The following is a 56327-nucleotide window of genomic DNA, read 5'->3' on the forward strand; positions in this document are numbered from 1 at the left end:
TTTTTAAGTTTTTTATTTTCAGTATTAAAAAATAGAAAATAAAAAATGTATTATAAAAATGTAGCGCAAGTGTCTATGAATTATATTTAAAAGAAATTTTTTAAAAATATTGATAAGAACAAAAGTTATTTCATTTGTCAGAATGTCAGACCTCTGTGGGACACCCTATATAGATACCAACATAAATAATTATTATCAAAACGGGAAGTAATTTGCCGAGATTGCTACATTAAGAAGTCACGTAAGTAGGTATAGGCATTCGATTAAATAGATTATATTTATTTATTATTATTATTATTATTATTACTTTTTTTTTTATGAAGATTTCGGTTAGAAGTAGGTAATATTATTGCACAGTAGAACCTTTTGTGATGACGACGCCGGTTGTTGTGAATTGCCGGATTTAACGACCTAACATTAAATGCCCCTGGAAAACTACAATGTTTTATAACATGCTATATTGCTATGGCGTTCATATAACATTAATCATTATGATTTAATGACAATAATATTGTTGTAATGACTCTTTTTTTAAATATATATTCTTTTGAAGGTAATATTCTTTCGTTTACTAAGACAAAAGAATATTTAAAATTCGTTTAATCAAAAACAACAATTTATGTATGTTTATAAAAAAAAATTATAAGGTTTGAGGAATTGAGTGAAGTGGTCGTCCTGCAGTAATGTTATACGTCGACATTTTTGGTGAATTCAAAGTTCAAACAAATAGGTTATCACTTTATCAGCTATACATATAATGACCACACAATATTATACGGCCTCGTATTATTACCAATGGTTTGTAAAAAAGAATAAACTTATGTCTCGATAACATAATACAATATGTAAATTTATTTGAAAAATAGACTTTTCTCATAATATATTCAAAATGTGTAAGAAAATTAAAATATGCAAAAATACGCAGTGTAATCTTTTTTTTTATTAAAAATACCAAATGCATACAATCACCACAAAAAAGTTATGCATTGAATCAGATTTTTCCGAACGAATATGCAAATCGATGCGTAAAGTGCCAAGTTAAAAATAACGATTTCTACTAACCATTTTATTGTTGGAATTATTTTTCTTTTTGATCAAACATTTAAACTCATATTTATTATAGTGATCCGTCTGTTTCTGAATACACAATATACATAACATAAACTTAAAATGACTATAAAAGTAGGTATAAACAATTTATAGAATTAACAATAAATTGTTAACTGTTACTGTACACTGTATATGCACTCATTGAGTTTTGACTTTGTCGTTTCTAAAACCTTTTATACATTTGAAAACCTTAAATAATACGAATGTGACTAAGAAAACAAAAACCAACACAACAGCCATTACGTCCAACAATAGGTATTGATACCACGTGAGGTTCAGAGCGTGAGATCTCAAGTGTGGAGCGCCTTTGTGACGGATCACATATTCCGTCCAATAAACGACCGTCTGTTGTGGCGTCATCGGTCGGTCTTTGAATCGGTCTGAAGCAATTTTTGCGTTTTTCGCGTATCTATTACGAAAAACATAATATTACAGATAATATTTAATAAATCACACTGAAGTATAAATCGGTACTATTGAAAAACGATTGGTGGAAATCGAATGTATAGGATAGCTAGGTAGGTGCCGTTCGCGTATAGTTGATAGGCATCACCGAAGACTTACCTTTCGTCGTTGATGAGTTCGGAAATGGCGTTGGACAGTTTTTCTCTGGTCGTCGACAACAGGTCCATGGATTTCGCCATTCCAGCCAGGACCAAATGTTCAATATTTCTCGGTTGATCGTAAAAAACCGGAATTCCAAGTACGGGAACCCCGCCATCCACAGCTTCGTACACTCCGGACATACCTCCGTGACTGATAAACAGTTTCACTTTGGGATGTACTATAATTAAATATTATATTTTTTGAAATTTTTTTCAGAAACGTAAGACGATCGAGGTTTATCTGTCTATAAAGTGTACTTACATAGTATTTCTCGTTGAGGAAACCATTTCCTGGTCATCACGTTTTTCGGTTTGTCCTTCATTTCACCCTCGTACTTCCACAAAACTCTCTGAGGAATGTCGGCCAACGCTTCTTTAAACGACTTTTCGATATGTTCTGGAAACGACGACACTTTAATCGTGGAACCGAATGTGAATAAAATCACTCCTTGTGGTGAATCTTCAATAAAATCTAATATGTCCTTGAATCGAAAATTAGAACGGTAGGTAGTTATTTAAAAAAAAAAAATTATTATTTTTTATATATTTATGTAGGTATTCGCCAAAAAAGTCATAGACTCTTGAATAAATAAAATAAAAAAATAATTGCCTTTTCGATGAATGCATCAAAATTACGAATAAATCAGTTTTATTTGTAACGTTCGAAATTATACACACGTACACACACACACACACCAGGGTCGTCAATTTGTATAATAAATATATCTATTCAAGTGGGTATATGATGTTCCCGGTAGTATACGATTGAGAACGTTTTACCTTTTTAGCAACGCGATTGAGAACGATTGTCGGCAGATCAAAGAAACAGTATTTCGTACCTTAAAATCAAACGATTGAGAACGATTTTTCGAGCAACGTTGCCATTTATCTTAACTGTGATTTTGATGCGTTTCATTTTTTGCATTTCTTTGACAAAATAATAATAATAAATAATAATAAATTATTATATAGCACGACAAGGTATCATCGATAACCATTTTATCATAGCCAGGCCTTTCCGCTCAAATTACAACCGTTATAAACATATAAACCATACATACATACATAGGTACAAGTTATCGTCGATAACAACAGCTAGGCCTCGACAAGTATTACTGAATTAGTAACCAATTAGTACGTCCAGAACTAAACAAGTAACAATACTATAAAATATAAAACTTAATATACTTATTTAGTAATAAAGATAGTAAATACGATAACGCGGTTTACGTATCTGCGTAAAACCAAAATATTGCCAAATTCAGTTGTTTGGTGGACAGTGAGCGCGGTAACAACGCATTATAGGTAGTGTTATAGTGTAGGTATGGTATAGTGTCGTATAATGGAAAACTTTAAAATCATAACGTCTGAACGCGGAAAAGATCTTATATTATTAAATAATGATAAATATTTTTTCGCAAGAACACGCAAAAACGGATTAATGAAATGGAAATGTTCCAATAACAGTTGTAGTGCCGTTTATTAACGGAAATAGATAAAACTTTTCATTCGTCAAATGGCGAACATGTAAATCATGCAAGTAATAACAATCAAAAAATTGAAAGACAGATTTTGAGGGAAAATTGTAAACGAAAAGCTGAAGAAAACACATCGACAAGACCGTTAAAATTTTAATCTTGAAAAAATGCCTTAAGCTGAAAAATATATTTGTGATAAATGTATTGATTTTACAAAGATCCGTTTGTTTACTTTTATTTATCAAATTAATTTAATTTATTCTGTAACCAAAAACTCAAAGTAATATAGTAATTGATATCTTTTATATACATATATTGTATATTTTATTTCTATTTTGTATTTTTAACTAGGAAATGTGGCAACGTTGCATATAAGTTATCAGGTAAAAACGTTCTCAATCGTGTTATTAAAAAAGGTACTGCCGATAAGGACCGTTCTCAATCGTGTTCTACCCGATGTTCCCTCCTTTGGGTGGTGATATGACGATAACACCGCCGTGCTGCAAGCCCTCTCCTACTGCCGCGATCTCGAATAATGATATCCGACGCGAGAACAATTATTATATAACTTAATATAAATATCGGCCAATGTTTTTTTTACTTCTTGTCTTGTTTTTGTCACCGTACTCGACGCATGTATACGGAACCAGCTCCGCGTACGAAATATATTTTTTTGTATATCGTTCTTTGGAACGATATGGAGTAGAACCTCAACACATTTCCGGTGCACCCGTGTGTAGGGTCACCGAAGACCGGTGTTTCCGAATCGCGGACAAAAACCGTAAAAACATGTGATTTGCGGACAAAATCTAAAAAAGTAACATACGAATTGCGGACACTGCAAATATAAGATATTAATTGCGGACAAATTACCTATTATTATTTTTAAGTCTCCCTAATATATATCAATTGATCGAGGCCCTAAATGAAGTACAGACTAGTAGCTATACGAAAATGAATTGTTCTGCAGTGCGAAATTTAAAACGAGCAAAAATAACTGTTGATAAGGAGGCTTTTATTAGCAATCAAATTTTGCAATATTCACGTGGTGAAATCAGTAGAATATCATATATACAGGCTGTTTCAAAAAATTTTTTACCAAAAGATCTATAAATACTATGACGATAATCTATAAGTATTTTATAAACAATTTTTGCTACAAAATTAAAACATTAAATAATTTAACAACATTTTAATAATAACGATTGCTCTTTTACAAGACACAAATATTTTTAACCCCACCTACCAACTTTTTGGTAGCTTGTCCTAAGTCCTGAAAAAGTGGTGAAGGGAAATATTTGTGTCCGCAACTCACCTGATTTGAGAAATGTGTTTGAGAAAAAAAACTCTGTACGCAACTAGTACTACGATAACGAAACTCGTGTCCGCAATTGTTATGTTACAATATTGACCTGAATAATTTCGTCCGCAACTAGTATGTGTCCCCGAAGACATGGGTCGGAGTCCGTAAGTACCGCAACATATATACATATATACATACATGACATTAAGACACCTTGGCCGGTATTCACAACAATTTTATGATATAATATACATATGAATGACATGTTTTCTATTATTATGGTCATCACTATTATTATTAATATTTTGTGATACTATTATGCGTGGCAGCCCAAGGCGTGCCGCAGTCGTAGGGTAGGTACGGTACATAAGGAGAATTATTAAATATTATTATTACATAATCATCGTTAACCCTTATGCCGTGGCCGGCCGCCCGTAGTATGGTCGTTCTATCATTTTACTATAATTGTATTGTCTATTAGGTGCGAAGTGTCACACACGACAATAATATTTAATTTTGTGTTACCTTTGTTATTTTATTTTCCAAACAAAGTTTTTATGCCGTGAGGCTTTTCTTTGTTTTAACTTAATTTTATTCTTATTCAATAACCAATATAATTATTAATAAAAATAAACTGTGGTGTTTTTATTATTTCAAAAAATCCAGAGTACTCTGACTTCGGTCTCGGACTCTGGTTGGCGACCTTACCGATTGGACCGGTTGTCACATAACACTCCAAGTCTCCAACGACCTGGTATTACATACATTATGCGAGATGTTATATATTCTTTGAAACGATTTAAAAATTGAACACGAATAAGTTGTAAATAAACAAATTGCTCAAAAAATTAACAACTGTTTTTAGCTGCAGTTATGTACTTAAAAATAACAGTTTATATTATTTACCCATACGGTTTTGTAGCATTACGTAAGTACCTACATATAACACTGATCACTCTCAATGTCTGTGGATTCTAAATCAACTTATTCATAACGAATTTTAAATATGTTTTCAATATTTTTAACGGTATTTGAGTTAGGTCGGTACGGCGTAGAACACGCACAGGCAGCGGCGCCCTGCAGGCAAGCTAACAAATAATGCAATTGCATCAACTGCATGACGTGTGCAAGAGGAGGGCGGATATGGAGGTCGTTCTCCGACAAACATAAATTTGATAACATGATATAACCTCAAATATTCTCCATAACCAACATAATTTTCATTAAATTAGCGTTAGGGAAATTTTGTACAAAAAAGTAAACAAATTTGTAATCTGAATCGTTGAAACTTAAAAGCTCGTTTTTAAAAATAAAACCGCTTAAAAATAAAATCTTTGAAATTAAGGCCATCTAAATCCAACTATATTATAATGCTCTATTATTTTTACTTTTGTCATTATTGTAGACTCCACAAACTTAAATTTTGTAGTAGATATATCTTTATTATAAATAAAATGTAAATACCATGGCTAAATACATTTATAATACGAATATAATTTAAATACTATGGCTAAATGCATTTATAAATTTATAATATAAATAAAATTTAAATACATAATATATTATTATTTATTATTTTTGTTTGTGTATTAATGAACATCAGATGAGAAAAACACAGGGCTGGAAGTTGTTTAATGCATAATTATATTTTATTATAAAATATAATAAAATAATAAAAATATACTGTTATGAAAAAATGTAGATGATTATCCAATTCCTCATTGAAACGCCACCAATATAGTTTAAGTCCATCTGGTATTTATTAATGTTTGTAATATTCTTTTTAAATTTATCTTACTATTATTTATAGAACTATAATAATTGTTGAACCAATTAAATTTGATTGCATTTATTTACAGTTATGCATTTATACTTCAGTAGCTTAAAATATAAAGTATATTAATTGTATATGTTTAATTATTATGATACGTTTAAATAATTAAAACGATTTGACATTTTTTTTTTCATGGTTGGTCACTCTGACTGTCGGAGAAAAAGTTGGTTGTTAACATTTGTCGGAGAACGGCCCTCGGTCGAGGAGGGTGGGTGTATCGTGTGTATGCAACTACAGGTGTCGCAAGGTAAGTTATAAATTTAAAACATAAGCCATACCTACTTTATGATAACCATTAATTTCTTTGAGCTGCAGTGATTAAAAATATTTTTTATGAACAAAAAATCGGGCGGTCGCGGGTGCTCTTAAGAATTAAAATACCTCTTTGTGTGTGATGCAAGTGCAGTACCTATTTGAAAATGTTGCGGTGAAATGTTTTCGAAACGTTATCGATCACTTACTTTTGGTATGGTTTTGGCGGGTTTCAGATGTATGCCGCCCACGTACACGACGTTCGGCGTGATCGGTCTCGAAGACTCGGTGATGTAATGACTGTTCTGGAATATGATCGACGGGTTAACGGTCGGCGTCAGGTCGTACGGTCTCGCGTCCGTGAACCAGGTGACTAGCTGGTCGTACCGAGTCCTGGCCAAGCTGTACGTCAGCAGTCCCGTGTTGGTCAACCTCTGGACGAACGTGCCGGGCACGGCGTGGTCGGCCAACATGTTGGAAACGGAAGCCGGGTTGGACAGGTGACCGGTGAACGACCGTTCCAAGAAGTTGGTCATCGGCGACGGGATCGAGTAGATCACCGGCAGGCCGAGCGCGTCGGCCAGGTACGAAACGCAGTCGATGCCTAACGGCTCGATTATGAGTAAGTCGTACCGGTCGCGTACCCCGGAAGCTATCAAGTCGGCCAACTTCCGGTTGCCGTAGACCGCGTCGCAGTAGAATCGGATCGTTCCGGATACGATATTGATTAATGTTATCGGATTGCTAATTTCCTGGATCATGTGCATCACGTCCATGTCGAGCTTCATCGGGAATTCGAGAGACGTGTCCACCTCCGTGTAGTTGGTCCGATTGCCGTCCGGAAACGGTGTGAAAACAGTCACCGTGTGTCCGGCTTCCGTCAGCGACCTGAGCACCGAACTCATGAAGTACCAGTGACTCTTGCCCGCCACCGTTTCGACGGCCAATATTCGGGCAGTGTCGCCAAACGGGATGATGGTGCACACCGACAGCCACGAGACCAGCGAGGCCATCGCGATCGACCCTTTCATCGCCGCCATGCGAAGTTTTATTTTCTTTACTGGTAATACGGTGTGTGAGTTACGGTCCAGTTCGGTTACGATGTTTTCGAACAGCCTCGGTATCGAGCAGCTATCGATTGTTGGCACCACGCGTATATGTTCCAAGTTATCGAGGAGTTAGTGCGCGCGCCAAGTGCTCCGGACTCGAACTACAGCAGCGACTTGTTTAGTGTTTAGCGCGTTATCGTGACATGATCGATGGTAACTGCAGTTAAATATTTCAAACAATTTGCGCATTCTAACATTATAGTACATTTAAAAATATTTATTGCATCATACTCAAATGGACCTTAACCATTTTCGTAGCAGTATAATAATAGTGTTATTTGTGCAGTGTACCTACGACTACGATTTATCAATCAAACGCGAAATAACAATAATTACGTCTGATAACTTCTGTTCGCACGTTTGTTTAGCTAAAACTGGTTTTCAAAGCCTGTTCGATTGCTTCATTACTTTCAAACGAACCGAAAAGTTGTGCAATGATCGTTCAAATATTGGGATATTATAGCCGTACATTATTATTACGCCCATGTCAACACTATACTCATTCATGTTTTAAGAAGGAATGAAACAGAAAACGTAAGACTATTACGTTTATAACCAACCATTATACGTACCAAGTCCATTGCCGAAACCAAAACTTTTTTCCACTTCATTATTATAATATGGTGCGTTCCATAATAGTATAGTAAGTATAGGTATGTATAAATATGCGAGGCGATTTCTATCTATTTTTGCGCTTGTCCTTGAATCTGTTTCATTTTTTTGAATAATTTAACTCCGTATAATATATTATTATAGTGTTCATAATATTACAAAAGAGATATGAATTAAGTCAATAGGTAAAAAAAATAATGTCTTTATTAAATTTTATTATAATAACGATTCATTCTTTTTTTTTTTTTTGATCTTCTTAATAATTTTAAAGGAATTAAATAAAATACAGTAGAACCTCGATAACTCGAACCTCTGTAAGTCGAACTTTCGATAATTAGAAGTTTTTTTCGCCCCTGATATTTACTATATTGTTTAATCGATACATTTTTTCTATTTTCTATTGCACATTTTGTTTATTTTAGTAATCCATTTATCACCGGATTATACACAACAACCATGATATTCTAACATAAACATAATATAATAACGATAGTAATAACAGTTTATATAATAACAATATTAAAAGTAAAAATTATAATAGTAATAGATAAACACTGCTACACTATCCGTATGTAATGGTGTAGTATTTGTTATCACAACGATCGTTGACTATACTCACTGAGTCTTGACTTTGTCGTTTCTAAAACCTTTTATACATTTGAAAACCTTAAATAATACGAATGTGACTAGGAAAACAAAAACCAACACAACGGCCATTACGTCCAACAATATGTACTGATACCACGTGAGGTTCAGAGCGTGAGATCTCAAGTGTGGAGCGCCTTTGTGACGGATCACATATTCCGTCCAATAAACGACCGTCTGTTGCGGAGTCATCGGTCGGTCTTTGAATCGGTCCGAAGCAATTTTTGCGTTTTTCGCGTATCTATTACAAAAAACATAATATTATAGATAATATTTAATAAATCACACTGAAGTATAAATCGGTACTATTGAAAAACGAGTGGTGGAAATCAAATGTATAGCCGTATAGGGTAGCTATAGGTAGGTGCCGTTCGCGTATAGTTGATAGGCATCACCGAAGACTTACCTTTCGTCGTTGATGAGTTCGGAAATGGCGTTGGACAGTTTTTCTCTGGTCGTCGACAACAGGTCCATGGATATCGCCATTCCGGCCAGGACCAAATGTTCAATATTTCTCGGTTGATCGTAAAAAACCGGAATTCCAAGTACGGGAACCCCGCCATCCACAGCTTCGTACACTCCGGACATACCTCCATGACTGATAAACAGTTTCACTTTGGGATGTACTGTAATTAAATATTATATTTTTTGAAATTTTTTTCAGAAACGTAAGACGATCGAGGTTTATCTGTCCATAAAGTGTACTTACATAGTATTTCTCGTTGAGGAAACCATTTCCTGGTCATCACGTTTTTCGGTTTGTCCTTCATTTCACCCTCGTACTTCCACAAAACTCTCTGAGGAATGTCGGCCAACGCTTCTTTAAACGACTTTTTGATATGTTCTGGAAACGACGACACTTTAATCGTGGAACCGAACGTTAAGAAAATCACTCCTTGTGGCGAATCTTCTATAAAATCTAATATGTCCTTGAATCGAACATAATAATTTTGCTTAATTAATCATTGTAATTCATGTGTGTATATTATTATTATTTCCAGTAAATTTATTACCGACTAAAGAAAATCAAATATCCGTTTTGCAAAAAATTGTTTCTAATATTCGTAAGTATATTTGAACACGAATAAATTTTGCATCTAAAAATTATACACAGTTACCTAATTATATGTTTTTCATCCTTTCGCCCTTTCGTATTATAAATAGGTATTTTATGTAAAATGGACAATTATTTGTTACTTCATCATACATGGTTAAGCGAAAAAACCTTCCTATTGTAATTTATTCATAATCAATTAAATTATATCTTGCATTTAAGCATACATTTTTCTATTTTTTCGTTTCTGATTAAATAGTCATTTTTACTTTATCTAATAATTTTATTTAACTATAACTAATATTATATTATTGTTATGCAACATATTGGTGGTTAATAATCGTGTTTCAATCGTCGACATTTTAACCTGTCGATAATTTGTCTTTCGGCGTTTGTAATCATATCATATCATATCCATAATAAGTTGAGTGTAGCAAATTTATGTTAATATTTCATGATTAATTTTTCGACAGCTAATTATTGTGTAATAGATAATAATATATTTCATTATAATATATAGATAAATATTATAGAGGTAGGTGTGTATTTTTTACCCAGAATTCATAAAAATTGTGTACACGATGATTAGTCTTCGGTATTTAACATCATAATAAGTACAAAAATATTACAGTGAGGTAAGTATAGGCCACTTTCGATTATTCAAAAGAAATTAGAAAATTTAGGAAGGTAATTGACATTTTAATCAGATGTCTATTTATTATTTATGCAAATATTTTGGTTCGTTTTGAGCATTTTAAATTTAGTTACAATAGATGTTCAATGTTTATATCTAATTAGATTGAAAATATAAAACCAGAATTTTCATAAATAGTTCATAATATACTGTAACCAAAAATTCAAAAAAATTAAAAAAACATGAACACGGTTATTTTTTACAGATTTTTTAGTGTTCAAATTTGGATGAAATTATATTTTAAAACCAAGAATAATTATTTAGTAATTTTGTTGCAATTCAAAAATATTATTTGTGGATACTTGAAAATTTTAGAGTACCTATATATATATAGATAGTTTATATATATTTTATACACACAATATTATTACATTTTCAAATGCAATATTTTTGTTTAATATGATTTTAACCAACTGTAGTAACCACCTACCTACTAATGACTTTAATTTATATGATAGCAAAATAAATTACTTTAATAGTTTAATTACAATAATATCATAAAATATATACTCAGTATTATTTAAAGTCGATCAACTGTCTTCGCTCAAAATGGTTGTTCGCATACAATTATAGGTAATCGTTTTATCAAAAATAAAACAATTTGGGAACATCCGACAAATCCTGTGATGTAAGACGAACTGTTGATGAAAATCAATTATTATTTTTGTTTTGCCACGAACATTAAACCGCGGATGGTCGCAATGTTCACAGGATTAAACTCCCGGCCCTTACACGCGCGGTCGGGATTTAAAAATCGCTTACTTTTGGTATGGTTTTGGCGGGTTTCAGATGTATGCCGCCCACGTACACGACGTTCGGCGTGACCGGTCTCGAAGACTCGGTGATGTAATGGCTGTTCTGGAATATGATCGACGGGTTAACGGTCGGCGTCAGGTCGTATGGTCTCGCGTCCGTGAACCAGGTGACTAGCTGGTCGTACCGAGTCCTGGCCAAGCTGTACGTCAGCAGTCCCGTGTTGGTCAACCTCTGGACGAACGTGCCGGGCACGGCGTGGTCGGCCAACATGTTGGAAACGGAAGCCGGGTTGGACAGGTGACCGGTGAACAGTCGCTCCGAGAAGGTGATCATCGGCGACGGAATCGAGTAGATCACCGGCAGGCCGAGCGCGTCGGCCAGGTACGAAACGCAGTCGAAGCCGAGCGGCTCGATTATGAGTAGGTCGTACCGGTCGCGCACCCCGGAAGCTATCAAGTCGGCCAACTTCCGGTTGCCGTAGACCACGTCGCAGTAGTATCGGACCATTTTCGACATGACATCGATCAACTTGAACGGGTCGCTAAAGTCGTGGATCGCCTGCATCACGTCCATGTCGAGCTTCATCGGGAATTCGAGAGACGTGTCCACCTCCGTGTAGTTGGTCCGATTGCCTTCCGGAAACGGTGTGAAAACGGTCACCGTGTGTCCGGCTTCCGTCAGCGACCTGAGCACCGAACTCATGAAGTACCAGTGGCTCTTGCCCGCCACCGTTTCGACGGCCAATATTCGAGCAGTGTCTACAGACGGGACGATGGTGCACACCGACAGCCACGAGACCAACGAGGCCATCGCGATCGACCCTTTCATCGCCGCCATGGTAATTTTTTTACACTTGGTAATACGGTAATATTGGTATACGGTAATAGTGATATACGGTGTGGTGACGATATTATCCTATTGATAATGGGAATGATAAAAATATCGCAGCACGCGAGTCGTTGCGCGCGCGATGAGCTCCGAACTAGGACTGCTGTAGTAGGTCGAGTTTCGTAAGTTTTTATGCATCTGACGGGAACTGGTAGGTATATGTTTAACATTCCATATTGTGTATTTTTTATAACTATCACGCACGGTGACCACACTGTAAAAATATTGCAAATAATTAGTGCGTTGTTTCATTATTCCATTTTTACATAATTACATCATAGGTAGATCTATAAAAGCGTTTTTATGTCATTTTTATCATAATAATAAGTGTTCGAGTTTTCAATCTAATCACACGCGAAATAATAATTATTAAAATCGGCAGTTTGTTAAATCTAAAACCGGTTTTCAATGCTGTTTCCATTCAATCGTTACTAATGATTAATATCGAATATACAATATATTGATAGGCCATTGGTATAATTTTACTGCTGAAGTTCTATTTTACAATCATTTACAGAACTTTTTAAGTGTTTTGGTAAATAGATGAAACCAATGGTAGCTAGGTATAGCATTATACGAGTATTTATCACTGCTACGCGCCTTAGATGTTCAGTGTGTTTACTCTTTGTAGACTCAAAGGTTTGTTATTGTTTGTACAGACGATGAGACGAGTATCGCCATAATTATATTATCACGCTCATATTGCAATACATTTGTGTTTTGAACAGATACGAAATAAAAACATAATATTTGACGTGTTATAACATTTTATTTTAATAACAATCATTGTACAGACCGAGATTAATGTCAAAATTAGAACTTTTTTACGCTACTTCATATCATCATAAATGCACTAACGACTATCTACTGTTTTACACATATAATACTATATAACATATACTTGTATATCATATTATGCGACGCATATCTATTTATAGTAATACGGCGGAAATCTAAACGGTAGCCTCGAATCCGTCTCCTTCGTCGACTCACAAATTGTTATAATATTATATCGTATAATAACTATAATATATAATATCATTATAGTGCTTATACAATATTATACCAGCTGTTGAGATGATTTTAAGGTCCCGCAGCAAAAAACTAAAACAATTGCCTAAAAATATTAAAATGAATTGAATCGATGGGTAAAACTATCATGTCTGATAAAAACCTATTATCGATAATGACTCGTTCATATTTTTTTTTGTACCTTCTCAATAATTTATCGGAATTAGATAGCAAATGTCGGAAACTGGAAATGAAATACGTGTTGTGGTGATGATAAGTTTATATTAGATAATATTTAAATATGATATAGTTAATTAAAAAAATATCAAATAAAACATTGACCTTTTTATTTCTCGTTATCAAGCATTGTATTTATCATATCAGTGTACATATATTATTCAATAGTGATAATACTATACAGGTTGATCCAATTAAGTGGGTATGTACACAATTTATCTCGAAAAGTATTACTTGTTTTTATTTATTGGTGAAAACACTATCAACTTTTTATTTTCAAATGGTAACATATAATTAAAACATCACGATTTAGTGAAACCGTTTTTTTTTTCATGAATTTAAGGTTTTAACATTTTTACTTTTCGTTGATTGGTCTTCGAGACACAGCTCCTCTAAGTACCTCGAATATTAGAATGATGATCTGTACTATCAAACTCAATAATAGTAAGAAAACGATCTCAGTTTGACTTATACGACCTAGGGACACGCAGGGTGTATACAATATAGCTTTATCGCATCTGTCTTTTTATCTTTCGGGCAGAAAAGACTCGATCAAGGCTGAATAAATATTGGTAATATGTTATTATTAATAAATACGGTAAGCTGCTTGTCTATAAATTAAAATTTAAAAATTAACGGTGTTTACTCGTATAGTCATCGATAACTAATAACCGTCAATCACGATACGCGTTTGAATTAGCCAAACTATCTCAAAACGGTCTCAAGTCGACTGCAGTATATATTATACAGTTGTCAGACCTAATCATCGTCGAATGTATTTGGTTTTCACAGTTGAATTTCGGCTAATCTCTGGCCGATCGTCCCCAAAAGGAACGACGTCGCACGCAACAATTATGTGTCTGAACCGGACGCTGGGTCCGACTAGTCGCCGTCGATTGCGGATGTTAAAATATAATCAATTTGTATAGTAAGTTGTTTAAAAAAATACGTAAAAATGATTCCAAAAATTAAAACGACAATCTAGCTTTTATATCAAATCACATTTTACATTATTATATTCATTGTTTTCCGTTTACCTAGCTATATATATATATATATGGATAATATAATTATTAAAATTTAGTATTCACAGAGGTAGGTACAAGTAAAATACTTTTTTAAAGTAAGTTATTGAAGCGTCAAACACACACGTTGGCCAAGTCCAGTAATGGGTTTGAGAGCACAATGTTGGTGACGATGACGAATCGATCGTCACCTCCACGGTTGACTCACTTTATTTCGCCAACCCGATGGTTTCCGTAGTCTAAGTAATCATATGACTGAGGAGTAGTATTGTGCAAACAGATCTTCCTCTGTGCTGTCGGTTCTAAAAAGGAAAAAAAATAAAAAAAGTAATCATATGATAGTAATAATAAAGACATTTTAAGAGATAAAAACGATCGTCTGTATAACGTTGAACGCATCGTGTAATTAATTGTAGTCTTAAATAATGTGTGCGATTAAAGTCAAATTGAGTTTTAGATTTAAAAACAAGGTTGATCAATAAAATATAATAATATCGGTGATCGTAGCTCATGTACTTTTATTTTACAAGTCAAGTGATATACAAGGTGTAACAGATAGAACTGACTTTCGGAATAACTTTTGTTCAGATAAATATTTTTATTTTTATTTTATTTTTTGTTTATTAAGACATAATAATATTTTTTATATTTATTTTTAGTACTGAAAATAAAATTTGTTTAGACTAATTCAAAATAGCCTATTTGTGAATCTGATCATAAGAACGATTTTGATGGTAAAAAGCTTTATCTATTTCAAGTAGTTTATTTTATAGATTTGTTTTGGTTAAATTAATTTGGAACGCAATAACTTTTTTAAAAATATGATTTTTGAAAATTTGCTGACACGAGTATATTTCTAAAATTATTTTCTAATTATATATTATAAACAATTTTTGTCACACGTTTAATTAACGTAATTTCTATACAATCGGCGGATTCTACGATTTGGACGATATTCATTTTGTAGAGGTTTTTTTCTGCGATCACCGAAATTGACCTAAATATAATATTTCGTTTGTGATATATAATGACCGAGTGAACATGGCGGCAGCTATACTGTACGAAAACATAACTATACGTCCTACGCCATATTATTGCGATGTTATCGGAAATCGGAGTAAATAAGCGGAAACAATCCGTACGCGTGTGGTTTCAATTTAATATAAAATAAATCACCGCGAGTGAGCGCAGACCGCCGATGACCCGTCATACATCATCGACGCAAAAATAAAATTTCGCAAACTTTTTCGCCTCTATCGAATAATATTATACCGACACAAGTCTGCAGTGTACTGATATTTTAACATTTTCCGTCATTTTCAGTTGAAATATTGACGAGCTCACGAATACATTCCATTCAACCTGCAGCACTGCAGTGGCACAGTTATTTCTAGGCCTGGGATTGCCCTAAAAAATCTCAAAAAATTTCCCCATAAAAAAATGTAAGCAAAAATGACTTATAAACTTTAAAAATGCATTTATCGCTTAAAAATTGGAAAAAAATACTACGTTAGCTTGTAGTGTATTTTTGTTTTTATTTTTTTAATATATATAAATATGGTGTAAAAAAATTAATAATACATAGGTAATAAGAATATTTCGACGACAATTCGAGCGGAATGGCCTAGCTAGTTATAACTTATAATCAAATAATTGTTATCGACGATGACTTGTTGTGCTATACATATATTATGTGCAAATTCATTATTCGTACTCTCGGCAGTTTGTCGAAGTCTCTTGTTAATCGCAATAATTTTCGTTCGTATTGTGAACAAATTGTGAAAAATGCCCTAAAAATTAAGAAAATGTATTAAGAATTTAAAAAAAAATGCGACAGTAAAATTACTTAAAAAATAATCAGTATCGGCCAAAAAACATGCCTTTGCATTAAAATCCCAGCCTTATAAATAGTCATCGTTTATATACAATATTATGGTCATATTATCGTATATAGGAAATGCTTTATTACCTAAACATATTGTCTTGGCGGTACATTTGAAAACTCGACGCTATATATATCGAATGTTGGATTCCAGCAATAAACGATCGGTATAGATACCTAGCTGTTATCGACGTCTTAAATGGTTATTTTTTACCCCCTCCTCACCCCTTTAACTAAGTTCAAAATGTAAAAACGTCTAATACAGCGTTTCTCAACCAAAGGGGGTCGCATAGGTCAAAAGTAATAAAACGCTGATTTAAAATTGATATTGACAAATGATAATGATAGGACAGATTTTTACTGTTTTTTTACTATTATAGATGGTGGAGGGGGGAGGGTGTGATTGATTATATTGTATACCTATTTTGGGGGGATCACGACACTAAAAAGGATGAGAAACGATGGTCCAATATATTCTAAAATGTAAAATGTTAAGTTTTTAAATCATTTTTTTTTTTTTTTTTTTTTTAACTGAATAAATACTTAACATAAAATTATAATGAATTTTTTGAATATTACCCAACAAGGTGTATTGATACTTGATAGTGCATTGTAATAGTTGATAAGAGTTTAAATAATAAAACCAAATAGAGATAAATTAATTCAACCGTTGAATGCATTTTCCTATATGTGGTTACCTACCAGGAAATTATTTTAAGAGACCGTCGTATGAAAGAGGTATGGACCTTCCCCGTGGAAAATTCTTAGCTACGTCTCCGTCGTGGAATATTCTAACTTTTTTCGCCATCTACGTAGTTATACTGAAATGAGCACTGAATCGCAAAAGTATTCACTGCTATTACCGCAAAGTAGAATGTGTTCGACTCATCGTCTTGCAGGCGATGATGCATTATTGTGCATTTTAATAGAACTGCGCCACAATAATATCGCGATGCCCGTCGAATGTCAGATTTCAACTACAACCCAGAGGCGTCATTTGGGGGGTGGCAGGGTGTGCGGTTGCACCCCTTCTTTTAGAATGTTACAGTTGGCCTGCGCCTTGCTGAAGCCTAAAATAATGCACGAGCCACGAATTCACAATTATGTATATAATTAAAATCAAATTGTAATAACCGGTCTACAATGTATGAAAATAATTGAATGCAGGATAATATACATATACATATGTATATCTATTTTTATATGGCCTGGTGAAATTTCAAAATGGCCTGCTTGAAATTTCGCACACCTGAAAAAAAAACCTGAAATAACGCCCCCGCTACAACCAATCGGTAAATATTATTAAATTACCGGAGCTTATATTTTCGAAATTATGGTTTTTGTTCAACTTTTATCAAACACAAACATTATATTTTGTTCTAGAGGCCGTTTTAATATTATCGTTTGCAGCATATATATATATAGCAGTTAAACTGCTATACAATATATATAACTGCATTGCAGTTTATATCGAACTGAGTACTACAACGCAATTCGCTAAATTCGTTTTTCTTCAAACACAATTGTATAGTAAGCAAGTAAGTTTAAACTATAATGCAGTGGCGCCTAACTTGACGTGATAATATAGTCATAACATTCCGTATATGATGGAAAATATCATAACAATCTTTTAGATATTAAACTCAAGCGTTCATGAAATGTATTGTGAGTGCCTAATATTTATTTTTTTATTTAAGTTTTTATTTGTGAACTGATTCACTGAAAATATTTACTTTGTATAACTTTTGTAATTTAAAAAGAAATGAGTTGTTTTTTAATAACGTCTTTTGTTTTTAGAAGAAAGGTACCACCAATTATTTGTTTTAATTGTGAGTTATTTCGCAACATTCAAAAGGGAACAATAAATTAGTGAAATTCTTATTTTTCTCAAAATAAAACGTTATATAAAAATGAAACAAGAAAACTTTTACGAGTGGTTTTTTTTGTTTTTACGATTATTTTGTACGCAAAAATAAATACCTACATTTATATTTTTGTTTAGAGTAGCTAATGCACAAGAACAGTATATAATTAGATAAATATTTGATAAACAGTTAAACCAATAAACTATACTAAGCGGAAGTACACATAATTTTACTAAATTCCAGGCGTAAGCCCATCATAAACAGCTTAAAATGATTGAATAATAAATAAGATTATACATTTGCTGAAATAAATATCATGCGATAATAACGGAATTTAATTATAAACATCTACAAACACAATTATTATTTAGGCGGCTAAATCAAATACATTTATTATTTAGGTCAACACTCACTATTTTCATTTTAAATACTTAAAGAGTCGAATTTATGCCGTGTTTGTTGTATATTATTATAGCTGTAGGCATTTCAATAACAACATTTCAATACGATAACGATTGATGCTGCACGGTGATAATAATAATATAATTGTTTATGTTTAAGTATGTTATGTTTGTGTTATTGTCATTTTGTTAGTATTATCATTTTTATGTGCGTGTAACGGTGCGGTCCGCAGTTGCAGCCTTGTCGGCGGAACGTTATCATGTTTCCGTTTGCGACCGGCCAGCTGTGTGATCGTTATCAATTTGGTTTTCTAAGCTTCGTTGTTGTTTAAAGTTACTTTATGCCAAGTCATGCTTTCGGTGTCACAAAGTTCTTAGTTTTTCCAGTTTTCATTGTTTTAGTGTGGTGACACTGAAAGCCTATTCGTATAGTTTTCATATAATATTTCGTCCGTTATTCGTTAATGTGACTTACTCACTTGGTTTTTTCTCAGCCGTCAAGGCGGTCGTTTGTCAGCGCAGTTCATGTGCCAATGTTTCATGTCAGTTGCAGTCGTCCCAAACCACGTGGTTGTGAATTTGTGTTTTTTCTTGTCAAGAAAGTCGTCTGGTAACTATCGTTCATTGCAATATCAATTGCTTAAATTCGTATTTATTATTTAGTCTACGATGCTCGAAGTTTACCAGCGACTTGTCTTTGTGATTCAACGTGGTGTGGTGTACCAGCACTTACTTCGTGCTCCTGTCCTGGCTGCATTCATTGTTATAGTATTGTGAAGTCTTCGTAAACAGTTGTAGGCACACATTCGCACGTACGCAGGGTCAACTTGTTTTATTTGTATTACTTTTGATATACTTACATGCAGGCCCTGGTGCGGTAGCGTGGGTGTAAGACCAGGTGTGTGTCCCGACTGTTCTGTGAGTATTGGACGACCAAATATTTGTGTTAACATGGCCGACGGGCCTTAATCTAGTCTTATATAGTTACTATTATTGTTAAAAGAAAACATTTTTTATTTTTATATTATATGCCATCAGGCAATTGTAAACCTACCTGGCAATACCTTATTTATTATAAAATCATACAAAAGAATATTATTGTTATTATTATTATTGCTAATGAAGCACACACATTTATACAACATTGAATTTATATCTTTTTTTTTGTAATATATTATATAATTATACTCATATAGGTAGTGCATCAGTGTATGCGTTGCCTACCTATTCAGCTGTGAAGGCACTACTTATTTACAAAGAAAAAATAAGAGCTGACCGCGGCTACAATAATGGTTATTCATTTATTATAATTCGATTAAAGTTTATACATCAGAGTCCGCGCATTAATATCAAACTGATTTCATAATATACGATTCATAATGTTTCATTGTTTCCCGTATACAAATACCAAAAATATGATAAACTTCATAAAACAACCTTATCTTATGTATGGGTATTTCTAATAAGATAGTCGCAATGTTACTACTTACTCGAGTATATCATAAATCTCCTCGGTACAGATGATTATATGATCTGATTTTTTTGTTTAGTCTTCTCGTTCAGTCGAATGTTTATTATCTCCGCAACCGGTCAACTCCGCGGATCGTAACAAACCGCGATGGCGCCAACCGAGACAGGGAAACAACGACTATTATATGACGGTTTTAGGTCTCCTTCGTCTCCTCTCTTTCTCTTCTGCGTGGTTTTTCGTTACGCGTTTCATTATTTCTCGGCCAGGTGCTCCCGCCAATCCACGATAAGGAACTTCGGTCCAATATAACTGTTACGTATATAGATCAACTATCGTGTAATTATGCGAGCGCTGCAGTTAATGGACACAGACTCGACGGGACGAGGGTGAGTATAATATTATGATGATACAGTAGACGCTGTTTATAAGACTCACTTTGGGACCTGCAGCACCATGTGAGGTCTATTATAACCGAATGAATATCTTATAGGCGAAGTGGAAAAAAAAATTAATTACGTATTTAAAATTTTTTTTTTTTTTTTTGTATTGATCTTATATAAAACATCGGCTTCTGTGGCCATTAGTTTACAAATTTACAGTAATTTAAAATTAGTTAACAATTACAATATTATATCTACATTGTGGAATTAAGGGCTTAAATAAGGTTGTATAGCTGAATTTCTTTTATAAATTGTAGGATGTTGGAGATTGATTGGGTGTCAGGTCCTCCTAACGCTTCTCCGATTTGTTGAGATAATATGCCGTATTTTTTCCTCGTGTCTTCATATTTTTGGCATTCAGTAATAATGTGTTTTACTGTGAAGTCCACACCACACATTTCGCATATGGGGGGATCATTTTTTTCCATGAGTTGCCCGTGTGTGATGAATGTGTGGCCTATTCTTAGACGATTTAATATGGTTTCCTCTTTCCTATTTAGTCCGGGGTTTTGCCACATCTGTGTGTTGTTTTTTATTTGGTTTAACTTAGTATGCTGGTTAGTCCATTGTGTGAGCCATTTTTGGTCTAGGACTTGTTTGATTTTTTTTTTTTTGTCTTCATATGTGTATATATTGAGTTATGGGGTGTCTGCAGGGGAGGAGGCAGCTTTTGACGCTTCTAGGTCTGCTTTTTCATTGCCTTATAAATTTTATTTTACTACATATTATTTTGCTTTAATTTCAATACTTTAACACATATTCCATATTACATACTTATTATTGAATATGTTTAATAATCCTGATAAAAAAAAAAAAAAAAATTATAATAGGTAAATATTACACATAAAAATATTATAAAAATTATACATTAATAAAAAATTATAAAGGATGTATGTATAATGTATCAATTATTTATTTTGAAAAATTATTTTTCAAAAAAATTTGTAATTTTAGTTTGTAAAAATTTTGTTCTAATATTAATATTTCCTCTTTTTTCCATCTATGGAACCACCACCCCTCTTTTGCTTTGAAGTTGACCTTCCCCATTTTTTCTGCCAATTCTTCAGCTTTTTGGCGAAGCAAAGGACCTGCTGATACGCGAGCATCTTTATCTCTAACTTATACGAACCATTCTTTCAATGCACGTTCAATATTATTACACGTTACCTATAAGATACCAACAGGAACTAGAAATAATCAACACGAATAATATTCAATTTTTCAATACCAATTTATTTCTAAATTATAACCAAAAAAGTTTATTTTCTACTATTTATTTTACGAAGTGTTGAGTCTTATAATTTATAACTGATTTTTTTTTTTTAAAATGTATTTCGATACGCCCGGACCCGTTCCAGATGATTTTGAGTCTATATAGTAAGCGACTGAACCTTATATCCGTGAGTCTAATAAACGGCGTCTACCTACTGTGTTTAAAAAATGTTTAGAAAAGCGAGCTCATCGACGAGAAATGGCCATCTAAAGTTTCGCAAACACTTGCTCATATATATAATATACAGATGAAGTGCATAGTGATGGGATGAAGGCTGATGGCAATTGTTTTGCTTTTGGGATTTGTAATTTTAATGACGCGAAACTGCAACACGTTATTTACTGCAGTAGGTTTTAAATGCACGTCGCAAGTTAATTCGCGTCCAATTGGACCATTATTGTTCACAACCATCAAAATAACTTATATATACATCAACACTGCAACCCACAATGAAGCTATTGTACAAGCTTATATATATATATATATATATACCTAAATACCTATGTCTTGTTCAGGAATTCACAATATATAAATGTATAATAACGTCGCGGTACACAATAATATGAGCACAACGACGCTTGCTATATATCATATCGTGTTACGTAGGTAGGTATAATACACACATTTAACGATTCAATTAGTTTAGCGGCGGAAGGCGCCAACTGATGAGAAAACCGAAAGTCGACGGTGTGTACACACCTCCGCACCATTAATATTGTCAGCCGAAATTACGAGCCCTTCGCGGGTTGTGGGTGAGCTTTGAGTGTTCGCCTGCATTGAGAAGGTCGTGATGGAAGTCTAACGAGCCGACGTGGAACATTACTACGATTTGGATTAGACGTAAAACATAATATAATGATATACGACACGAACGAACGTGATGATAGGTATATGTTGTAAAAAAAATATATATATATATAATAAAAATATTATGGCGTACAGGGCTGGCGGTATACAACGTTAATTAATACGTTAAGAGTACGTAACAGTGGTATTATTGTTGTCTCCGTCTTACCAGTGCGTTATATAGCAAATTTATTACGCTCAGCAGAACACTTGTAGCTCCTTTAGTTAAAAAATTACAGTGAATCGACCTATTATGAAACTTGAACATTATCTGTGTTTATACGTTGGTTTTTTTTACGATAATTCAATTTTTAAGTGAGTTATGGGCATATAATATATACAGTACATTAAAAATGCTCATAACTCACTTAAAAATTGAATCATCGTAAAAAAAACCAACGTACAAACACAGATAACGTTCTTACCATCAAGTTTCATTATAGGTAGATTCACTGTAATTTTTAATCTAAAGGAGCTGCAAGTGTCCTGCTGAGCGTACCTAATCAATTTGCTATATTACGCACTGCAGGTAAGACGGAGACAACAAATTCCACTGTTACGTACTCTTGAAATAATGTCCTTCGTAACGATCTCACCTAATTTCGATATTATCGTTCCTCTGTCAGATTGGAAGATATATATAGTTGATAAAGACGATTCCAGTGATCGGTGCGACGAGCGACTTGAGTCTATAAAAATAAAAGTGATTATTTGGCAAATGTGTAAACGGTCTACCCGCGAATTACTATAATATTATAGAAAAAAATAGTGAAGAAAACACCATTAGAAATTGCAGACCTGTTCGCCGACAGATCGTTTTCATTTACTTTTTATCTAATATTAAGACCTATTATACATAGTTATATTTTTTTATTTATTCTTATAATATGTACTTTTATTCACACAAATTGTGATGGCATATTCAAATAATTTAAAACATTTAATTTTAATTTTCGTGTCATAATGCGTTTTTATTAACCGTATCCATTATAATATTAACGATAAGAGAGTTAATGAAATATTATTACGTTAAAAAAAAAAAAAAACAATTTATTAGTTACTACACGACTTCGCCTCGATTGGGTAATAATAATAATTATACTAAAATAAATTCACAGCTATTATTATTGTTTATATCTAAAATAATACGTCGAATGAAGAATGATTCGTGTGATATTCGAAATGTTAAGGTCGAGTTTTAATGTAGTTTTTAAATTCACATCAACGAAGACATTTTTATCGTACGTTTACATTTAATATCATTAACAACGGAAATATTTAATATGCACGCGCATGATGGACGTTATGAAAATCGATTAGCTATTAAAACCGTATTCAGACGCAGGCTCGGGTTTTCCGAGGGTGTAATAATAATATTATTTCATTATGAAAATTGTGTGGTTTACGGAAGTTGTTGGCGAATAATAACGGTGTGTAGTGCAGGTTGCACTTTGCGGAATTGCTTTAGACTTGATTGTTATCAATTTCATTACGCCCGTGTGTCTGGACAAGGAGAATGTTTTTTTTCTTTTTTTTTAAATTTTATCTTGGCGTATCGCGTTTCTATTAGTATCTATGGCCAATTACTAGTTTTTTTTTTTTTTTTACACAATATTGCGACACTCTACCGCCCACCTTTGCACGACGCGTCTTCGACGCACGTCATCGACGTACCCACCCAATCCACCAACAATGATTCAGTATCATATTACCACGCGAGTGTCCTAAATATCCCTCGACGTGAAAACGATTGACATTTTTTATGACCCACAATCGTGGCTGCCAACACTCTTAATCGGCATAGATCACGTTTTAAAAATAATAATTGCAATTCGATTTAACTTATTGTTTTGTTACTTCGTCCTATGTTATTTTTTCTTTTCTCTATGTTAATTCCTTAATCGCTTGTGCTTATTGTTGCTCTGCGGCAGATTGTAACGGTTTTCTAGTTTATAAGCTTATAATACTGAAAAGCCTGAAAAATATAGAGCAGCGAATCTCGACCACTTTTTATGTACGCGCGCCACCTACACAACTTGAAAATGTTCGTGTACCTACCACTTAACCGAATAACGTTTTTGTTGCTCACCAAAAACGAAAAACGTTATTTTCCATGTTTGGAATATTATTTCTCTAGGCGAATTATAAAATCATGATTGTTCGAGCGTTTAATGCACAATTAATGTAAATACCTAACTGAGTATTTACAATTATTATTTATATCAAATAAAGCAAGTAATATTTTGCGCGAATAATGATCAATTCCAGTTTTATTTTTTCACGAAGCGAGATTTTCTTAGCGTACCACACGTGAGCTTTCCATGTACCGCTAGTGGTACGCGTACCACACCCGCACGTGTTGTCTTCGACTTACTAGCGCGTAACGCATCAATTTTTACGCTCAGCAGAACACGTGTACCTATAGCTATGTGTTAGTTTAAAATTTAGTGACCGCTTATAAAAATTTAAGGCTTTTTATTATATTTTGATTTTAAATGAGTATTTTAAAATTATAAATTGTTCGTACATCTTAAAAAACTCATGGCTCGACTTAAAATTAAAAAATAATTAAAAAGCCTATCCCTCGATCATATATTATAATGTCGCCTTTAATATTTATAAGAGGTCAGTTCACTCTAAATTCGCTCTGCTGAGCATTGAAATTGCCATGTTACGCACTTGTAAGACGGATAGAAAACACGTACGGGGCCATCACTTCCTCTTAATAAATATGTTATAATTGTATTTCATATATTATCTATGAATATTTATTATTAATAAAAAAAAAAAAACATTTTTACTTGCACATTTGACTATTATTTCGTCGTATTCCTATATGTATATTGGACCATCAAGCGGTAAAATAATTTACCAGTAGGCACCTGTAACTAGTGTTGGTTAATCTTTGTTCAAGACGATCAGTGGAAAACTATTTTTTCACAGACAATTTAGTGGCCATCACCCCGAAAGACAGTAAATATATTGTACACGGTTTCTTCGCTTTATTTTCGAAAGTTTTTTTTAACGCCAGGTGGTCGTTTCACTCCTGAATAAGTTATTGGTCGAGTGAGTCATCTCACCATTATTTGACCAAATACGGTTGGAAATAATATTGTTCTTCAGTGAATTGAGCAGCGAATTCGGTACTGACCGTCCTAACATTTTCAATGTTATTTACTAGCCAAAATACAATCGGAGACAGAAAAATAAAAGCCGGTAGTCATCACGGGAATACTTTTGGTGCCAAATCAAGAAAAAAAAACAGAAGTCATAGAGGCTACTATATCATTGACGGATTTTCATCGAATAAAATATTTACCGACTTAAATAAAAAAGTGTACCGCGAAAATGTAATCGTTTAAACATCGTTTAGTCTTATGCTTATTAACGAATACGTAATGACATGAATTATAACTATGATTTTTTTTTTTTTAATTTTTTAAATAATCGCGACTATTAATAATTAAATTTTAGGTATATAAGGCAAATGCATAATACCTATCGAAAAAAATCGCCACGGAATATTATATTGTATATTGTACAAAATATTCATATTATACAGAGCGTTATAAGACGATGACACTGTACGTGACATAACCAAACGCATAATATAATTATCATACATTTTTATTAGGTAATAATATTGTTTTTCGATTCAATACAATTTTCGATTATTCGTTTTGTTTAATGTTTAGTATAAAAAAACTAGATATATACGACGATATATACATTTATAAACACGAGTACCTATCGTAATAAGACAACAATTGCATTTCAGATTTAATTTCACAATAATTGTGTTTATAATTAAACAGACATAATCAAATCTGAAATTCGTATGATGTTAAACTTTTCAGTCGTCATCATCATCGCACAGCCAGATAAAATAGTTATGCAAACCGTTTCGGCCGTCGTCGTCGAGTTATTAGTATTTTGTTTGCTCGATAATGTATAACAATATTACAACAATAGTATAGTTACACAGCAGTAGTGCACACTTTCAACGTATAATACCGGGTGATTCTTTTATCATTGAACACTCATTATTTCAAAAATTACCGACTAATGTTTTTAAAAATTTTTTTTTACATAGTTTCGAGTCGTCTGAAAACCAACGTTTTTACTAAAAAATTTTACTTTAAAATATTTTTCAAGTTTTTTACTTTTTTGAATGACAACATAGAGTTTTAATTTCATATTCCAAAGCAGGATATTTTTCTAAATATTTTTACTACATAAAAATCGAATTTAGGACGAGTAGTTTATGAGCTATGAGTATTTAAGTTTAGACAAGCGGAATAGTGGACAAATATGGTAACCCCGTACCACTCCACTCATCTGCCAATCTAAACTTTAAATACTTATAACTCATAAACTACTCGTCCTATATTCGATTTTTATGAATCAAAATACTTAGAAATATATTCTGCTTTTGAATATGAGTGTTCAAAAGAATCATCCGGTATATTCACTGGCCATACGTTGCTCACGCACAGTTTTCTTATGAGACACGAACATCCCGTCCAATGTTCAACCTGCGGCGAAACTCTAACCATTAAACACGTCCTTCTACACTGCCGCAATTTTGCCGATACCGGCAGAACCTCCTCAAACATTCCAGAAAACCTTATTTTTATGAAGCACTCAGACCAGATTATGAAAGTTCTATAACAATATCCCAACCTTTCTAAAAATTACCAAACTGTACAATTTTATGTAATTTTATATTTTTTCTTTGTTCTTTTTCCTTCTCTACATTGCGCATATCGAAAATAATTATATTGTAATATTGTAAAATGTATTGTAAATTGTACCACAATGTATAGCAGGAATGGGCCGATAAATAGCGGCGCTCCTATGGCAAAATAGAATTTTTATTCTATTTGCGCCCACCTTCCTAGATTTTCAAATTTAATTATACCAAAATTTTGCACCCCTGGCAGGCGCCCACCTTAACTGGCCCTGTAATGTAAAAGCAATATTTAAATGTGTAAACTAATAACCTTAGTTGTTGAGGCTTTAAAGTAATGGAAAAAAAAAAAAATAAATATATTCACATTTAAACCGCGTGACTTTTAACAAGAACAATTTAGGTATAGGTACCCAGTGTTGAATCCAGACAATTTTTCTAGGGGGGCTCACTTTTTTTTTCATTGGTGAATTATATCTATTAATAGGTAGTTATTCTGATTACAATTTATAATTTAGACATTTCAAATTTAGAAAAAACTACAAAACAAATTATTTTTAAATCAATCTAAGGTTGTCACACATTATAAATCGTATTACCTATTATTATTATTTATTGCAATTCAGAAATTATAAATATTTAAGAAGTTATAAAACAAATTATTAATTTTTAAATCAATTTAAGGTTAATCTAAGGTCGTCACATATTATAAATTGTATTATAATTTATTACAATATTCAGAAATTATAAATATTGAAAAAATTACAAAATAAATTAGAAACCTATTAATTATTTATATTTAAATTAGTATTGTGCATTTAATAAATAAGTACATTTTGTTGAAAGTCAGAAAGTTGTATTTGTCAGGGGGGGGCTAAAGAAATTTCGGGGGGGGGGACGCTCCCCCTGAGGGGGGTATACCTTGATTCAACACTGGGTATACCTACCTACTAAATATTATGACATTGCAGTTACTTATATTACTCATATTGTACGCTTTACATATCTATGAATTCTGTTTGCGAAACAAAACACTTATCTATTGTACCTATCATAAATATATATTTTTAAAAATTTTCTGTTTTCATGAACATACTACGGTATATGCCTATATTGTGAGTTTTGTTTTTGTTTGTATGCAACGAATAAATGTTATTCGTAGAGGGAAAATCATTCCCTCTCAAAACGATCCCACTACAACAAATAAAAATTAATTACGAACGTGATACTACTGCAGGAACGCAAATCGAAATACTTGATAACCCTTGTTTCTGACATCACCTATACACAGTATATACTGTCTTTGAAATAAACTTGTTACAGACATTTAAGCTTCAAAGCACTTTATATGGTTAACGTTTTATTATGAGAATCTGATGTATACAGGGTGTCTCATGAGGATATATACCCAGTGCTGTAGTCCTAAAAAAGCAGAGGGTTGTAACTTTATGAGTTATATAATAATAATTTTATTAAATAAACACTTTTTTTGTACTAATGTTTAATATCCTGCGTACCTAATATAAAATTTATAAAATAATAAAATATAAAAATTAAATTAAAAACCATTTTAAATGAATTTTATACTATAATTTTTGGCATTTTATATTACTTTTTTTTTTGCATTTTAAGTGCATATTTTATTGTATTTTTAATGCATTTTTTAAGGTATTTTAGTGCATTAAATTCACAGACCTAATCATTAGGTATCACACGTTGGTAGAGGGTATAATAACACAACACACATATTATACATTAACTGTACAAATTAAAATTAAAACTAAACATTTTTTCTAAATATATTTATTGAAAAATATTCTACAGTTAGTCAATTATCATTAAATATATATATTTAATTATATAAATTATGTTTTATACAAATTGTCCATCTCAAGTGATTCTTAACAGTCTTAGTTTTTCTATCAGAAATATTAATAATAATCTAATGACTTTTATCTTTATATTATTTCATATTTGGTAATTTCACTACAATAACAGAGAGTATACGACCTTAATCAGAAGGTATACGGAGTTTATTATAAATAACCAGAAAATAACCCTCCGCTACAGCACTGGATATATCCATTATAGCCATAGAAAACTAAAAAAAATTATTAAAAATCATGTGATTTATGAAAATTAATTGTTGAAAGGTCAACATTTTTGGCGAAATAGGCGAACAAAAAATTAAATTAAATAAAATACATGTACATAGTAGCCCTTGCCTATGCAGAGTCTGATAAAAAAAAAAAAAAAACAGATTTACGATATGTATAATATTTATTATCTCGGGAGATATTGCAATGGGCAAATCCTCGCGGGACACCCTGCAGTATAATATGTGAGTTAAATTAAAAGCGACTAAACGTTTTTATGTGACGTTTCCTGGTTTTCATTGATATAAATTGAGTGTATTAGTCTTTATTAACACAGCAGCTTTAAGACGGTATTTTAATTTCATTTTGGACGTTGATGTATATGGATTTTACGTGACCTGCAGAGCATATACATTTATAGATATTTCGCCATTTCGGGTCTTTCAAAATGGCGTAATGTTCATTATAATATGATGAAAAAATCCACAGAAACAGTAACGTTTTATTGATGACCGTCTCCCGCGGTCGTTAGCAAATCATTTGGAAACGAATGCAATAAAGCATAGGCTGGTTACATTATGCCTTCCCTGCAGTATACCGTTATATAATAACCGTATATAGTGGCTTGTGAATGTTTTGACGTGTCCGGAATTCTTATAATTTTGTATAAATAGCAAAATTGAACTTTTATTGTATAATCCCACTTAAATTGGGACTTATATTTTACTTGATACGACGCATGCTCAAATTCATAACATTTCCCTTGATGATGAATTTCAAGTATTTATTTTTGAAATTTGTAAAAAATATTTTTAAAAAAAAATGAATTATCTTACTTTTTATTATATACCATCTAAAAAGTTTTCTATACTGTGGTACCAACTCGTTTTTCAAATTACAATTACCCTTATTTCCTGTAAATATAGTTATGTAGTTGTTTTTTTTAGAAAATGTTTATGTGAATCAAAAATTGAAATGATATCGAATACACAATTATTGGCTTTTGAGATATTAAACATTGAGTACTAAGTCTATTGCCCAATACATATTATAATAGGTTTGAAAAACATTGGAGTTTTCATAGTTTGAAAATATTCGAATACCTATATTATTGTATATAGGTAAATATATATATATTTTATATCTATTTTGTAAAAGTTTTATAATTTGATGTCTAGTGAAAATTTTATGAAATACCTGCAGTATAGGTACATTTATTCATTTTATAATTTCGAAACAAAACCATTTTTAAGGAATGTCAATAATTATTGTCCTTAGGAATATTTTATCGACTCAGAAATTACTCTTTCAAATTTTTATTTTCCTAACATCAATATTTAAAAAATAAAATCTCATTCACAGAACGCAAAGCAGTTTTTTTTTGATTGCAGGCAAGCGTGAGATCGTCTTAAAAAGTCTGTTCGGAAATTCGTTAACACTATACGTAATATGCGTATATAGCTGTAGGAAAACCATAAAAACCATAATTTTATACCACATTTAATGTGGTCTGTTACCTTTGTTACCCGACGCGCTTGTGAGAAAATCGATTTTTCGTTAATTGAGATGCCATTATAACGTATACGTCTGATAACAATAATGTTGTAGATTTGAGCGTAATGCAAAATATCAAATGAGTAAAGTCGAGTTACGTTTATACCAATTGTTTTCGTATTAAATTGTACACACAATAATTATTATGATTACTACGGAAACGCATAGAATTATGTGATAACCACTTATTGGTGGTGTGTCATATTATACGATAATCGAATAAGCTCGAACACCATTACTCCCGAGCGCCGATGCTGAATAAATATAAAAGTTTCCAAACCTCCCGCGTGGCAGTGTGGCACACTTATCCATAATGATATAATATTAATTATTATTTATTATAAAAGCCTACACAGAGTGTTACATTTTATTAAAGTCTTTCGTGTTTGAGCACTTTCGAATACGTAAATTCGTAATCATAATAATTTTTCACGCATTATATGTATATGAAACGAGTAGAGATCATTAAATAATATTTAAAGCTCAATGTCTTGTGTTTTCATGTTTAGGAATAGTATTTGTAGTAATTTTTCATTTTTTGTTTTTTCAATATAATTTAAACTCGAGGTGTTTTAAAGAAAAAAACTACAACGTCGATTTACTCTTTAGTTTTATTTTCAGATTTCGACACCATGACATTAAATGTGACACAAAAATTGTTTTTGTTTATTAAAATTTATTTTTCGTTAGTATATTGAATCACTTTACTAAACGCGCCAACCCATTAACCGTATACGATGAGATATAGTACATTAAAAGGTTTTAAACAAAATTACTAATTTAATAAAATTGTAGTTGTATTTTTGCAAAGATGAAGAACGTTAACTCAACACCAATGTAAATTATATTACGTCCCACGCACCTATCCGATGAAATATTCTACTGCGCAGTAATACAGAAAAGTGAACCTATTGATAATCCTGAAATAGTAAAATTGTAAATTTAACTATAGGTAATTTAGATGCTGAATTCTTATATTAGGAGATATTGGATTTCATAGCATTAGGTATAAGTTTATTTTATATTTTTTGTTATAGAGCATCAGTAAATATTTCTTCTGTTATTAAAAAAGTTTCATTTGTCCGTACAATCTTTTTATCGATTGAAAATTGAAAACAGATAGTACTTACTTTTCACATTTTTTTCTTAGTTTGATGAACATTTCAAATTCAATAAAAATTATAATAACATTAAAATAAAATAAAATGTACGAAAACACTGTTAAATAAAAACTATAATTAAAACTCTAGTATAGTATTGTCATGAATTAATTATATGATGTATTAAAATAAAAAAATAAAAAAATATTGATAATAAGTGTTATAAAAATAATAATAATAATAATTTGAACCTATATATATTATCATATTATGTATATCTTTAAAATATTTCCTTATAGAATTTTATTAAGATTATATTATTCGATTGTACATATAAAATATAAATATTGTAATATTATAGATTTATATTTTGAAATAAACGTTTTTAAGTAGGTCTTTACTTGAAAAATATATGTCAAATAGTTCATGTTTAGCAGATTGTATACACAGTGTGGGTAAGTACATAATAGACGAAGGTCATCACATAATATTATACTATTCTATGTGTATCCATAAATCGATTTAGAATCTTACCCAACTACGCCTTAATATTGTACCACGGGATATCTGGTTGTAATAATTTGCCATTTAACTGTCATATTATTGCGAAACATTGTACCTCGTGGGATATCGAATACCGAACCCTTCAACGTGTACCCGAATTGTCTATCTAAGGCGCCGTGTTACAACAATTGTATTCAGTGCTCGACTTGACAAAATTAAAGTAGGGAGACTCTGTTAACTTTTAAAAAAAGAGCGTCCCCACCACTTGTCAAACGTTACAAAGCCGTGGGGGCTATGCCCCCACACCCCCTTATACACCTCTTTGAATCATATAGGAAATATTTATGAATAATTAAACTAAAAAAAAAAAATTATGTAAATATTATATTTTTAACTTATAAAATCAAATATAACAAACTCAAGAACAATTGAAACAAAACAAAACAAAAAAACTATTTATTTATATATGTTATCACTTAACACGTACATTTTGATAAAAATTAAAAATTCAGAATGATGGCAATGATGGCATGATTTAGCGTCCCATGCGTTACCCTTAAAAATAAAAGTAGGGGTACGCTGAAATTTCTGAATAATTAGTTAGGGTACTCCGTTCCCCTGCGTCCCCCCCAAGTCGAGCACTGATTGTATTACAATATCATAATGATTATATTATAATTACTTTAGATATGGTAATTATATGGTAATGGTGATTATTCTTATATCTAGAGTGATTTCTACAAACAAATTTCGATAAATAATACCTGTATATTAGTTGCATACTTCTATGTTCATTGTAATTATTGCAGTTTATATACAATTAATAGTAATATTGATCTTAAACAATTAATTGAAATAAAGTGAAGTTTAAATTTAATAACTATATTACTTAATATTCAATTACCTATTTAATATACTGTATTTGTATGTAAGATAATTTATAATTTATAAACATGAACAACGTCCGTTAAAAATGCGCTTTTATGAATAATCTTTTAAATATTAAAACGATGATAAAGGAGGTGCCAACCTAGTTGGATGGGAAGAGTAAACCACTTAAACAAGCGGTGACGGATTAGGGTTAGCGCAGTATAAATATTATTATTTATGACACCCTGAAAAATCGACCTATGACATCAGTGTTGGCGAAAACGACAGCTGTAATCCTCATAATATTTTTAGGAATTCAGAGGTTAAAAATGTCTCACCGCCCTTCAGTCATACACGACCGATAGACTTATTAGATGGAATATTCTTTATAGTTATGCGTAATCAAGGAAACTACAAACAGTCAACACTTTTAATATAGTGTAAGAATTAAGTATTTTTTATTTTATTTTTACGATTTATATTTTTTATTTCGATTTAACGTGCAAATTCTGAAATGTGGTTGTAAAATAGGAGAAATTGTTTTCATCAATATTACCCAAACAATCTGTGGTTAAGATATTATATTCCTACTTCATAATACTCGCAAGTAATTAATTTATGGCATAGAATGTGCATTAATCATTAATGGACACAAGGCCGTATCTAGAAATTTTTTTTTCTTTTGGGAAGGGGGGTCCAAAACATATTAATTGTAATTTTATTGAATTTACATTTTTACTTTTGAAATGTGGTTATATATCTATATAAATAAGGCAGAAAAAGATATAATCTTCTTTTATTAAAATCAAATATACAAAATTACTTTGGTATCTATTGTCGCTTTCATTATACAAATAATAATTATACCTTTTATTCTTGGTTATTTAAAATGTAATTTCAGTAACTTCATCCAGATTTGAACTTGGAATAACTATTAAAAAAAACTATATAATTTTTAGATTTTTTTTGTTTCAAAATTAACTACTTACGAGAAATCATATTTAAAATTTCAATCCTTATCTAAATCCCATAATTTATGGAGAATGTGGCAATAATTTTTCAAGTTTTTTGAACAGAACAATAAAATTGTATTGACATTTATAGAATTCAAAACTAAAAGTCTATTAACTTAAAATAGTTAAAATATTTGGAAAATGTTTTCCAGTATAAAATATCCCTATACAGGGTGATTCTTTTAAGTGGGTACACTAATAATCTCGAAAAGTATTGACTTTTTTCAAAATATTTTTGTACATGGTTTCAAGTTGTTAAAAAACCAACGTTTTTATTAAAAATTATATTTTTAAATATTTTTTATCCTTAATATAATTTTTTAAGTTTTTTACTTTTTTGAATGATAACATAAAGTTTTAATTTCATATTCCAAAGCAGAATATTTTTCTAAGTATTTTGATTCATAAAAATCGAATTTAAGACGAGTAGTTTATGAGTTATATGTATTTAAAGTTTAGACAAGCGGAGTAGTGGACAAACACTTTGCGGGGTAACCCTGTACCACTCCACTCTGTCAATCTAAACATTAAATACTTGTAACTCAAAAACTACTAGCCCTGAATTCAATTTTTATGAATCAAAATACTTAGAAAAATATTCTGCTTTGGAATGTGAAATTAAAACTCTATGTTGTCATTCAAAAAAGTAAAAACCTTAAAAAATTATAAGGGTAAAAAATATTTAAAAATATAATTTTTTAAAAAAACGTTGGTTTTTTAACAACTTGAAACCATGTACAAAAATATTTTGAAAAAAGTCAATACTTTTCGAGATAATGAGTGTACCCACCATAAAGAATCACCTCGTATAAACATTCAAGGAAAGTGAAATGTATCTTCAGTAATTCAATTTAGTCACGCAATCTCCAAATTTCTCAAGAACTGTTGTTCATTATTTTTTTTTTTGTTAGTTTTCTGGAATTTTTTAAACTACCGAGAAATTGAAATTATGGCCTTCCCAAAGCACCAATCTCATTTACATTCCCGTTGGAAAAGCTACTGAAGATGAAAATCGAAGCATTAATAATTAATTCGACAACAAATCGTCTGCACACACACACACATCAAAAAATCTTCTTCAAATCAATACAATCTCGAGTAAGGGCTTCTCAGAATCTAAATACGAAAAAAATATCCCGAACATCAAGTTTTTTAGGAAACACAATATAGGCAAGTAATTCGAGTAATTGCAAAATATAAAAAAAAGCGGGAAAGTGGATATCGCTCTGCTGTACATTAGGTGGTGGGGTGGACCTCTGACTAGAGTAGGTTAGATTTGAATGCAATGATAGGCACCATTGTATACGAAAAACGATTCTGAACGGAGATGATTTGTCAGTCTAGGATATATTATATTTAAATATTTTCATATATTCTATTTTGAAACAAATATTTTATTTTTCAATTAGGACGCATTTTGCATAAGGCATGGTTAATCAATTTTTCCAAAAACATAGGTTAGTAATAACATAGTTATGCTGTACTCAGACACAAAAACAAACGGGCAAAAAAACAAACACACATCATTGTAAAATCAATACATTCATCACTTCGTTCAGAATCTATAAAGAGTATTGGAAATAAACGAAGAATCAAAAAACACCATAAAAGACTTCACAAATAAGCATTCAAATATTGTATTCGAAAAGATTTGTAAGTCATTCCACGACCTTGACGCCACCGAATAATCGGATTCGGGTTCGGACCGAAGGCATTGACGGACTGTAATAGCTGCACACCAAGCGGGCGCACATCAGACTTGCGCCGGGTGGAACTCGAAAGTCACTGGATCTATGCCATCTGCGAACTAGGTTCGTCGTACCAGTACAGCCGACCACTTCGTCAGAACGTAATTCCGAAGAATTTTTACGAATATACAATCTTTTATTGAATTTACAAAATGAATGCACAAAGTGGTAAAGTAGAAATTAGTGAGAAAAGAAAAATACCTAAAAAAATTAAAATGTCAATTTTTGGAGCACCGCAATATGGGAAAATTATTCGAGTGATTATAAAATATAAGAAAATAATTGGGTTTGAATATTTGCGAATAATCTAGAAATATCATATTAAATGACTTAAACACAAATGAGCATTCAAATATAATTTATATTCGAAAAGATTTGTATGTCATTCCACGACTTTGACGCCACCGAATAATCGGATTCGAGTTGGGACCGATGGCATTGACGGACCGTAATAGCTGCACACCAAGCGGGTGGAACTCGAAAGTCACTGGATCTATGCCATCTGCGAACTAGGTCCGTCGTACCAGTAACAGCCGACCACTCAACAAGTGTTAATATTAGAGTTGTCTACATTTTCACTACTTTCATCATTTTTTTTTTTTTTTTTTTTTTTTACCCAATTTAAATGTACTGGAAATATTGAAACAAGTAATATAATGTGAATAATATAAAATATTACATTTATTGCTTGATATTGAATTAATAAATTGTTGGTATTTATGCAGAAAAATGGAAATAATAGTAAAATAAAATAATTTAACAGTACGTGTTCAACTCCCGACAGTGAAACACGTGTGTACCTTTTACGATCGCGTGTGCGTTTTAATCAGCTCCCGATAGCACAGTGCAATTACGACGAGCATAGACGCACAGGTAATATGAACCGTATATATACATCATATAGTTAAAGTAACACAAAATGAACAGCAATAGACGACCAGCACATTTTAAGACTTTAACACAAATGAGCATTCAAATATAATCATATTCCAAAAGATTTGTATGTCATTCCACGACATTAACGCCACCGAGTAATCGGATCCGGGTTCGGAATGTTGGTATTGAAGGACCGTAATAGCTGCACACCAGGCGATCGCCCATCGGACGCTCGCCAAGTGGAACTCGAAAGTCACTGGACCTATGCCATCTGCGAACTAGGTCCGTCGTACCAGTACAGCCGACCACTTCGTCAGAACGTAATTCCGAAGAATTTTTACGAATATACAATCTTTTAATGAATTTACAAAATGAATGCACAAAGTGGTAAAGTAGAAAAAATTGAGAAATAAAAATATCTAAAAAAATTTCAAACGGATAATTGTTTGAGAAACAAAATATGATGGGGAAGTTATTCGAGTAATTGCAAAATATACGGAAGAAGGTAAAATTGAAAATATGGGAAAAATCAAAAAACACCATCAATATGAATATACGAGACATATTATGAATGTTTGAATCCTATTACCCAAGTGCTAAAACTAAAACGCTGTAATAATTTGGAAGATAATCAGAAAATAAATAGTTAGAGTGGGCAGACACGTTCTATAGCTGCGGTGAAAAACGTTTAAAAGGAAAATCAACAGAAAGTGTCCATTAATATAATCAAACACAGAAATACCAATTTAATTATTAACACCGGGAGATTATGTAAAAAGACCTACAGAAATAAATCCACGAGAGTATGGATAATACTTGTACTATAATAAATTTTTTACTCACATGGTCGTTCCGGTGTGCTGTAGAGCTTCGAATGATGACCGTGTTCCTTGTAGAGAGTCAAGAGTGTGGATCAATGGAATGAAACTGTTTGGCTGTGTCTTGTGTTCGCATGATCCCAGTTGTTAGTAGATGTTGTTCATTGTTTAGCTGCGAGAGTACTGATGTATTTTGTGATACGCACGTCTTGTATTTAAAGGCATGGTGATTGCGTCGATGCGTCGCGCAGGTGTCGCCCATAGTCGTCTGTGATTTGGCGTTGCGCGGTGTAGGTACCGCCCACAGTTGTCTGCCATTGGGTGTTGCGCTCCGTTTAACATGACGTCACGGACGTCTTGAAATATTTTTATTCCAAATATCCTAATAAATTATAAATATGGCACTTATGACTTATGATTAGATATTATACCAAAATTACCGATGGTGTTTATAAATAAATCTTATATTCGAGAAAATAAAATAAAATATATAATCGGGTAAAAAATTATATTCATTATCATTCATTTATACATGGTGATTTTTTTAATAGTAAACATTTATTCATCATACCTATCAAAACTGTTGATTTTTACTTTTTCCCAAAACGGCCAAAACTATATAAATATATAATTTTTTTTTTCTTATTCCTTTTTTCAATAATAAATTATTTGTAGACATGTAGTCAAAGATCGGATGCACCACAGCACGCCACGTAACGTTGACCTCAATCAATTTCCTTAAATCTGTTTCCGTGTGACATCTGCAGTTTTATCAAGCGTAAGTATAGGTAATACCATTGATTTTAGTATATTCTAAAATCAATGGTAATACGTTTAATCATTATAGTCTTTACTGAAATCGTTATTATAAAAATCGTTAAAAGTGTTAAAACGTCCGAGACGAAATAGTCAGAGAATATAAACGTATTTAGAACTTTCATTTGTCACATAAATACATGATACATTCAGTGGCGTAATTATGAATTTAGTTTGGGGGGAGGGAGGATTATAATATGCTTTTAGCAAAATCTGTTAGCCCATTACAGTAACCTACCGAACCAAATATAAAATGTTAGCAGTAAAATAAAAGTTTCAGGGAGGGATCTATCCCCCTCTACCCCTTAATTACGCCCCTGGTGTTCGCAATATGTTTTACCATTACAGTTACGAATTTTCAATATTTGAGACGGTGCACAGTATTATTATCATGTAAAATCTATTTAATAATGTTTTAATAATAAATTGTGTCTATAACGCACTATGTACTATGCACGTGATATTTATAGCACTCAAGCACATCATTTATTAATTACTTATTATTATATACAGAATGTTTGTCTTATTCAAGAATTTGAAATAATACAATATTGTACCAATACCTATATCATCTACATGAATTATTACGTACTTAACTTAATAAATATATAACTTTCGATTAACTATGAATGAATGAACTTTATTTTCGTTTTGTTTACCAATTGGTTATGGGGTATTAAAACATTTAAAATAATGTATTGTTTTGAAATTTAAATTTTTACAGTTAATATCATGCTCTGAAAAAGTTATGGAATCGAAAAAGGGAATAAAATAAGTAAAACTCTATAGGTGCGATAAACTTGACGTCATGTGCTTCGCGGGAAATGCTGTAATTGCTCCCGTTCTCAATCCTCCCAAAGATACTAGATATTTTCTAACTATCGCTAATTAGTAATTACTAATTAGTCTCATTATAATTTCGTCGCAAAACGACGAACCAACTTTTGTGCAACTAAGTATTCTACCTAGTAATACCTTCGTCAAAATATACTTATTCGGATAATCGGACATAGTTTGTATACGTATTCAAATAACAGATTATTGTTAATATCATAAATGTACCTATGCCTTACACGGCTGCAAGTTGTTACTTACACGAACCCCGACAAATGTGCACCAGCAACGGATATATTATTAATTTGGTAATTATTTAATATTATATGCTCATAACATAAGACGCAAGCGCGAATAATATTTTAGTTAGGAAATATTACGTACTCTCTTATTTGACCCAAATGTGAATATATATACAAATACAATCACAAGTATAACATACATCGTTGGCGAGATCGAAGTTACCTACACCCAATAATATACACACAAGCATATATACACCAACGATTATATTATAAGCCTTACGCTATGAGGTATAATTATTGTAGTATTAGGCGCAAACGCTAAATTGTTACAACGCGGTGCATTAGCCATTAAGCTCCGAAACAAATGATTATTGTTATTATTTTAATAAAATCGAGAAAGTATTAAATTTATTGAACTAAAAATTGTAATATGAAATAATGCATCTATATGAAACACTTTTTATAGGTAGATATATGTATTTTACGATCATGGTATATCTGCGCTATGTTTGTCATATACATAGTACGTAAATGAGTTTATACTTTGCATATATACATAATATGTATCATCAGGTGATCATCCTAATTCATTATTTTAATAATATATTTATTCAAATTCAGATTTTTATGATTTTTAAATAGGTAAGTGTAATATTTTCAAATACTAGGATTTTTATAGAATTTATTGAGTATACTGTGGTGATAAAAACTTTTTATTTTTGCTGTAAATGGGTATTAATATTTAAGTAATAGCTTAAAAATTCCAAAAATCAGTATTTTAATAAATACATAATTATAAACGAAAAAATAAAACATATTTCGTATACATACATTGATTCATAACACTTCATACAGGAGGTTCACCATATTTTTGTGTTTCTTTGCTAAACCCGACATGGGAAACTGGAAAATCATTACTGTAACCCAACCTGAATAAGCGTATTTTATGGTGCGCAGGTGAAACAATAAAAGAGGATTTATCCTTCACGCCGTGCAGATGTGTGCAGACCTTTTCTAAGACGACCGGACGCATATAAATAACGAAATATATATATAATATAGATACACGAAAACAAATAATCCAAATGACTGATCTCACTCATTGTGAGGATACGATGTATAAGAGTGTGTGCGTGCGTGTGTGTGTGTGCATGTGTGGAAGTGTATACGTGTAATTTTATTGCCGGAGAAAAAATTCGAACGAGGTATATGTTTGAAGAAAGGAAACAAAAAATGAAATAAAATGGATCGCGTAATTTAGCAACACGTTTCGAGAACACTTAGGTATATAGAGTCGTAGAGGCCGCCATACACTGTGCGTAGTAAGTAATATATATGAGGTTTTTTTTTGTCAAGTTACTACAGGGCAGTGAGGACTGTGTTGTATATAGTAATAATAAATACGGCAACAGGATGATCCACTAAACGTAAAAGGGGAGCGCAGTGTTCATGTAGAGACGTAAAGAAAAGTTTTTATCACTTTGCTCGTAAAATCTAAACTGCAATAAAAAAAATTCGAACACACGAATACCTACGTGTAGAATATTGTATTCTCCATATTGCACAGTTCTTAATATTACCTATATTATTTTATACATTGAAATAATATTTAAAGATGTTATTGGTACACCATATACGATACTACACGAAGGAACAGAATACATTATACATATATGAAAACTTAAGACGGGCGTTGTGATGTTAAATAAAATATTGATTTATGAGACATATATATATTAATATGACATAACCAATATTTGTATTGTGCCTATACAATATACATGTAATGTAAACATCATATATTATTATTTATGGAAAAATAATTGTAAAATGTCATATTTTTGATTAATATCGCAAATTGCCAATTGGAAATGTATTGTAATAGCATTATGGTACCTATTCTATTATATTATTATAATGTTGCAACTATAGTAAGTTTTGAGGATAATATTTTTAGAGAAACGCGTCTGATGATAAATTCTACAGATTTTATACCTTTTCGAATGTGAATTCCACCGCTACAATTATTATGTATTTTATTAGTTTAACTAATTGATTTTTGCCAAGGATGTGTTAAAAACTATATTAAATATGTACATATTATATATTAACAATGCTATACATTTTTAGGCTATATATACCTACTAATTTAAAATAGATTACATTTGCATTCAAATTTGACGACTAAAATATTAACTATAGTTATACATGCCATTTTTGTCAACTCTTTAGATATTTTTAATTATAATATACTTAATTGGTGTTAATTTCAAAATGTTCACATTAAAATATTTCAACGGAATTATTACCGAAGGTGGGAAGGAGAGAGTGAGATCAAACTTTACCAAATTGTATGGCTAAATAAAATGTCCCGTTGGTTAAAAACTGTCCCGGGTTGACTTCAGTTCAACCCGTTTCTTCTCAACTCTCAAGGGTCAACTTAATTTTTACGCATGGAATGTGAGCTCACCAGTCTCAGAATTGGCACGTTTTACGGTCACGCCAACATAAAATATTGTTTATGTATTAATAAATAATAAATTGTAAACAATTTAATAGCTAACATCACAATAACATTTCGAATCAATGCTCATACTCTAAATTTATTTGAGCAATTATTTGTTAAGAAGGTATTAGGTATACTATAATGATTTTTTTTAATGTATTGATTTGACGGTAGAAAAAATCGTGGTAACATTTTAATATATAGTTTAACATTCTGTGGGAAGAATTCCAGATAATCCTGATGTGAATGCAGGTGCAGCGTATACCTTTGGATGAGTTGGGAGAATTTACAAGTGACCTTTTAAAAACTCATAAATGACCCTTAAGTAAGCCGTTACAGTGCAATATAGGAAAAGTTCACAAATACCCACCAGTCGAGCTTATACTTATTTACGTACAGTTCAAACAATTTCAGCAGTAGAGTTGACATGTTTTCTAATCCTTTTTTAAAACGTAATAAGTACCTGTAAACCCGTGAAATTCATACTCGCGGACTCGCATATAAATCGTAAATAATTCTATAATCTACCCGAATGCTATATATTTGATAAAACTAATTTTAATCGTATAGTACTATGACCATACAGACTATTGAAGTGACTGATTCTATACATGTCCCAGCATAAACGTCTATTCTCGTACATCTCTCGCACGAGCAGTATAAAATAATAATATTATTTTATGCATATATATTATACTAAATTGTGCACGTTGAAGGTATATCACGACTGCGTGGTGTCACTTCGTTATACAAAGTAGGAACCGAGAGCGTACATCAATGTCGAGTATTAGGTTAACACAACCACTTAACACAATATTTAGAGTTGGTCGTTAGTATAGGTAATATACACGAGTGATATACAACGTAAACATTAAAACATAGTTTGAAAATTCGATTTACGAATAACGTGGGAATAATACCCATCTTCTTCTGCTTTAAACCATCTCTTTCTAACAACGTTAAAATTGTTTCCCCCACTAAGAATAAAAATATTATTTTAAGAAAAAAAACATTAACGATACAAATTAAATCGAGGTAATAATATGATAATATTTAGAAAAATAATGTAATTAGATAAAATGTATACATTTTTTAAAAGTTTTAGTGTGAATAATAGTTAATAATAATGCTTGGTTAATAAATGGTGTTTGTTTTTCGCGAACCTTAAAACACTTATATAAATAATAATTGAGAATTATAATGTGATATAATTATATGAATGTCCATCGAAAATATGTTGCGACTTGGGAACCACTTATATAGTTATATAATATATTATGTAAAATACTTTATCATAAAAATTCTAATATTTTATGTGAAGTAATGAAATATAATATTATTATTACTATAATACTAACTTCGTAAGTTTTGTAAAAATATTGAAAAGTTTTGAGATTTTTAGAAACTTATAATATATTTGTATCTAAAATTTCATTTTGGACTTTTTAAAGCGTGATCTAGAAAGTAAATTTTCCCCTCTTCCATTAACAATAACCAACAAAACTTAAAAAAATTATATCATTATCATATCATGTCATTCAATATTTTTTAAATATAATTTCAAACTTAAAAATGTAATTGCCATATAAAAATATCAATGTAATTTTAATTCATATTCTCTTTTTATGCATATTTTACAATTTTTGTACAAATATAAATATTTTACCTAATAGATTTAATTAAAAATAAAAAGTTACGTGTGTTACAGTAAATGAATATTTATAACTCTGGGTTTAGAAAAATAATAACAATTATAGAGATTATAATATTGTTGTAATTGTGACTTACAGATTATAATATATATTTCTGTATAAATTGAACTATATTTATGTATTAGTAAGTGGCGTAAACTGGGGGTCGCACGGGGTTACATTTGCAACCTCTGAAAATATTATAGAGTTTCAAAAGTGTCTTTTGGCGACCCCGAAAATCACAATTTCAGTTTTCAAAAAATTAAAATATCAATAATTATTTAATTAATTGACTAATTTATATTTTGAGAACAAATTTTTTATTTTGTTTTGAATCACTGGAATTATTATTATATTATATACTTTCCACATTTTCTTATAGTTTTGTTTTTGACCATTTTCTATTAATATACCTATCAATATGTATTTATTGTGATCGGCAGAGTCGAATCTCAATGGTAGCTGAATATTAATAGTGAAAACGTGTTTCACTATTTTATATTTATAGATTAAAATTATTATTATTTGTTTTACACATTCATTTATTTTTTGACACTTGTATTTATTTCTTATTCTGCGAACGATGCAAAATTAAAAGTATTTCAACAGCTTGCTAAAATAGACAAATTTCTTGTAAAAATATCGAAGTCGAAAGTAAGCATCTATTTTTACTTTAAATTCATATATAACTTTTGATTTGTATGCATTAAGTTTAAAGTAGCGGTTAAAGTATATTACTTATTTGCATTTTATAAAAACTACAATTTTGACAGATAAAACAATTTATATTTGATCTGTAAATTAATTTATCAGGTAATATAATATGATTATTGAACAAGTTTGATACAATTATTTATTAGAGTCTAGATTAAAAGAACTGTAGTATTTTATGTATTCATATATTGTTTAAGAAAATTATACATATTCTATTGACGATAATTAATTATACCCTATTTATATTGTATATTCATAATACATAACAGTTACCAATCGATACTATATATGTTTAAGGTTAAAATAATTTTGTTGAGATTGTGTACTTTTTACTTAAAATATTATATTTAGAACAATATAAAACTTTGTAGGGGGGTATGAGGGGCTTAGCCCCCCCCCCCCCAAAAAAAAAGGCTGTCTAACCGGGAAACTGATTGCAACCCTAACAATTTAGCCCAATTTACGCCACTGGTATTAGTTATTATTGAGATATGCGTTTACGACACTTGGGTGGCACATTATCGGTGGCATTTAATAAACGTCTTAGGTCTGATAATTAAATTAAAGTGTAATTATTAATAATAATTAAAAATCAAACTTACGTAAATATTGACTCTTCGGTGAAATCCAGGTATACAGTGCGAGTATAATGCAACACATCACTCGACGTAGGAACTCTACTGCAGCATTTATCTGAATTGAAAATCTCGTAGGTAATTTATGAAAAATAAAACCATACGAAACGAAGTATGGTTTTTGGTTCATGTCCGCTTTGCTTATTGGCTTATTGCAATTATAGAATCGATGATCGACTCCGTCCGCTGTTCGAAAAAAAGTATTTTATATCAACACATGCGTACATGCGTTTAGTCAAATACTTGATAATACTGATCACAGTGTATGTGGTTCTATATCTATAATATAATATAATTAAAAATGTCTTACCTATACGTTGCAAGATTTAGAGAGACTGGTTCTCACGAAGATTAACGCAATATTCGGAAAATTAGACAATAATTTTTTACACGAAGAATACTGATATTGGACTTGGACCAATCGACAATATTATTGAATACCTTGTGGTAACGACAACAACAAGGCGTCATGACGTCTCAATATTTCCGATATCGATTTATCCATGAAATCGTTTTCATGGAAAGAATACCTATTTTTATTGGTTCAACAGCCAGCCATGCAAATTTTCTTCTGATCATTTTCTGCGTACCTAGTTCTTTAATACATTATTTATTTTTCTAAGGTGTTTTCGGGAAACCAGGACAATGAAAGGCATAACACCTAGTTTTTATTCAAAGAAAATAAATATTGATGGAGATAATAACATATGAAATTATGAAAATTTAATGTAGTCGGTGTTGAAAGGTTGAAATGCTGAAGATTGTACCTAGATCATGGTAGGTAAGTATTTATATATTATATTTCAAAACAATCATTTAGTTATAAGTTATAACTGATAAAAGTTCGTATTTTATCTTATATCATATTTTAAAATGTGGCTCACCCGCAGCTGATCCACTATACTATATATGTATATGTTGTTGACGTTTAAACGGGATATTGGTAATGATTTGAAAACTGTTAGGTTGCGGGCATTTAAAAATTATTGAATTCTGGAAATTACTTATATTCCTGGTATATAGTTGCTGAAAAATTATATTTCTGAAAATTAAACAACATTCAAGACGATCGTAGTTCCTATATATTAAATGGCATTTGCCATTTATATTGACAATTCATAGATTATATATACCTACCTATAGCTATAGCGTGTCTTCTCGAATGTTTACGAGCTCTCCACCGGTCAAACACGCACATATAATATTGTAAACATATCTACTACGGTGTATCTGTAATTCATGTGACACGAATTCCACGATAATACGCTTTTATATGATAAATATATCAACATAAGAAATGAAACGGCGATAGTATTTACATACGTCCATTATATGTGATTTATGCATATATAGCATACAGTTGGCACAAAACCATATACATAATATGTATATGTTAGGTACACGATCCCTATCGTGACGCGTTAATATACGCATAATCGTAATATATGTAACGGTCAGTATGTAGATATTTTTTCAATCATTTCTCGCGGAAAGTTATTATACTTATAGTATCTCTGCGTGGTCAAGTGACCTATATATACCTACCCATACCCATTGCGGTCTTGTGACGTCAAAGAGGGAAAAAACACACACGTCGAGCAACACTGACTGTACTATTCTTGCCCTGAAAACCGTAAAAAAAAAAATGATGCAATATATTCTTCGTAACATACACAAGCTTTGCGTTCTGACAGCCATCATCTCTATGGTATATCAATATGATATTATTATCATCGTCAGATCGAATCTTTGTGATCTCGGCAGTCCAAAATATTCCTACAGAGTGATTGCTGATTTACTGCGATTCGCACGTGTGGTAACGTACGGAGTTTTAAATTCTAACCACACAAATATACCTACACGGCTATATCTACTGATAATCATAGAAAATGTAAACTGGTTATTGCTTTGTCATTAAAACGTTTTGATACGCATTGCAAATGCTTTAACTAAAAAAGTAAAAATAGATATTTGTCAATAGGTTTTTTAGTTGTACTAACATTAAACATTTCTAAAATACGTTCAGTCGTATAGTCTTCTCGTAGGTCATTGCTGATGCAGTGTTTTTATGTTTTGTTGTTATTAATTAATTATAGGTACTACAATATATTATTTTTTATTTTTATTTTTTATTGGTCTTGAAATTTATACAATTTCTGCTTCGACTACTAGGCCATTAGCATATCACTATAAACATAGATTAATTATACTTATAATAAGGAACAGAAATATATTAGAATAATAATTGGAAAACTTGAAATATTTTAGTACCTACTTAATTATTATTAAGAATCCAGACGAAAACAAAATATTTGATAACTCATCTTTGTAAATATCGTTGTAAACACTTATTCATGCATATCTTTCAACTTTTTGTAACTAATGGCCTTCCCGTCGATGTTTTTTGGTGATCAATAAAAAAAAAAAATTATTTGATGAATATTAAAAATGATAAATACAATTTCTTTATAATATTCAAAGTTATTTTAGAAATTATAAATTATTAAACTGAAATAATATTGTTTAACGATGATAAAAACTGTAAAGTATGTACATCATACGACACTGAATAGATTATTCTTAAAATTACTCGTATTTCTTAACATATTTCCTGCTGGTCGATGGTAAAAGTAAATCACGCTGTATAATATACAGCATTGTATATTATATATTATATATATATTATATTAGCAATGTATTGCATTATTGCGTATATTATAATATTTTGTTACCTATGCAATATAAATTTTATAAAATAATAAGTTTATAGTGCACATCGAACATGCTTATCCTTAAACTTTCCTTTAATAATAAATCCAAATACTGATTTTTGGAATTTTTAAGTTTATACTTACGTATCATATTTGCAAAAACATAGATTGTTTATGCCATTAAAGAGTTTCCTATGAAAACACTGATAATTTTTTTTTTAAATGAATAAGTAACCCTTTTTATTGTAAAGAAAGGAGCATACAAATTCGTGAAAATTTCAAAATCAAAGTTCGAATAAATCCTTTATTAAATCAAACGAATAGCATGTGCATTTTAAATTAATCACTCTGTATACGAGTATGTATTTACATTAAATACGAAATATACATACAAAGTGATGAATATATGTATATATATAATACATATATGTGATATGTCTGGAAAACAAAGCGCGAGTAAGCTCTTCGCGCGAGTGCACACAAACTTTCAGCCAACAACTTTGCTCTCATTGCGTCCATCATCCCGCGTCGTCTACAATTTTCCTTATACGTATATTTTATATACATATATAAACAATATGTGCGTATATAGCTCTGGTTAACGGTCTAGACTTGTCTCACAAACCCTCCTTGTCACGAGCAGCAGCATCAATCCCCGTGACTGACGTGACTGATTCTCGCACCCTTCACACCCATATCACCAGTGGTGGTGGTGAACCGAAACATTCGCAAGTCGTCGTTTTTGCGACTTCCTCGACGATCAGAGCCGTTGCCATTGCAGTGATTAATTATAAAACGACGTCGAAAAACGAAAGTTACCGAATATCATAATAATAATAATATGCATTCACGTGCGGACGATCTTGACGTGGAAAATAATAAAAACTATGAGCCAAATCAAAATTTGCAAGCCCATATCAATATCAGTGGCGTAGCCAGGTGGAGTCGGAAACACCATGACCCCCTCCTCCCAACAATCGGTTGTATTTTTATATTTTTTTATTGATTTTATATCAGTATGTCCATACACTATGCCACTATGGACACGTATATACACAATAATATATGAATACAACAGTATATACAATAATAAGAATAATATATGATATTATATAATTAATATGATACAGTGATAGAAATTGTATTTATTATGTTTATTAATAATTTTCATTACCCCCTATCCCTTTTATAAATTCTAGCCTCACCTTATTTATTCACGCAGACATATTATTTATTTTTCTTATCACTTACTCAATCAAAGTTAATCGTAATTTAATTGTAATAATAAACCATAACGAAATAATTATTTCATTACCGAGGCCAATGAGGAAAATAAAAATATGCATTGCTTAAGAAAGCCGTGTAAAATTAAATTTTGATAGTTTCTTTCCTTTGCTCAACATTTTTTTCAAATAATTTACCTATATATGATTTGTTCAATTAAATAATAAACTATATAATAAGTACGATATAATATAGCTTATTCTGAAATAATCTAAAAAACAAACGTATAAAACTAGCTGGTTATAATATTATGAAAATTACATTCGTAGAACTGTTTAAGTGTAGAATTTTATTCGTTACCATCAGTCACCATCACTATAATGAGTAAAATCATTGTAAACAATACGGTTGCTTTAAAATATTAATTATTTTGTAAATTTTTTTAATGTATCTATGGTGTACCTACCTATATAGGTACTTACATAATAGTAATTTTTGAACACACAAAACTTAGTTATGTTTCTAAAACATTTTCCAATACAGGTATCATTCATGCTACATAGTAAATAATGAATTCGCATTTTCATTTTAAAGGAACACTATGCAATGTTTTATTCGATTACTTTTCACGGATGTCTTAATTAAAAATAATGTCGATTTTCGGTCGAAACTGATTGGCAGTTTTTATGATCAGTCGGAGAAAAATATAGAACACGATTCATGTGTCTATTACTACACGGCTTAGGTATTATGATGTATTCAATACATTGTATTGTATAACATCTCGCATAAGATATATACCAGGTTCCATGGAGTGTTATGTGACAACCGGTCCAATCGGTAAGGTCGCCAACCAGAGCCCGAGACCGAAGTCAGAGTACTCTGGATTTTTATAAAATAATAGAACACCGCAGTTTATTTTTTAATGATAATTATATTGATTAGTGAATAAGAATTAACTTAAGTTAAAACAAAGAAAAGCCTTACGGCGTAAAAACTTTGTTTGGAAAATAAAATAGCAAATGTAATATAAAATGAAATATCGTCGTGTGTGACTAGACACATCACCTAATATACAATATCATAATAAATATACGATGAAACAGCCATACCACGGGCGGCCGACCACGGCATAAGGGTTAATGATGATAATTTAATAATATTTTTCCTTATGTACCGTACCTACCTCTTATGCGGCACGGCTCGGACTGCCACGCATAATAGTATCACACAAATATAATAGTGATGCTAATATTAATAATAATAACAATAATAGTATAAAACATATCACTCATATGTATATTATATTATGAAATAGTTGTGAATACCGGCCAAGGTGTCTTAATGTCATAATATGTCTATGTATATATATATAAATGTTACTGTACTTACGTACTCCGACTCATATCTTCGGTGACCCTGCACACGGGTGCACCGGAGATGTGTTGAGGTTTTACTCCATATCGTTCTTTGGAACGATATCCAAATAAAATATATTTTGCAGTTTTAGTTACTAGTTACTAACTAGTAAGGGTACCTATAGGCTATAACCTTTCTGTTTAGCTTGCTACAAAATAATAAGTGTCAATTGTCGAATGCACCTTTGAATTGAGTTGGTAAATTTTAAATTACGATAATATGTTTTAAATTTAAATTTAATGATAAATAATTACAAAAAAACCCATGAAAAACAATTCCCTGGAGACGTCCAGACGCCAGCAGTCTATATTACCATTGATTTTACAGTAGGTAGGTATGTATATTATAAAATCAATGGTTTTACTGCCTACCTAAATATACAATTAAATTATTTTAATCTTTTTTTTTATATATAATTTGTAGTGCCCAAATAAACTTATACCTAAGGTAAATCTTGTATCAAATCTTCAAGCCTTTGGTGATAAAATTAAATATTTTACAAATTTTATACCTAGTTCAAGATTATAATTTGCAAAATATCGTGAATTTGACTAACTTTGTAAACATTTGGACGTTGAATGCTTATTAAAAAAAAATAATTGTCAATATATATTTTCGTCATTTTCGATATAATTTATTTGCTGTAAGAAAAACTCATCAAAAGACACATTGTATTAATATTTCAACGTTTTTTTAGTCTCAAGTATTATTGATTTCATCATTTATTTAATTTATTTTAATTAACTTCCACCCAGCGGACAATTTAGAAAGAGTACAGAGGTATATACAATGTTAAGTACTGTAGATATAATACCAAACTAACAAAAGAAAATAGTTTATAATGGACACAGATAATAAAAAATTAGATACATAAATATACATAAGTGGCCCTAGAAGAAAGCAACGGTTACAACGTAGGTATTATTGAAATATGATAGTGACCATCATAAGGAGAAGAGTGGGATGGAACGTAAAGAGGACTGAGGAGTGTGATCTCTGGTAGGATAGGATCATCCAATTAGGATGAAACACGGAACAAGATACTAAATAGTAAAGAGTCGGAGAATCAAGGGAGCCATTAAGAAGTGAATAAGTGATGAAACAAAATTAATGTCAACAGTTAATCAACGAATAGACAGTGTTTGGATTATACATAAATGGAAAAAAAATTATGCTAATTCAACGTATGACATAAATTGTTAATATTATAATATGAGTAAATAATTAAGGAATATACTCAAGTCAGCAAATTCTCAAAAATCATATTTTTAAAAAAGTTATTACGTTCTAAATTAACTTAATCGAAAAAATATCGAATTTTAAAAAAATGAATTAGGTACTTGGCTTAGATAAATCTTTTTACCATCAAAAATTGTTCTTATAATCAGATTCAAAAGTAGGCTATTTTAAATTTATCCAAATTTTTTTTTATTAAATTAAAACTTTTTTATTTTCAGAACTAAAAAATAAACATAAAAACAATTTATCATACATGTAATGCTAGGGTTACTTAATGAACAAAAATATATAAATAAATGAATAAAAAACATTAATTTGAACAAAAGTTATTCCAAAAGTCAGTTCCATCTGTTACACCTTGTATATATTATCTCTATTAAATGCTAATAACTATGACTATTTAGTATTTCAGTAAAAATTTCAAATCACAATTATTTATTATTACCAAAAAAGTTATTTTTTAAAATCGAATTTTTTGTAAAAATAACCATTTTTTTAAAATAATAACGAGTAAATGGACTATTCTAATATAGTTAATATAAACTGTGCAATCGCAGATAATAAAATTGATTACTATAGTTTATTACGTATTATTTAATCATTTTAGTCGTAATGAACTTTTTATCGAAGTAGGTACAGACCTAAATAAATATAAAAGCTACCTATATAAGACACGTAGTTTAATAAATAAATAATAATATATCATGTCGAGATTAGGTTTTGAGAAGAGAACATAATCCAACAAAAACCGGTCACTTTATCACTATTCTTTCTGTAACTATATTATATACAAATTATAATCTTAGTTCAAAGTCTGTGTAATGTGTTTCAACAGTTCAATTACAAACACTAAAATTCGTAAGTTCATAAGCTGACTAAGTTGTATTTTTGCGTACCTAGTGAACCATTTATTTGGATTCTCGTATTGTTATTTTGATCATATTTACATTGAAATATTTTAAGTACTGTTTTGGAAAATGTCTCAAGTAAGAAATTATAAAAAGTCATATTACCAACATAACATGATTGTTAATTTTGCAACGTTGCAGTTAGATAAAATTGTAGCAGCGTATCGTATAACTACTGAATATCTGGCATTAATATCTGCTAGAATACTTAATTGCTCAAAAGCTTCTGTTAACGTTCATTCTGTTTGGGTTCAAAGGGTTTTGGAGAGGCAAGCTAAAACCAGGTTCCGGCAAACTGTCTTTTCAGATTATAGGTAAGACTTTTATACTTTAATGTCGCCACCAACTGATATCACTAACGAGTACATAAATAAGATAACATAGGTAGTTACATACAACGAGACAAATCTACTTACTAATGAAAAATGTTTATGAAAATGTAATAATTATTGTTAATTAAATTTACATATCTTACTACTCATTATAATGTTAACAGTTAAATATATGTTTGTTGTTGATATAAATATTTCTAATAATTAATTATTGTTATATACAATTCGTACATACCTAATTATGTTTTATAAATAGGTAAATATATTGCAAATAAAATACAATATATTTATTTACTGGACTGTTCACTAGATTGAATAATAAGTGAATGAAATTATCAGCACTCAGTTACTGTTATAACATTTTTAAACTATTAAAAAATTATGAACATGTATTATAAAGAATACTAAAAAAATTGTTATTAATTTCTTTGCCAAATTCATTGATTTTTAGTGACCAAATATCTTGAATAACCCGCCACATTTTATTTAAGGTTGTTGTTTATCCTGAAATAAAATATAATATTAATCGTTTGAAATAAATTTGTACATTTTTATTATTTATTTTATTGTCTAAGTGAGCATAATTACTGTCTATAAATTAAATTCTATAAGCAATACATTGCTTTCTTTTAAATACCTTTTCTTTTACTTCTTTATCATCTTCTAAGTAGGCATTTCAAATCTTTGACGTTCTAAAAATCACATGGTTTTAGTTCTTATTTGATTATCAACCAATCATTGATTCAGATAAAATTACTGAAGAAAAACATTGTGTAAGTTCAAAAAGTTCTTTATCATCTAACATGGTAAAAATAACAAGAAAACAAGAAAAAAGCCCATTATTCAACATAAAACAGTACCTACCTACTTAATAATATTTATTGTACGCACAGCTATATATTAAAACTAAGAAAATAAAATCTAACACTAATATAGTATCACAATAAATTGTAGATTATTCGCAGAGTACACGAGTCGTAAGGGACCAGCTTTATAATGCTATAATATATTATATTATTATTCCATAAACTCTTATTTAATAACTAAAAATGAATAAATAATTTCTTTTGATAAATGGGAGATAATAACAATAATATCTGCAAAACCTGTGGAGAAGCTCTAACCATCAAGCATGTCCTTTTATACTGTCGAAATTATGCAGACAGTAGGTATCCAGTTCAGTGGCTAATAACTAACTATTGATGTTGATTGAAAAACCAATAATATTGTAAAACAATGAGTTGTGAGTTGTAATTTATGATTCAGAATAAAATAAAAATGCATACCTGCAGAAGTGCAGACCTGGAGCAGTGGTGGTCAAATGGGGGGGGGATGAGGGGGGATAGATCCCCTCCCATGACTTTTTACACGATTACATTTATGTATATTATGATTGTACTATAATGTTAGTGTAATACATTTTTTAAAATTTTTTCTCAAAATAACGCTTATGACTAATGAGCGTATATTATTATTATATAGATTCTAGAGTTCAAAATCTCACATCCCCTCCTCCCCACGACAAAATCATTTGACCGCCACTGACCTGGAGTAAAGTATTAGGTCCCGTCTTAATAAATCGACATTAGTTGATAAATACCTATGCAAAATGCAGCCAATTTATACTCGGGCAAAGGAATCACTTTATATAATACTAACAGGAGCGAGAGCGGACTGGGACCCATTTGGCACACTATTAATAAAAAAAAATCAGCCCTATACTATTACAACCTATACTTTTTGAACTTAATTAACAGTTGAAAAATGTTTTTAAAATTAAAATTAATAATTTATTAAAGGTACCTAATTTTAATTCATAACTGTTATTCCTCACATAAAAAATAATAATCATTTTAATATAGCTAAAATTGTTTGAATTACCAATATTATGTTTAATCAAAAATTGTATACCGAGTATAGATATGTATTAAAAATTATCAAATTTGATACCACGTATCCCAATGATTCCGACTGACGTACCATTCGAGTTTAAACGATTACAATTTCTAGTACGGCTTGCTTTCGCTATGACTATAAACAAATCTCAGGGGGGCAGTCATTAAGTGTTTGTGGTATTTATCTAGAAAACCCATGTACACCCATAAATTGTATGTTGCCTGTTCCCGTGTTAGAAAACCATCTGCTCTGTTTGTTAACGCGCCAGGTAGTCAGTCAAAAAAAGTCGTGTAAGTACCATATAAAGTACTACAATAAATCAAATGATTTATAAAAAGCACATGTGCATTTCCATCAAACACCTAACAATAAAAATACAAAGGTAGGTAACCAATTTTTTTTTGCCGAATTTTCACGTTTCTATATATATATATACGGGATGTGCTTTTTAACAACTTTAATAATGAGTCAGTCAGTCAGTAACATAGATAATATGTACATTTTGAAAGCCTCCTTGTTGAAATAGCTTAATATTATATGAGGTCAATTTTTCAAATTTCAGAAGTCAATACAACCAAGAAGCAGATATATGAGGCCATGAGGGTGAAAAAAGACAGGTGCCTACCTAATTGGTTCATGTAAAAATACACTACGTATACTAAACATATTTACTTTTTTTTTTTTTTCATTTATTTAATAATTAAATGTTTCAGCATATTAATCATGCTTTTACAAGTTTAGATTACGGTTTACAAATAGAATATGGAATGGGGATTGTAGATAATTTTAATGATGTATATAGATAAGAGATTTAATATTGGAAGTAATGGCTGCTATGGGAATATTGTTGAGAGTTTGCTTAAAATTACAGTTATTAGAGAAATTAATGGATTTAATAATATTTTTAGTTCATTCAAGATGTTCGACGTTGAATTTGAATTTGAGTTTGAAGTACTGGATGTTGGTTGGGCAGCTGTTACACTGGCATATGATGGACCAGACTGGGGTGCCTTGTTGTTTTGGAATTACTACCTTTTTTGGTTTGTTTGTAGAATTTGTCTCGTGAAGCCACGATATCCCCAATTTTGGAGTATAAA

The 56327-nt window shown here is 31.0% G+C and overlaps 2 protein-coding genes and 2 long non-coding RNA genes across 4 annotated transcripts; 1 reads left to right on the forward strand and 3 right to left on the reverse strand.

Moving 5' to 3' along the window:
- Positions 1–918: 918 nt before the first annotated feature.
- Positions 919–7963, reverse strand: LOC107162972 (UDP-glucosyltransferase 2-like). Its single transcript, XM_089228416.1, has 4 exons — positions 6792–7963; positions 1978–2197; positions 1675–1894; positions 919–1519 (listed from the first exon to the last, which is right to left on the reverse strand). Exons 1-4 carry the CDS (start codon positions 7620–7622, stop codon positions 1249–1251), a joined length of 1542 nt encoding a protein of 513 aa, XP_089084542.1. The 5' UTR covers positions 7623–7963; the 3' UTR covers positions 919–1248.
- Positions 7964–8489: 526 nt separating this feature from the next.
- LOC107162971 (UDP-glucosyltransferase 2-like) lies at positions 8490–12452 on the reverse strand. Its single transcript, XM_015510175.2, has 4 exons — positions 11459–12452; positions 9658–9877; positions 9355–9574; positions 8490–9189 (listed from the first exon to the last, which is right to left on the reverse strand). The coding sequence occupies exons 1-4, from the start codon at positions 12287–12289 to the stop codon at positions 8919–8921; spliced, it is 1542 nt and encodes a 513-aa protein (XP_015365661.2). The 5' UTR covers positions 12290–12452; the 3' UTR covers positions 8490–8918.
- Positions 12453–14688: 2236 nt separating this feature from the next.
- On the reverse strand, positions 14689–45680 carry LOC149054972 (uncharacterized). Its single transcript, XR_016192171.1, has 3 exons — positions 45469–45680; positions 38086–38442; positions 14689–14915 (listed from the first exon to the last, which is right to left on the reverse strand). It is a non-coding gene; the product is annotated as an uncharacterized LOC149054972 (long non-coding RNA).
- A 7181-nt stretch (positions 45681–52861) lies between these two features.
- On the forward strand, positions 52862–55897 carry LOC149054973 (uncharacterized). The gene is made up of 3 exons (XR_016191991.1): positions 52862–53080; positions 53144–53316; positions 55793–55897. It is a non-coding gene; the product is annotated as an uncharacterized LOC149054973 (long non-coding RNA).
- Positions 55898–56327: the final 430 nt, after the last annotated feature.

This window comes from Diuraphis noxia, unplaced genomic scaffold (assembly GCF_037042655.1).
Source record: "Diuraphis noxia isolate RWA-SAM2 unplaced genomic scaffold, SU_Dnox_SAM2 contig0005, whole genome shotgun sequence".
Taxonomy (NCBI): Eukaryota; Metazoa; Arthropoda; class Insecta; order Hemiptera; family Aphididae; genus Diuraphis; species Diuraphis noxia.

Bases quoted from the DNA above. Each gene is read 5' to 3' on its own strand.
- LOC107162972 (XM_089228416.1), bottom strand. From the start codon at position 7,622: ATGGCGGCGATGAAAGGGTCGATCGCGATGGCCTCGCTGGTCTCGTGG. The intron at 1,895-1,977 runs GTAAGTACACTT...ATTTAATTATAG, and splicing joins TCCTCAACGAGAAATACTAT to TACATCCCAAAGTGAAACTG. The intron at 1,520-1,674 runs GTAAGTCTTCGG...TTTTCGTAATAG, and splicing joins GAACTCATCAACGACGAAAG to ATACGCGAAAAACGCAAAAA.
- LOC107162971 (XM_015510175.2), bottom strand. From the start codon at position 12,289: ATGGCGGCGATGAAAGGGTCGATCGCGATGGCCTCGTTGGTCTCGTGG. The intron at 9,878-11,458 runs GTAAGCGATTTT...GTTCGATTCAAG, and splicing joins CCGCCAAAACCATACCAAAA to GACATATTAGATTTTATAGA. The intron at 9,575-9,657 runs GTAAGTACACTT...ATTTAATTACAG, and splicing joins TCCTCAACGAGAAATACTAT to TACATCCCAAAGTGAAACTG.